Here is a 65,065-nt window from a genome sequence, read left to right as displayed (position 1 = left end):
TCGATCCAGGTCCCTCCAGCCGGGATTCTCCCTCCTTGGATACGAACTCAGGAGTATGGGATCCGGGGTACCTCGCGGTGGATCTTGACTCTTCATTAGCCGTGGCTGCTAGATCCACCGTCAGAGGGCACCGACCATCCTTCCTTCATAGGATCCACACTCGATCCACTCTTGTATAGTATATCCCATATCCATCTTAGTGAATCCAGGTAAGGGTGGATCCGAGGTAAGTCTTGGTGGATCTTGCCTTCTCGTACATCGCTCATATCAGATCCATCGTCATTCCATACGGGGTGCTGCTCACCATGGCTAATCCACCACAGGCAACTTGCACCCGTGCCAAACAACCCAAATCCTCTATAATCACTTGAAATTGTCACTGATTCGGGATAGTGACCCCGCGTCAGGACCATTCTCTTATTTCTGAGAAAGCACTTCACCACATCGGCGTACTCGGCTACGAGTGACTGCCGTGACAATCGGTGTTTCCGCTGGGTTGCCTGTGACGTACAGTTCTTCGGCTACTCGGTTAATCATTCTCAGCTCTGCTTTCCTATCCGCCCCGAGAATTACTCGTCCAGCTTTAGCTTCCAGTGCTTCTGTAGCGAGAGAATCAGCCGCTGCGTTATAGTGTCGCGCTATGTGTCGATACCGGACCGAGTTGAGTTGTTTCGTGAGATCCTTGTGTCGAGCTAGCTCCACTTGCAACGTTTCCTTCTTGCATGCTATCACCCCCATGGATTGCTGGATTGCAAGCCGGGAGTCACCCACTATAATCAAATCAGTTATCCCTCGGTCAATCGCCGCCAATACTCCATTGTTCATGCCGGTGTACTCGGCGATGTTGACTGTGGTGGACGACAGGTACGCACTCGCAGCGATCTCAATGTCCCAATTCGGAAGGCGCCACAGTATCCACGAACAACTTCCATACCCGCCGTATTTAGCTGTCTTCGCTGAGCCATCAAATGACAGCACGCATCCAGTAGAGTCAGCTGGTATTCGGGCATATAGCAGTGCTGGGTCCATTCGAACTGTCGCCGAGTTCTTGGAGGGAGGCGCCAGGTGCTTCAAGGAATCGTCGAGTCCGATAAACGGGGTTATCGACGCCTGGAGCAACTGGGCGAAGTCTACATCTCGCTCACGTACTCGCTTCACCTTCAAATCGTAGGGCGACAACATAACTGCGAAACTGACTGCGCGACCGTACAGCGACTTTGACTTAAACACCCACTCCAGCGTGGAGAACCGGGTGTAGACGTGAAGCGTCTTTCCCGCCAAGAGAGTGTAGCACACTTTCAGCAATTGCAACAGCGCGACCACTTCTTTCTCAGCGGGATGATAGCCGAGTTCGTTCTCCTTTAGTACGCGTCCGCAGAAGCGAACTGGGTGCAGCTTGTCGTCGTGTGGTTGCATCAACGTACTGCTCAGCGCCCACTCATTGGCGTACAACATTATGTGGACTTCTTTCGTCGAGTCGAAATGACGCAGAATTGGAGCTTCTGCTACCCGTCTTTTGAGCTCGGCGAATGATGCTTTTGCTGACGCCAGGTCACCCCCAGGTCCAAAGTCCGTATCCTTTAGCTGATAGAGTACTGCTCCGTAAACAGCCAAGTTCTGGATGAATCGGCCGTAGTAGTTGAGGGCACCGAGGAACGCTTGCATTCCTTTCTTCGATTTCGGGAAGGCGAGCTCGGCGATCGCGGCTATCTTTTTCGCATCAGCGCGTATGCCACTTGGCGTAATCTCGTGCGATAGGAAATCAACCTTGGGTTGGATAAAGATACTCTTAGTAAAGCTGATGCTAATTCGACATTCTGTGAATCGGGCTAGTAATCGGTCGAGTGTCTCCAAGCAGGCGTCGAACGTCTCCCCCCCAAAACAGATATCATCGACAAACGACCTCCGCTTGAACACCGGAATCAAGGAAGACTGGTCTGGTTCTCCATTGGCAAACATGTCGCCGTCCGGTCCGTTTACTAAGTCTTGGACCGGATCGCAGTCAGCTTGTGATTTGTGGTCAGCTTCAAACTTCGTCAGCTGACTCTCCGTTGAATTTCTGACTCCGCCGAGCTCAACTCGCCGAGTTCCTGACTCGGCTTCAGCAACAGCCATTCGTTCGGCAAACAACTGCCATCCTCCCTTTGGTTGAACGTAACCCCATAGAGCGTTGTCGATCAGTCGTTGGTAAATCATAGGCGCATTTTTTAATCCAAATGGCATTCGTAACCATTCAAAGTGTCCAAGTGCACATACGAACGCTGAGATCTGCCGAGCTCGGCGTGTCATCAAGACTGCCCAGAATCCACTCGCAGCATCGAGCGAGCAAAACCACAAGTAACTTTCCAATTCGGTAAGCAGGTCATCAACCAGTGGCATAGCGTATTCCATCGGCGTAGTAACCGCATTAACCAGTTTATAATCGATGCATAGCCGAATATCCACACCATTTTTCTTGAGCACTATCACCACTGGCGAGGCCCAAGGGCTGCCCGAGAATGATATCAACCCAGCTCGAAGAAGCCCCTTCAGCAACTCGTAAAGTTTGCTCAAGTGGCGGAGAGGTATCCGCCGAGCTCTCTGCTTAATGGGTTCGTGTCCTTGAACGTCGATGTCGCACAATGCTCCGTACGCTGGAGGCGGTAGAGCATTACCACTTGAAATCATTATTCCGTCGTGCTTTTGTAGTTCTGCCACCAATTTAGCCGACTGTGCCGGCGTATGACTACTCGACTTGACGTTTGCAGCGCCATAGTCGAGTTCGGTAGGCTCAACTTCAGTGAGGTCGGGAAGGAAGGCAAGCTCGTGAGCGTAGTCCGTCAATTCCAGATCTGTCCCACTACGCTCAAAGGCGTTGGTCGTGCCATCGTCAACATCATCCTCTTTCTCGTCTTCGGTCGCAGCGATAGCCAAGTAGTGTTGTCTCAGGGTCTCGGTCGGGTCTCTCGTCGAGTTGCATTCATCGTCTTCAGCTTGTCCTAAGCCATAGTCAATTCCGCCGGGGTCAAACACCGTCGCCGCTGAGTTCATTACTCCGACCTCAGCTATAGTACCTTCCAACAATGATACCTCTGGTACTTCATAGTTGTCGTCCGCGTCAAGGCTCTCATTCGCTGAGTTCACTGTGACGGACGATCTTACTCCTTCGTGTTCAAACTTGTTCCCGAGGTTGATGGTATCGTCGTCAGGCTGTCTAACCACTTCCGAACCGGTTTCAGCCTCCACAGTTTCCAACGCCGAGTCCGCCGTAGCTGGGTCGTCGTTCGGCTTTATTCCTTCAGGTAGTAATACCTCCCAACTATCATATTCCTTGGTCGCGTCGGAGTGCTCATCCGCTGAGTCGGTTATGACGGCAGAGCTGACTTCCGTGCGTGTAAACGCGCCTTCAGTATAGCTGACATCCTGACGACATGCTGTAACCACGTCCGAGGCACTCTCAGTGTTTAGATCTTCTGACGTCGAGTCTGCCGCCGCCGACTGGATAATGCAGGTTTCCGGTGTACCCATCGCTGAGTTCACCACGGCTGCAGAACTTGGTCCTATTATTTCGTACTTGGCTCGGTTGTCAGCAACGGGTTCAACGTCACATAGGGCTTGTTCCGAGCGTTCTTCAAGGCCTCCTGCCGTTATAGCTGAGTCTTCAGTTGCCGACGCGTCTTCCGTGGCCCTTACTTCACTTGTTCCTTCGACCGCTGAGTTCGTGTTGACGTCAGAAATGGCACCATCGTCTTCAAACTTGGTCAGCTGATAGGAGACATCTTGGCCATCGTGTAGCACCGACGTATGGTCCGCTCGGACATCTTCCAGCTTGAACGCTGAGTTTATAGCCGGGTCACCCCTTGTCACCCCTGACGTCGATATGACGTCTGCGTTACCGCGACGCTTCTCGTAGTCGCCGGCTTCAGTGTCGGCTTCGATCCTTCTCCAGCGTTCGGCGCATGTTAACTCTGGTCCACTCTCCACTGGAGATCGTCTTTCCACCGCCGTCGGAGTTGGGTATTTTCGTCTTTCCACAGCTGGCGGCTGGTGTGACAGCCAGTCGTCGTACAGTCGTTGTTCTTTCTGCAGCAAATCTTTATCCATCGCCGACTCAAAGGCCAATATCTGCCAGTCACGGTACTTCGCCGAGTTCACGCGGACATATCCCTCGTTGGCCAGCACTCCGTGTGGTTGCCATTTTATCACATAAAAGTGAGGTGGGCACCAGACTGACGTCTGTCGTACGTTCGTAATCAGGACATGGGTTGGTCTTCCTCGGCGATTAAAAACAACCGTTGGAATCCAACCCTTCGTCCGTCGCACCCATAGGTCATGCGTCGACTCACTGGGTTGTAGCCTGGGTAATTTGAACTCAGCGGTCATTCGACTTTCGATCGTCAACCCGTCTGGTGGCCCGCATGGTACATTTGGTCCGAACTCGGTCTTGGTCGGTGCATTACTTGACCGGATGAGTGGTATCACCATCTCATCGGGTAGCTTGACCGCCGAGTTGTACAGATCCAGACGTATTCCAGCTGGGATCATAAAGTCGGTGCCGAGAATCAAATCGACTCCGGCATGATGAGGCATTATCCATACTTCAAACCAGTATGCCACTTCCCAGCCGAGTGTCACCTTCACCACTGCTCTTGACGTTGTCACCATCCTGTCTTTACTTATTCCTTGTATGTCAATCCGCTTATCTCGGCTGGCCACTCTCTTGAGACGCAGTTTCCTCGCGAAGTACTCACTGATCGCCGAGACATTTGCTCCGGTATCCAATAATATCTTGGTCCTTCGGTCGTTCACTGCACCCAATACGAGGGCTCGCATTCTAACTCGGCGATCAAACGTCTGTGCTGACCACCATCCCAGCCGCTCTCCCGGAAGCAGCTTCATTATCCTGGTACGATGCACAGCCTGGTCTGACTGCCGATTTACACTTGCAATCGCTCGGTTGTTATCATCTAACTCACCGAGCTCACGTTCAATTCCGTCGATTTCACACATCCAATTGCCATCCCCGCTTCTTCCCTCGGGCCGTCCTGCTTCGCCTACGAAGGCAAACAAGAAGTTCGCCTCAACTGCAGGTTCAGCTGACTGTGGCAGCCCGGCATATTCCAACCCAGTCAGTGTTGGCGGCCGCCGAGTTTAAATCACTCGGCGCGTAAAGGTTTTGCAGGTCTTCTGGCACTTGCGACTTGTCGACAGAGTTCTTCACGAACGCGGCCAGCTTCTCATATTAACGGAACAGCTCACACTGGCCGCCTTCATGGACTTGTCTGCAGAATTTGCAGCGTCGTCGACAGTAGTGAGCCGAGTGCCCCATTCTTCCACAAGCTGCACAAGGTCCTCGTTGGGTGTTGTCGCGTGATCCATCTCCACGATTCGACTGTTCTCGCTGGTTGTACGGTCGCGGAGGTCGGTTCGCTGAGTTTCCCCAGCTTCGGTTCGAGCCTTTCTGGTCTCCCGCCGAGTTCTCTCGGCGGTCCGGTGTATTTCCTTTATCATTGGAAACGACGGCGTCAATGTAGTCGTCGTCTTCCGCTGAGTTGTGTCCTCCGGACTGGTCCTCATCATCCCATTCGTCTTCGGAGTTGTACGGACTCGGCGGGTTCTGATCGATGAGTTCCTCTCCGTCGGAGTCAGCGTCAACGACAGTGACTCGGCGGTCGCGGTTTTCTTCCTTGCGACTGCGCTTCTCATCTCGGCGGCTCTGATCCTTCCGCTTGTCATCTCGGCTTCGTGCGGTCACGAGTCGGTCGCGTTGCTTCTTACGCTTCTCGCCGAGGATCCGACGATTGATTATCTGTTCCACCTTACTGATGTCTTCCAACTGCAAGGGGTACATTAAATCCATCACATCGTCATCACCACAATGCAGCAAGAAGTGTTCGACATGGTCAGCTGCGTCGGCGCCACCCTTCTCGTACTGGATCTTGGCTGTCCGAGCGTACCCGTTGAGTCGGATCAGGAAGTCGCAGATCGGTTCGTTGACTTTACGTCTCGCCGAGTAGTAACGAGTGCGGGCGGATTGGTCGAACTGTGAGCAGTAATAATCCAGGAACGCCTCGCTGAGTAGTTTCCAACGTCGCTGAGTCTTCTTCGGCAGCTTCCTGTACCAACTCTTCGCCGCGCGTCCCAAACATAGCGAGAAAGGCTCGCACCATGCACTTTGGGGCATCCTGGTGCTCTTCATCTCGTAGATGAACCGCTTGAGCCACTGGAGCGACGCGTCAGAGCGGTAGCGCTTTCCTTCGAACTCGGCGATTTTGTCGAGCGAGGCGTGGGTTCGGACTTCTAGGTACTGCGTCGAGTCTTCTCCAGCCGCGTCAAAGCTCAAGTTTCGAATGTAGTCCTTCACGGTTTCTTCACGGTTACCTCTCACGTTGAAGGCGTCGCCGTCTTCTTCATCCTCCTCGTAAGCCTCAGCCTCATCTGCAGCGTCATACAATTCACGATAACGACCTACATTTCGCTGCCCACGACTCGGCGCTCGCTGAGTCGGGTTTAGCTTTAATGGAGTCAGCATGTGAGAGTCTTCAAAGTACGGAGTCCCTTGCGTAGCGCGGAACACTTCACGTCTCTTCGTCTCCGGGGTTTTCGGCAAAGGAATCTTGCTCGGGTCCTCGCCGAGTGGTTTGAACTCGGCTACTCGGCTGTACACCTTCTTCGTTCCGCCAGGGGCCTTCTCCAATCCAAACGCTACTCTGAGCTTCTTCTTCCATTGCCAGAGCTCGGCTCCGCCACGGGTCAGACTCCAGTCGGACAGAATGAGGCTGTTTGGTCGGCTGTTGCACCGATAGCCCATCGCCTTCAACAGCAACACAGTTTCTTCCACCAACTGATCGATGTTGGCTGCACGCACCGGCTGAGTTAACTCGGGACCCAACATCGGCCACTTCGCCTGCGCCATCGTCACAGGCGCGAACATCATCATCCATTCCGATCTCGTTCTCATCTCCTCGCCGAGTCGAGCCAACACTTTATTGGCGCTCGGCGTATCGGCGTTCCTCGTCGCTTCTGGAATAAGGGGCGGACGGTCCCCTTGAGCAACGCCATGGTCTTCTTCATCTTCTTCATCGTCCGCACCTTCGTCGAGCTCGGCGGATAAATTGCGCTCGACAGGACGTGGGGCTCCCATGCGTCCCACCTGCAGCGTCAACTCTTCCACCTCGCCAAGTAGCTCGGCGGTAGTCTTCGTTTCTCCGAGCTCAGCGGTCTCGGCCTTCTCTTCATACTCTCCTTCACTTGCGTCTCCGTTCTCGCTCTCCTGGTCTTGGCCATCCTCGTCGAACTGGACGGTTCGTCCCACCTCCATCGTCATGGCGATGAGTCGTTGATCCGCCGGGTCCGACTCCACGAGAGGCGATCCTCCAGCCGCCGCTGGGCTTCCGTCGCTCGGAGTTGCTGATCCCTTGACCATCTTCACTCTTCTCTTTCTCTTCTCTTCCTCTTAACTTGGTTAGCTGGCACCTATAAAAACAAGCACACACTCCTGTTCCCGGGTCGCGGCACCAGTTGTGGTGTAGTAGAACACACAAATATCGTCAGATGTGGATTCCTTACACAAACCACAACGAATCGCCGAGTTAGGTCGGCGGTTGTATGGCCTGCGCAGAGGGTGGTCCCCTCGCGGTCCGGCCCTTCCGGGACAGACGAGTGGCTCGCTTCCACTCGGTTCCGACTAACCAAGTCAGATCACTTCCGAGGCTCCGCCGAGTTTGGTTCGGCTGAGCTCGTTCACAACCCTGTGCCCTCCACCAAAGGATGGACGACGGCGCGCGAGCGCTTTTACAGGTCACCGAGCGCAGAGGCTGCTCAGCTAGAAGTGTTACGGCACCCGGGCTATCCGACGTACCGGCCCGCTGAGTATGCGGGACTTTCTTTCGCGCGTAGCGAGACTTTGTCCTACCCGGACCGACCTAATCTCTTGGCGCTACCAGTCAACACCCTACAAGCTATGCCTCTCGAGTATTGACGGCAGGCATAATCCAGCCCTATGCAGGGACTTACCGGAAAAGTGTACACGTGTCTTGGACTAGGAAAATTCTGCTCTGTTATCTTCTGGGAGCCTTTTCGGCTCCTCCTTTTTAATCTTATGCTTCTCATACAAATATCTAGTGAAATGTAGTCGTTTCGGATCTCTACCGACTCTTCAGGCGGCCGTTGAACTCAGCGGCTATCCGGATAGCATATCCGGACAGATCGCCGAGTACTTACCGTGATCCTTGGCTCCTAAGCTCTGGGTTATCAGACCGAGCCGATTCTTGACCTAAAGTAGGTCGGCGTATGGTCGAATCTGGAAATCCCTACACCACACTGAGTGTTGCCAAAACCTCCTGTCGCTCCAAAGGCTGAACTCGTTGCTGGTTGCGCTCCGAAGCCTCCGACCGCTCCAGTTTCAGTCGTCGTTGCTCCGGGTGCCAGAGCATTCTGCGTGGCTGCCGCCAGTGCTGCTGCTGGGTTCGTGCGCTTCAAGTAGTCTTCATACCGCTGCGATCCAAATAGACCGGGAGACAGACGCCGTATGTGTGAATGAGTGACGTTGTTGTTTGAATGTTATTATTGAATGTTACTCAATTGTTCTGTTGCGCGAATGTCGTTCTTCACCGACTGGGTCAACATTCAGCCATTGTAGCATAACGTTTTAGTAATTATTCAGTATTGCGTCATTATTGTACCTGATTTGTTTTTAGTAGTTGCAATCTATCAAGTACAGAAGTTCATCCTTATGCGTTTTTATAGAATCCACGACGGTTCTGGAACCCACCTAAGACTCTGGATATAAATATCCAGAGAACAAGTTGTACTACAACATATGAAGTATTACGGTATAAGTCTGCTGTGTAAACAGCAACGCCGTTCAGCTCAATTTTCTCATTACTCAATATGAGTTTCTTAGAGGCGACCCCGGACAATGCTGTCACAGTAGCGGAAGCAATCGCGTTCATTGATTCCTTCGATGAATCTTTTGGTGACAGTGAACAGGAAATCGAAGGCGCTAACAACGGACAAGCTCAGTCACTTTTTCTCTAGTGACAGCTCGAGTCTGAACCCGACCTCGAATAAAGTCGGAGTGAAAAGAAGAACAAAAAAATCAACGACGGCACTACTGCCCATGTTTGAAACCCATGATGAAATCCACGATAAATCATGGACATGCCCATGATCGGTCAGGTATTTTATTTTGCACCATACGGATCCAAATCCCCAACGCCTACCCTACAGTAGCCCATTCTCCGGCTGAAGACGAGTGAACTATAAGGCGTGGCGCCGCCGCCGCCGCCGCTGAAGTCTGCCCCTCCGCTGAAAAAGCCCGCGCGCCCCGCGTAAGCTGCCACAGCGATCCGTTGGGCTGTGTAAAGGAGCCGCCGCCAAAACCGTTCGTAACGGACCGATGGTTACGACGCGCAGTTTGAGTGCCAAAAGAACCCACGAGAGCACGGAGGTCGACATGGACGTGGACCCTGACCAGGAAATGGACGTAAGCCAGGGCCAGGCCACCAGCAAAGCAGAGGACAACAAGGACGAGGAACGCGACGGTGATGGAGATGACAGTGAGGACGCTTCCAGTGCTGAAGACGACAGTGATGAAGTGGCGCCCGCCGATGATGATGCGTTGGACGAGACCAGCGGCGGCTCTCGCCATTACGGCGCTCGCAAACGTGCCAAGCAGGCGACGAGCGTTTGTTCAGACGAGTTGCTAGGCCGCGCAGAGGACAAGTCAGATAGCGCGGCAGAGTCTGACCCTGCGCGTCGACCTCCCGGCAACCACGTCAAGGTGGAGGTCCATGCTGACCCGCCTCAAACGTGGCATGCAAATTGGGACGCGTGGTTGGAATACCTTGAGGTGTACCAGGCCAAAACTCATCAGATGCTGCGGATCAGGGAGGTGCTCACCAACAAGACCAAGAACGAGCGCGTGCTGAAGACCAAACGCGGTAGCAGTGGGGCTGGTGTTGTACCTACGGAGCTCGATCCCTACTTCCGTGTGTACATATGTACACACGGATGGAAGCCCCGCAAGTCGCGAACGGCTGGGAAGGCTGGCAAACGTGCTCGCCGCCAGGTCCGCACGACTGAATGTCCGCTGCGGTTCGTCGTGCAGTGGTGTGAGCAGGGCACCGGCTGGAATCTCCGTGTTCAAAACGGCGTATGGGTCCAGTGGGCCACGCAACATTCAGAACCTACCCGGAGCAGCGTGGGGTTGGTAACCCCAACCTGCAAGATCATGTGAATGGGATGCTGTCGGCCTGCGCGCGGCGTCGGAAGATCTACGCTTTCTTGGTGTCGAATGACCAGAGCATCATCAAGCGCGATGTTGACAACTTGGTGCAGAAGCATGCCGCTGGTGATTCGTCAATGGACGAAGACGATGCAGTTGCCAGTGGGCTTGGTGCATTTGCGGCAGCGGATCCCGAGAACCTCATAAGTGTGGATGAAACTCCTACAGGTAAGACAGGAGTGATCTCGTTGACGTCCAAGCACATGCGGCGCATGTACTATCGATTTAGCGAGTTCCTGATGATCGACTGTACGCACAAGACAAACAGGTAGTGTTCATGATTATCTATATCTGATCCATGATTAATCCATGACTGAGATTTACTGAGCGTGTGCTGATCAGTACCAACTACCAGCTCTGTACGTTCATGGTGGTGAATGACCACGGCGAGGGCGTCCCAGTACAGCACTCACTACTCGAGACCAACTCGGACTGGCACATGGACCGCGCGTGTGATCACTTCAAGCGCGCGCACCAAGGGCGCTTCAACATGCTGCGTGTGATCATGGTGGATAAGGATCTAAACGAGATCCGCATTTTGCGCAGCCACTTTCCTGAGGCCCAGATACTGATATGTGTGTTTCATGTGATCAAGTACCTGAAGGAGAAGCGGGCGAAACCCGAGTACCCCAAATTGTTGACACAAGACTCCTCTCAGATCGACGCGGCCATCCATAGTATGATTTACGCGCCCGGCAACGACGAGTACGAGCAACACAAGTCAGCACTGCAAGGTTTATGCTCCAGGATGGATATGGAGGCTTTCTACAATTACTTTGAGCGTAATTGGGACTCGTGCAAGGCCATGTGGGTTCTGTGGCACCGCAACAAGCTTCCGCACTTCCGCGTACACACCAACAACCATCTAGAGAGTTGGTTTGGCAAGTTTAAGACCGGGGTCAAGAGCGCTACCAGGATGTCAGCGTGCATCGAGGCACTAGTGGAATCCGATATGCTAGAGGAGAACGAGTATCGCCACCAGCACGATAAGGTCGGACGTTTTGTCAGCTCTAACTACGACAAAGAGATGGCAATGGTGCTGCGTTTCACCACCCACCATGCAGCCAAAGCAGTGGAGCCTCAGTATGCCGCTGGTCTTCATAAGGCTGACACGTACAGGTTCGATCCGGACCCAGTCGAGCCAGGTGTCGTAACGGTGAGTGGTGAGAAGCACGTACACCGGATCCAGCTGATCGACTGGACATGCAACTGTGAGTTTGCATTATCTATGCGGCTTCCATGCCGCCATGTCATTGCGTATCGCAAGCATACGGGTGTGAAGGACAACGTCATTCCCTGGAATCGCATAGACGAGAGGTAAGTAATGAGACGGTAATGCGCATCTTTGATTGAACTAACCAGCGTGCCCATGTTTTTTCCATGATTGATCCATGATTGTCGCAGATGGACGAGCACTTCAGCCGATCTCCCCCGAACTCGGCAGGTTGCATATCGCGTCAGCGGCGAAGAGAAGAAATCAAGTAAACGAGCTCTCCGTACACCTGGCCAGCGCTACAAGGAGGCACTAGGTGCCACTCAGCGTATTGCATCCGAGCTGGCGGATATTGATGATGACGCTGAGTTCGACGAAATGCTTCAGTTCCTGCTTGGCCAGTGGAACAACGTCCGACAGAGGAAGCGCGACAATAACAACTTGTCCTCACAAGAGAACGAGGACAAGAGGTCCGCGCCCCGCAAATACGAAGACAATTTGCCCGATGGAGTTGTGTGCGAGGAGGTCGGTCCGAAAGCAATCAGTAGATCTCCAGCCGCGGCAAACGTCACCTCGACCGCACTGGTGCCCTTCACTATTAGAATAAACCAGAAAGCACCCAAAACAGGCCGTCCCAAGAAAGACGAGAAGCAAGCTGTTGTAAAAGCACGAGTTGACGAGAAGTGGTACCAGGCAGGACAAGCAGGCCGGCGCCTCGCAGGCGAAGTGACGCTGTTGGACCTCGCAGCCGCGCTTGATCGAGATAAACCTGGACTTGAAGAAACTCGAAGGCGACTCTCGGGTGTGCTCGTCCGCTACCAGTCGTTCGCCGCAAAAAAGCCGACGTTCTCCAGGATAAAAAAACCTGTTTTGATCCAGGATCCGTTTTACATCCTGCCGGACAATCTCATCGAGTCGTGTTTCAAATTGCTGCCATTGCATAACTGTAAAAATACTGCAGTTGATTTGCGGACATCGCCTACGGCAAATTCAAAGCAAGACGCCGTCGAAGTAATCCAGATCGCGCAGATCGGTGCGTTCAACCGCAAGCAAATTGAGACCTTCCGCCGCATCTCTCAGCTTAAGGCTCACGTGGAGCAAGGGCTGGGATTGTGCAGATGGCTCCTGAACGACGCTCTCTCGGCGATGCCTGCAGCGTACCACGACACGGTGCGTTATGCCGCAGAGTACGTGTGCAAACGTTACCCAGACGATTGGCTCTCGGGTCTGCCGAAACGGTCGGAAAACCGGTGCATGTCAGTTTACACGGCCGTCCCGCCATTTTGGATGACCGATGCTGCTATTCGTGCCTTGTGTTCTCGACTGGAAATGGACTTTCCGACGTGCCGCTTTGCCGGAGACCAGAAGGCCACCGAAACCAAGCGGCGCACACGAGCGCAGCCCAGCCAAGCGGTCAGCCCTGAGGTCGCGACTAGACTCCGTGAGCTGTGTAGTATGGACGAGGTGGACACGATTCTGATCTCGGTTAATTACGAGAGCGAGCATTGGTGCGGCATCGTGGTGAAGCGGAGTGCCAAGCGGATCCTGTTTTACGACCCGCTCAACACTAAGGCGTACATACGCGCGTGCGAAGAAATTGTGTCGAGCATCTGCATTCAAGTCGAGGCTCTCAGAAACTTTGATAAGTATCACATGCAGAGCCCAATCCAATTTGATCTACACAGCTGCGGCGCATTTGTGTGCTGGTTTTTTATGCGGAACGCCACGCCAGGACTCCCGACTGATATGAGCACCCATGGCCTCGTTGCGCGCCGGTTTGAGTTGATGTACTATATTCTCACCGGGCGATTGCTTCCGCTGCAACCGCAAGTAGCTGCACCTGTCCTAGACCAAGATGACGACGACAAATCTCTGCCGGTAACACAGACCGCTACGGTTTAGAGCAGAGATGTGGGATGTTTGACGTGGCGGACGTTTTCAGGTACGAGGTAGCGCAAGTGGAGCGTGTTGCGTGCACCATAAAGCGGTCAGCTAGTGCGTGTGTGCGAAGCACCTGCTCCTTGGGGTAATTAATTGCTAATACACGTCATCGCTTTAACTTGACTCATTATCTCTTTCTGCCATCTTTCTGCATCGACGTGAGTTAGCGTGTTGCTCATCAGTACCTTGTCGAAATCTTTTCAAGCAGTCATGGACTATCCACGTCAAATTATAGACGATCATGGACTTTTGTACATGTGCTGTGTTTCGGGCTCTATAAAAATATGAGCTCGAGGACGCCGAAGATACAAAGATACTTTCAAATCTTGCGTAAATAAAGTATCCGATTTGATGGGTTTTCTGAATCCTGGCCAAAACATGGGATGAATCCTGTATCAATATTTAGGGCTCCATGATTTTGAACATGGGCAGTATCACCGTCCAAAAATCAAACCCACCTGGGTACACGACTCAAGTTCAGCGACGTAAGAGGGCTGAGTTACAGAACCTTCGTGACGAAGCTCAGGAATTACAAGAACGGCTGAACCAACTGAAGAAACCTTCATCCAATTCCCACTCGGACGAAGATCCAGCGGCCTGCCAGATGAAATGGAGCAAACTGGTGGAGACTGAGCGAAAGAAGCGACGACATTCAGAGGAGACAAACAGCAAACTTAAAGCGATACTTGCACGCCACTTGAGTGCAAACAAGGGCCTGTGCCGAGCTCTACATAAGAAGGCATTGCTGAAGGTAAGCGGCTTTTAGAATCGCTCTCCCTATCTACGCTCTAATCGCACTGATGTGGCAGGGAACTGACTTCGTGTTCAGCTGCGAGCCAACACCGGGATATTCTTTCGCTGCTTTCGAGAACAACCGAGCAATCGTTGGGCACCTAAAGCAGCTAGTAGCGAGACTGTATTTGGAGTCAGGCCCATTGCTGGATTCTTGGTCGTCGTCGTCGATCAACTACAGCATGAATGTCCAGTACAACGAACAAAAGCGCAGCAAGGTCGCCGAGATGAAGGCAACGACTCCTGTCGCATGCGCCATGGAAGTGGCGGCTGATCTCATGTGGCGAGACCAGAGTGGCCAGCGCTCGGATCCTCAAAAGTGGGCCCACATTGTAAGTTTTCCGTGTGTTGCCATTCAAACGGGTACCATGCTAATAACATGTGTCGTGTCATTTTGTCCGCAACCAAAAAGATTTCTGGACGTCAGCCAGATTCTCAGGAAACGAACTGGATCTTCACGCTACGATGCCAATCCTACATCAAGCGCGTCAATGGAGTTCAACTAATGCAGAAGTTTGTAGACTCCAGCCGAATCGTTTTCGTACGGACTGACATCATGACTTTGACAGCCGAGGGGCTACGATTTCGAGATCAAACCTGGACGATAATAACGCGCTCCGACTCTGATCCGCAGCATGCATCGGTTGCTCGTATTTACGAGAAGATGTTCATGGAATGCCAAGAAGGCTTCTCTGCGCGCCCGGAGGATATGGCGTACGCTCAGAACGTCGTTTTGAAAAGTTTGAGCTGGAAATTGCACGATTGTACCCGTCGACTTCAAGACGCACTGGTCGAAAGGTATGAAATCTGCTCAAAGTTTCCATTCCAACCTGACATCCCCGGCAACCCGTAGAGATTGACGTCTAGTCAGATTTTAACCCCTCAGTTACCAGAAGATCCGTGTTGGAACCGCCTATTTTACGTCGTAAGTTACGACTTTATTTTAGTATATTTATTTGTATGGATGTGTCTTTTCCACACTGGATTCCCGCTATAAACTGTCAGAGGATATTCTGAGCTACGTCGTATGAGTTACGACATTATGAGCACGTCGTATCACGAAAAGCAATAGCTTACGACGTTCAAGTATTGTTTTTGTCGAAGCAGATGCCTATTTACACATCCGTAGAGATCCTCGTACAACAGAGAAAGAGCTACATTTACATAAACTAAGTGCTGTCCAAACGCATTCAAACGATTGCCGATTGCTGAGCTGGCTGATCCTCTTCATTGTCGGCCTCGCCGTCTTGTTGACAGAGCAGCTCACGCCGAGTTGGTTTTCGAGTACCAGCCTTGGCTGATCGTCGCAAGACGACTCGCTTGCCGAGCGATGCTGGGATGGAAGCCCCACTGTCAAAGTCTTCGTGCCAAATCTGATAGCATGTTTTGCGCACGCCTCCGTAGCTATGGCGCGACTTGGGGCAGAGGAAGCACTTTGCGTCTGCGTGTGAGCAATCCTCACAATAATAGGTCGTTTGAAAGGATTGTTTTCGATCGCCTCGTAGAAGAGCGCATACTTTGCAAGAGCGTTGCCGGCGCTTTTGGGTGCCTGAAACGGTGACCCAGTCGTCGAACTGGATGTGTTTGTGACCGTCTAGTCGGCGGCGCTTGCGAGAGCGAGCCATAGGAGAAGGTGTAGGAGCAGTAGCTTCAATGAAGTCGTCGGCTTTGAGTTGCATCAATTGCTTATGAAGTAGAAGATACCATTCTCCACGATCTTTTGGTACCAGCCTCTTGATCCGGCATGTTTCCTTGTGTGTGAGATACGCATTGACGAGTGCCATGTCCATGAAACCCATGAACAGTGACTTGTAATACTTCCTGAAACGGAAAGCCGTTTGGATTGAATAGGACTGCAGGCGAAGTTGATCATGTACATCAACTCCGCCCATCCAGCGTTGGTAATCAGTAACTAACTTTGGGCATTTGACGCAAGACGGCCCGACCATCTTGACGTTACGACGAATAGAGTCCTCTGCCATGACCGGACCCGTGGCCAGTTAGTGAACCGGCTTTCGGTCCCACCAGTGGCAAGCTATCATGGTCGGTATTGCAGTGGAGCGAGAGAACGCAAAAGTACCACGCTTAATCGCTCAAGGACGTGTTTTACGTTTCTCAATAACTTGCTTGTCGAACCCCAGTCTGTTGACCATGATCGTTCCCACCACGTAGATACCCATCGATAGAAGCTGAATAGCCAGTGGGATAGACGAGTAAAATCGATCGATCACTACCAATCGAAACCCTTGTGATCGATCTCCCAGAACGGCTTTCATGTTTTGAATAACTGCAGCAGCCCCCGTCTTGTCGTCGACTGCTTGCTGATCACCATCCTCGGTCTCACGCTTTCCGACGTACACCTCGAATCTATAGTAGTAAGTTACGACGTAATAAAATATCGTATTACAATTCAAGCCGTAAGTTACGACATAATTTTTAAACGAAACAAACTTACCGGTGGCAGTATGCACTCACAGAATCGCAAGCCATAAACAACTTGGTTCCGTATCGATGGGGCTTGTCGGGCATAAACATCCGCGTGGTGTTGCGCTTGGACGTGGCTGGTAGTACGCCTTCGTCAAACGAGAACTTACTACCGAGTGACCAGCCAGATCGAAACCGAGTTTGCAACGTGTCGACAACAGGCCGTAACTTCCACAATTTGTCTCGAATCCGTGGGGCTTCGTTGTTCACGACATGGAAGTCTCGAAGAATTGACGTGCAGCGGTTTCGAGCCATGAACTTGCCAAAGTTTCCGGCAGGTATTGCACCGTCTTCGGTCATTGACCAATGCCGAGAAAAGCGACGCGTCATTGGGTTCAGCATTCTTGCCACTAAGAGCCCAATGACGTGGAGTATCTCATGAGTTTCGTACGCAGCCTCGACGCGCAATCGCCTTTCAATCTGCTTAACAGTCTCGGGGGCTGGTACAGTGCGTTTCCTTTGCTTCTGTCGGATTCGCTTAGCTCTGGCGTGTACTGTCTGCTTCTTGTAACGATTTGTCTCCTTGGTGATGGTAACCCACAGTGATTTTGGTAGGAAGTAAAATAGAAGCAGCAAGGGAGAATCCGCAATGTCCTGTAGCTCCCTGATCGGTACGGCGACGTCCGTAGACAGGCGAGGGTACCCTCCACTGTCAGTTTCGAAGATGGACGAAGAAGGACTCCACTCAAAGCTCCGGAGTGCGGCCTTGTCGATCGACTCCAGTGTTAATTTGCCACCTAACGCCTCGACAAATGCGTCGTCCATCAGAGCAACGTCTTCATCGTCCTCAAGTGTGTCGTCGGGGTACTCACGCCTCACGATGATATCGTCGCCACTATTGTCGCTGCTGTCGCTGCCACTAGAATCGACGGCCTCGTATTCATCCGAAAGATCTCCATCGCCCATAACATTCACGTCGGTTACCGGCAGTGCCACACGGCAGTCATCCTCCACAGTCTCACCTCCACACACACTTGCGCCTTCCTCCTCCACACTGGCGCAACCATCATCGTTGTCGTCCGAATTGCTCGACTCGGCGCCTGACAGGAGCCGCTGGAACGCCCCCACGACCATCTCTCGATCGGACTGCTCCAACTGATCCTCCGCTTCCGACTGGGGGTCACTGTCCGTGCCAAACATCGCCGATAAGGTGTTGGCCGACAGCGCGATGGATGTGTCTATCTGTGACGCCGTCACTGTAACGTCCACCGGCACGACCTCATCACTGCCCACCTCCCTCTCACTGTCGCCACTCTCTTCAGCAATAAGCCCAGTCTCGATTGCATAAGCCACCACAGCATCCTCCCCTAGACAAGTGATATAAATTAGACAAATGAAGCACATAACCATATACGAGCTTCGCACCAGTGAGCGACTTCCCGTCCGGCGACGTGTACGTCCACTCCTTCGCAAGTCCACCGGAAGGTCTCTTCGACGTCCATCCCACTGCACGTAGCTGCCGCCAGAGATGCTTGAAGTCGATGGCACGCACGTCCATCGTGCTGGTAACTGCTGATTGCTTCGTCCGCGTACTTGATCGAGCTCTCGCCATGGTGGCAAGTTCTTGAATGAGACACCAGTGGCTCGAGTCGGCGCTCTCGGCCACTCATCATTCTGTTCGGTGCAGCACATCTATCCTTCCCCCACCCTTTCTTTTACATTTGCCGAATCGACCTCTTTCAGCTTATATAATTTGCCTATAAACTTTGACTTGGTTAAAGTATCGTGTCCTCTTTTTTCGAGCCATTTTCTGTTTGAAGGCTCGAATTACGTCGTAAGTTACGACTTTCGCCCTACTCAAAGTCGTAACTTACGACGTTGGTAACAGAGGGGTTAATAGTTTTTTTACTTGAAAAGCTTTCTTAATCGACGAATAATACGCATTTTCGTCTTTATTGATTGGTAAAAATATTGATTATAGTACTCTTGCAGCAATAAAAATCATTCTTTACTAAGTACTTTTGATCTTCAGCTACAGTACATTTAGAAGTTTTGTTTCTTCTTAATAATACTTGAGGTACAATAGTCAGGGGCTAAAAGTACCCTCCAAAACCCGGTATTAGTATTACTGGTACTACCTGGGCTCCTCGGAGGCGGTAATACTTAAGCTAGTAGCGATTTTTCGAAGCGCTAGTAGTATTAGTAATACTAGTATACTACTCAAAGTACTACTTTGGGATCGATAGCGTTGCGAGCATCGTGCTTCAAGTTCATGATCTCCTCTCGATTGTGACGGAGAAGTAGCTGTTTTTCCGCTCGTATGCTGTCCGTCCGGGTTCGAAGAGGCCCCATTACTATTCCTCCAGTTGAAAACACCCTCTCCTGGAACGCTGACGAGTAAACTTTCCCGAGATGAATGCGCGCAAGCAGCGCAATTGAGGGAAACAGGGACTCCCCTTCTTCACGAAACCACCTCAAAACGTCCACGTGTCTGTACAGACCGAGCAGTGCCCAGCACATTCTGTTGTGCGAATCTGTCGCCATGTCTTTAGACAGGTCTTCTTTCGACAAGTCGGGGTTCTGCTGTTGTGCAACCTCTAGCCACTCTGGTTCCAGTTCAAGCCAATTTTTCACGACTGCGTCTGCTCTCGCATTTACTTCAGACTCTTTCACCTCCTCCTTGGTTTTGCGGCCCGCATCGGAGCTCCAAGTATAAGCTCGTCTTCGTCATCCCAGCCCGTAGATGACGGCGAGGATGATGGTGACGTTGATTCCTGACTGAACATACTGCTTTGAGACGAAGCCTGTTGCGACATTGGTTGCTTAGACATCTGTGCGAATACTTGCCGGTGCTCATCTCGCAAGAAGTCGTAGCTATCTTTGTAAACCCCCTTCTCTTCCTTGCTACTGTCGGCTGCCAGTTTTTTTGCGCTCGATTTCGTCCGCGGGTCTAACAAAACGCACAGCATCGCCTCTTTCATGACTCTGGGGAAGCGTTTCTGCAGTTGAAGCAGTGTACGTCGCAGGCATGTTTTTCCAGGACCCGAGATGCACCGACGATGCTATCCTCGTCCAAATGTCATGTATCAGGTTTAAGAACTTAAGTCGACAGGCTTTCTCGAGCTCAGCATTCACGAAATCACCAACCAGGTCGCAAAACAACTGGAACTGGCCGTTGAGTAGTCGGTCATGTCTTTCACGGCTCAAAATCGGGTAGGAGGGATTACGAGTAGCAGAACTTATGACGTCGTGAGAGGATTTTGAAGCACACACTGTGTACGGAAGACCTTGACTGACTAGCCACTTGGAAATGAGAACGTTCAGCGTCTTCTCATTCACCCGGAAGAACCGCTTTTGAGCCACATTTTTGTCCCTGTTCCTCCATTAGAAGCAGCACCGTCTATCGTAGAAGTGATAGATCCACCTTCGGCGTCCGCAGTTAGATCTAACACCGCTTGTGACTCTGCCTCAGCGGCCGCGATATCTGCTTTTGACTTTTCTTGCTCGGCTAGTATTGCCAACGGGTGGTCTCCATGCCTAGCCTTGTGGTCTTTCGCGTTGCTGGAGTTCTTGGTATTGCGCAGCGCCGCTTCCCAAGAGTAGCGGTTTGTTTTGACACGACCTTTAATATCTTGGCAGCACAGTAGGCAAATATTGCGGTACACTCCGACGGAAGGTTTCCAGGGGTTCTGCTTCTTGTATGGAACATCCAACGTGTGAATTAGATCCCAGACTTCATCTGTAGTACCTGCTTTTCTGGAGTGTCGAACCGAAAGTGGAATACCAAGCTCGGATAATGGACCAGCTGGAGAGCAGTCTAGTGACGTCGAGAGGTGGCTATCAGCTTTCAGCTGGGTAGGCGAAATAACCTTAGCGAATTTCATCTTAGCAACCGTTGAAGTTGCTGTCGTAGTAGTCTTACGACGCTTGACCGGATGCCCTCAAGACGAATCGTCGCCCTTTGAAGGTGGGTCTGGCGAAAGGACGAAGTCGGAGTCAGATCCATCCCAAATGTTAACTGAATGGGCTTTAGAGGCAATCCTGGAGCGTGCAGGACGCTTACCAATCGTCGATTGAGCGTGGACGGGATTGTTCACACTTGGGTGGGTGACTTTAACACAAGTCTGACTGCAAAATCTGTAATGTAGTGTTAGTAGGGGTATGAGCAATACAATCCAGATGAAATCAAGACCGCTACCTCTCATTCAGCGCCGAGTCAGAGCCCTCGAAAACTCCAATAGCACACATGTGGTGTGTGGGCTTCCCACACACGCTGCACGGGTCCGTCTTAAGCCCATTGTCTTCTTGGCAGTCTTTTACAGCACAGCCTATGCTCACAAGCAGTCTGACACTTTTGGTTTCAAATGGGAGAATGACAATCTCCCTGCAACGAGGGACGAGAGCCACTCAGTTCCGGATCCTTTAAAAGTAGTAGTCTGAAAGTACTATAGTACCGCCTCGAGTGAGTAGTACTATTACTCATAGTGAATACCGTACAGTAAAAAGGGGTATTAGTAGTAGTAATACTCAAATAGTAGCTGTTTTAATATTTCCCAAGATTACTATTTTCGAGATTACTGCTAGGATATTTATCAGGAGTAACCTCAACATCAACAAATGTTGCAGTAAACACCTCAAGTTTAGTTTTAGCCAATTAGAACATGTATATAAATACGCCACGAAAGAAAACGGCTTGAGGCCAAAACAAAAAAAGACGAGTTCTATCCTCCATTCCCCCCCTGGATTCAAGTGGTAAGCTCGCTGGAAAATATGTAATCATAAAATCGTATTGCTGCTAATGTGCTCGGTATGCGCCTTGTTAGGCCTACTCATTATCTCTACATGTGTCTGCTTAATCTTTTGGAGCGACATGGTCGTACCGATGTCACACTGCATGACTATTTTCAATCTGCAGAGGACCCAGGCCTCTTTTTAAAAGACGTTGCGCTTAACGACAGGAAATCGATCTCTCTAGAGTCGTACACTGGATCCTCCAAACTCTGGAAATGCACAGGTCAAGATTGCCCATGGTTTGTAAAATTGGGATTGCGGCGAGGTCAAAACAAGAAAAAATCGAAACTCAGCTCAATTCCCCCAGGTGCCTGGTTCGTTAGTGGAATGCATTTACAGCATCGTGATGTATGTGATGCTGTACCCGTGCTGTCTGTTAGTCAAGTTAGAGGTCTAAGTGGTTTTCAGGCTGCTATTGTTCCTGGACGCGAGACCTCTCGACTGCGAGTAGTCGAGTCTGTGAAAGCTATAAACCACGTCGATTTAAGCGATCAGGCGGCTACCGTCTATCGTGCGATATCAGCAGAAATATTGGCTCGTACATCGCTAGCAGAAAAACAAGTTGGTTATGACACCCTAGTCGCGTTCCTGAAAAAGTTTGCAGTTTTGAATTCTGGATCGCGAGTTTGCTGCCAAATGGACAATAAGTGTCGATTTTATCAAGGATTTATTGCGATCGGTTCTGTCATTTCTCGTTTAAACAATTTGCTGCCTGTGTATGAGATCGATGGAACTCACATGAAGCACCCTCAGTATAATGGAGTTTGTCTGACTTTGATTGGTAAAGATGGAAACAAAGGAAATGTGCTCATCGCAGCAGGCTTTGTTCCAAAGGAAACGAAGTGGAATTTCGCCTGGTTTTTATCAAACTGTATTGCGGCAGGGGTGAGTTTGGCCGACGTCGCGCTGTTCACAGACCGTGGCCTTCAGTTAGAAGCGCAAATGTTACTATCCCAGCTTGGCCTTCAGATACACCTAAAGTTCTGTGCGCTCCACATCGTATTTGATGTCTGCCATCGCTTTAAGATCATTGATCCTGACATTAAACGAGTTCAACCATTTGTTTTTAAGTTACAAGCTTGTAATTCCCGCCGTGGGTACGAGTCAGTACTCAGAGAGATTCGGAAAGAATTTCCTGTTCCCATTCACGCTCGCTCCGCTAAAGAGGAATATATAGACGACTACCTGCGCAAGATCCATCCCACAAGCTGGTCTCGGTTCGGTAACTTTAGTCATGATGAAGACGACATTGCTTACATTAAAAAGCATTGGAGCAAAACCCCTTCATACGGATCTCCAAAGCCATTGTGTGGCGTTCGCACGACTAGCGGTGCAGAAGGTGAAAACAATGCCCTACTCTGGAATAGTTTACGAAGCAGTCAAGTTCCTGCTGCGTTTATTCGTTTTTGCTCTCGGGTAATGATTGCTGTTAACAGCAGTGGACGTATTTCTAGTACTTGGCAAACTGCAAAACACGACGTGACCCCTTACGCCAAAAAGGTGTTCGACGAAGAGCTACGAAAGTCTACCATGCTAAAATTGATAAGATCACCACCGCAGAGTTATCTCGCTGAGGAATACTACGCGTCTCAAATGGAGACTTCGTCACACATCATCCGTGGATCTCAATTCTACCGCGTAAATTTGGAAAGTCAACAGTGTTCTCGCTGTCCAGTGAGAGAGATGCAGGTGATGCCATGTCGGCACTTAATTGCAGCCATCTACAAGGAGAAATGTGTCAACAGAAGTTTAAGCATTAGAGAAGAGCTTCTACGAACTTTCCATCGCGCGTACACGATCTCCTCATTTCACAGGGCCTTCAAAGATGTTTCAATTTTCTTGCCGATTGAGTCCGAGCTGGACTCGGATGTAGCGATGCATCCCCCACCTCACTATCGCCAAGCCGGACGTGCTGTAGGTCCTCTCAAGCCTAAGAAGGATCGTCAAAACTACGCAAAACGATATCTTAGCAACGGGGAGGTTCCTTATACTAGACCTCCACCTTCCACAGAGCCTGACCAGGCCTCAACTGTGAGCAATATGCTGACTGAGATTGGAGAGTCGATTTTAGGCCCCACAACAAAATCTAGATCGCAATACACTTGCAGCACCTGCGGGGTACCCGGGCATAACTCACGTCGTTGTACGAACACGCCAGGCGATGTAGAATCGGTTGATGAAGGGATAGTAGCTGGTGAATATGTGGTCAATACCTCCCCGTATACCGCATGTGGAGTTCCGCAAGGATGGATATTACTGTATATCGGAGACGAACAATGAAATTATAAAACTTTAATAAAAAGATATATAATATCCGTACGCGTGAATTATGTTAATGATGGAATTTTTCGTAATGTACACGCAGTATCGCTGTAGTAGCATTGAGATCCTTGCAGTATCCTCCGCGGGTTTGGCTTCTGCTACGCCTCCGAGTACATCTGCAATCCCGAGTAGATATTCGGCATCGACTGCCGCTTCATTCTTGGCCGCGGTGCTGGTTGCAGCCGGCACTGCTACTGCTTGTCCACTATGGCCGCGAGACTATCAAAAAGCAGAGAGCTTATCTCTACATAACGGGCTTGCCGGTGCGATTCTACTGTCCAGTGCATGCGGAGCTTGGCGACGCGCTTACTATGGCTGAACTTCCTTTGGTTGCCCTCAACCGCTTGCCCGGTGCGACTACCGCCTGACTTAAAAAATCGAATTTGCTTTGTTGATTACGTATTGGCTAAAACTAAACTTGAGGTGTTTACTGCAACATTTGTTGATGTTGAGGTTACTCCTGATAAATATCCTTACTGCTAACTCCTGACAATAGTACTGTACATGTAGAATAATTTTAAGAGCTATTTAAAAATTTTAAAAATGTGAGATATTAGAATAAGTATAATTCTACCTCGATGTAAAAGGTACTGGAATGTAAACATGTATTTCCGCTGCTACTGTTGACAAAAAAGTTTTTACCTGCAAAGTTTTTTTTGCTCTTAACTTAAGGTACAATTGTTTTTTGTTTTTCATGATGTGACACCCCGTCCGGTTTTCTTGATTTCATTAGAGCAAATCCAGCGACCACCGCCCTCCCCTCAGCCATTTTAGAGGCTACCGCTGCTCTGATCCCGGCGGTCTAGTATTTTAGCGAGATATGTACGCCGCGCAGCTCCGCTCCAAGGACGAGATCTTGGCCATCCGTGCTGCCGAGCGCGAGTACGCCAAGCGCGTACTAGTGGCGCAAGAGACGCTTAAAGTTGTGCGTGAAGAGCTGGCCACGTGCTACCGCGAGAACGGTGTGAACCACAAGATGGCCTGCAAGGGTATTCGCGAGGAGTACGCCAAGCTCATCCAGGACCCCACCCACGGCGCTGGCTACCCGGTAGGCTATCGGGAGCAAGACATGACTCAAATTAATGGCAAAAAGGGAAGGAAGTAGAGGAAGCTAACTATTTACTCGTGTTTATTTGTGTGTTTTTTTGTGAAGACGCGACCGGAGTTCTAGACGCTGTATGGGCACACGGCAAGCGAGCATCAAAGCGATATGTGGCCGAGAGATCGATTAAAAAGGAAAAACATACCAGAAAAAGGATGAAAATATATACGAACGGGAATCGCAGGCTTCCCATTGTCTGAAGGTAGATGTTGACTGCTCCTTGTTGATGAGTAGCTGTCGGGTGTTCTCTTTGTCATAGCTTGGTGACGCTGAATAAGCGCAGTTAGAGATCGTGCTGATGTTGGCGACGCTTAGCGCGGAGAGTTTCAATACGCCGGAGCGCGAAGTGAAGTTCTTCGTCGCGCGACTCGTCGTTTTCACTGCCGTAACAGGGTCTGGTACCGATATCAAAGCGAGGTGAAGAGTATGTCTTTGTACGTGGAGGTGGTCTAGCTGCAGGGGGAGTGAAGCTGCCAGGATTGATGTCGGCCATTTCATAAAAGCATGAGCTTCGCCTTCTCTTTCTGTCAGTAGTATCAGCGCCGCGCGAATGAATAGTAGGAGATGTGAGTTCTTTAGGACAGGTGCAGGATGAAGCTGCGACAGCTGACAGCAGTGTGTCATGCTTGGTTGCTTCCACCTTGAGCACTTGAGTCACGAGATCCGAGTACGACCTAACGCTGCCTTCAACCGTCTCAATCCTTGCATGGAGCTCCGTCAGCGCGGCTTTCACCGCTGCTGTCTCGTCGACCACAGCCGTACGGATTTTTGCGCAAGCTGATTTGCTCTGTACATTGGAAAATGGCATGGTGAGTTCCAGCCAGAGCGAACGGGCAAGCAATTCAAAAACCTTTTGTCGGAGCGCGGTGATTGACTCGGTCATTGCGCAAATGCCCTTTTCGAGCTCTTTAGCTGCCACCTTTTGCTGCTGCTGGCTCTCGCAGCTACTCGCAAGCTTTGCATGGGCGTCCTCAAGTGACTTCTTTATTGGGTTGGTGAGCTGTTCCAGCAGTCTTTGTTGCTGGTGCTTCTGCTCGCGAGTTTGCTCGACAAACGCCTTAGTGAGAGCTTGCTCCAACTTCAGCAACTTTTCTTCGCCGTTACAGCGAGCAGGAGACTTAGGAGCCGGAGGTACCCGCTCAGCTTGCCATTGTTGAACGCGATGCAGCTACAAAATGAAACAGTCACGGTCAATGCACACACGCTTCATTCATGCACGCAGCTCCTCGTCACCTGGCCATCCTGCGATCCCAGCAAGTTCTGTGACTGAGGCTGAGAGAAGGACGACTGCGACATCGACGTGATGGCGCTGAACTCGTCACTTTCGGGAGCGTACACTGTTCATCATCCAGTAAAAAAAAACTCAATTACGGGAAGAAACCAAGGCCCACTAATAAAAGCAAAATGCGCACTACCTTTCTTGAGAAAGAGGAGGAAACCCGCTACTCGCCTGGCTACTAATTTCCAGTCTCCCGGCTGAGCTCGGCTAGCATCCAGTACTCGCTGCGTGAAGCTCGCCGGCTGAAACCCAGAGTTTGCAGGCTTCTCTGTGAATGGTGTAGACTGCACTTGTCTCGCCCCCAAACTCCTTTGACCGCCGGGTTGTGGTGTTTCCGCTCTTCGCCGCGATGTTTGTAGTGGCAAAGGAGGCGCGCGTCCAGCTCCTCGACGTGAGCTCCTGTGTCATCATTACGTTCTTAGCCACAAAACTGACAGCATCAACGCAAGTCCCTACGAGTTTTCATTGCGGCGCAGCAGCTGCGAGAGCGAGACCACCTCTCGACGGACCGACATGCTGCTTCCTTCGTTCTTGGAGTCCTGGAGTGCACACGCGAGTGCGGAATCGAGAGTGAATGTGCTGCTTCAACTTCAACTTCCAAGTCTATTCTCTCTTTATTAAAGAATTGTTCTGTTATAGGGATGATCGCAAAGGTGTCGATGAGTACAAGATGGCGGATACCGCAGCGGCTGCGGCAGCGCTATTGCTGGCCACAAAGCCTCTTTTGCCACGAACGACTTTGACCTCCACGCGTGTGTAAGGCTGTGTGACCTTCTTGTCGGATCGATCCACCATGGTCGCCAACACTACCATGAGCAAGACGATGAAGAAGTTCTGGATGGACTCGGACGACAGTCGCTGGCACTCCAAGCACAAGGGCGACTTCAGCACGTCTGACCGTTTGGCTGACCACTTCGTCGGGAAGCTGCGTGATGTATGTCGTGATGAGCAGAGTGAAGTGGCTATCATGATCCGCTTCACGCGCATCCTGAAGGAGTCGCTGGACTCATACGAGAGTCAATCAAACCTCCTCTTGAAGTTGGCGGACACGGGCCGAGTGGTGACGCTACTGCATCGATACGTCGACAACGCGCTGGACACACTCGATTTCCTCGACCCATCGGAGCGCGAGGAGTGGCACAGCCAGCTACTCGTCGAACGGGAGGAACGGCTCCAAGTTTTCAAGGAATTTGCCCTGGACAATGACCAATTGGTTGCGGCTTTGGGCGATAAGAATCAACAACTGGAGATTGTGACACTGCTGCGCTATTGCGTGGAAAAATACCACGACGGCATCACGCCGTTCGCTGGTAAGAATGAAAAGTACCGCGACAAGCTGACGACAGGAGAGCTGGATACGATATCTTTAGTATACGACGTGGCTGTGCAGAAAGCTGGCCTTGTGTCGAGTGATCTGCCAGATTGGTTCGTGACGTCTGAGCATGAGTGGGCCTGGGTGAGCAAGGCTAAACTTGAAGACTGCAAACTTGGGTGGGACGTCAAGGCGAGGGAGAAAGACGCTGATGACAACGTGAGCGATGAAGTGCGTGGAGAAGTGTGCGAGGAAGTGAGTGTCCGTCTCGCTCACATTTGAACGGAGCTCAACCACCCTCATCTACGGAAATTCTATGGAGCGTCATACGTTGGCAAGCCTTTTGTTATCCACGAGTCGTGCTTTCCACCAACGTTCGAGAAGGATGTGTGGCGCTACATGGGGAACTGTGCACTTGGTCTGCAGTACGTGCACGATCGCGGCCTCGTGTACCATGACGTCTCACCGACGACACTTCGCTGCAGCTACTCGGAGCGCAGAGGTGTGTTGGATGGACTGGGGTTAGTGCCACGAAGCCGTGTGGGTCGGTTCCATGTGATTGGAAACAAGGACAACAAAGACCAAACTGAAGATCAGGAGTCTGCGGAGAGCTACGATGTCTTGAGATTCGGAATTGCAGTGTTTTTCATCTTGTTAAATGGCCGCAACTCAAATCTACCAGGGGAAACGAGGGACAAAAAATTTGACACGTGGAAACACAAAACTACGTCGCGTCTACCGGATGTACAACCGGGTTTTATTACTGACGAAGAATGGGAGATGTTGCAAGGCCTCTGTGCTGAGAACCCCGCCGATAGAACAAAGCTGGAGGACGTGAGTTTCAAAATGAAGCTCCTGGATGGAGATGGATCTCAGAGGGATGTCGACAAATCCCACATAGTGGCCGACATTTCGAACTACGTCATACAGAGTTTTAACGGGACCATTTCTGAGCTGCTTGACGAACTGGCCGAAGATCATGAAGAGGAATTCACTCCCGAGGACCGGTCGGTCTTTAATCGCCTTCAAGACGTGTATTCGCATATGGAAAGAGCTGGAGAACTATATGGCGTTCTGGTTGAAGATTTCAGTCTGCTAGCGTGGGATTTCTTCAAAAAGTTTGACGAAAACATGTCGAACAGCAGTGTGTCAATGCAGATTGCGTCACAGTCGGTAGCTGGCCAAAACTATCATTATCACCACCAGATTGACCACCTAGTGCACGATTCCCCACAGTTGCAAGGCATGGACACAGTGCATCACTGGCAGCCTACGTGAAATAAAGCTCGAACCAGCCAACGAGAAGAATTTCTGAGGCTTTTGAAGAATCCATCGACATTTCTTCAGCATACGAGTAGACCAGAAGACATCGCAATGCTACGGTTTGAGGCACAGACTCGGGCTGGCGCTTATGCTGCAGATATTGTCGACTCGATGAATACAGTGCTAAGAGAAGCGCAGCGGCGTGGGATCGGCGGTTCCGGTATGATTCCCAAGTGGTTCATTCCTAGCTACCAAGTTAAGCTGGAGGAGAACATTGGAAGTGGAGGGTTTGCTTTGGTGAATCTGGGCAAGTGGTTTGGGACAGACGTGGTTGTAAAACGACTGAAACCGATGGCAGTCGACGAGAACCGTCGAAATCAATTCCGCCGCGAGGCAGATTTGTGGTTTGCGTTGAACCATTCCAACTTAATCAAGCTGTACGGCGCCTGTTATGAAGGACCGCAACCGTTCTTCGTCTGTGAGCGTGCAACACGTCAGACCCTCACCGACTACTTACAGCCAGAAAAGGGTAGACGTCGTGAGCTGTGGTTTCGTCTGTTGCAGGCAGCTCAGGGATCGAGCATCTTCACGACCACAACATCGTGCATGGAGACCTCAAAAACGACAACATCCTCGTGTGCGAGGGAGGAGCAGCAAAGATTGCAGACTTCGGGCTGAGTGTTCTTGGAACCACACCGAAGTCTATCGGGGTGCTGACTACGCAAGCTGTACGATGGAAAGCACCTGAGTGTTTGGAAGGTAACCTGCCCACATTCGCTTCGGACATTTACGCGTTTGGGATGTGCATCATCGAAGCAGTGACGGGCGACTTTCCATGGGGACGAAATCTGGCGGACCAAGCGGTAACTCGTCTTGTGAAAACTGAAAAGAAGATTCCTGATCGCCCAGCAGTTTTTAAAGATAAGGAGTGGAATCTCGTCGAGCGCATGTGCCGCTGGGACCCTCAGAAGCGCATTGGTATCGGCTCTGTGATCAAGATGCTCGAGGATATCGGAGTGTCCAATCTGATTGAGGCCGGTGGCAACGTTGGTCCGACTACGGTTACTGCCAAAACCCCGAATTGAGACTACCTTTCCAGCAGGAACTTGCTATACGATTTCTTGTTTCAAGCACGATTGTATTTGCTGGTTGGGAAATCAAAATCAAAGCTAAACGTTCAAATACTTTCGTGCGTCACTCTACGTAGACTTGACTACATCTGCATGTACCGACTGCCACCAGCTCCACCCGTAGGGCCATACATGTTCGAGGAGGAATTCCCGTAAGCATACGCTCCACCTTGGAAGGCCGAAGACGCTGATTCTCCGTAGCTAGGGGGTCCTTCCCTCCCTCCCTGGTAAGCCGTAGACGAGTTCCCCATATCACCGTACGCTGAGGATCCCATAGACGAGCTCGAAGACGCAAGACTACGTGATTCTCCTTGTGCCGCAGCACGACCAGCCGCAGCAGCTCGTAAGCTACGCACCCACTCCTGTTTGACCTCCCGAGACTTGGCATGGAGCTGCAACGGGTAGTACTTGTCGTCACGGAAAGACACGCTGAACGCTTCGGGTACAGCGTAGTTGTCTTCGATGATCGCACCCGTGACGTCCATCGGCGGATTGTCCGAACGACAGCGTTCATAGTCCTCCTTAGTGTCGTAGAAGCTCAGTTGTGGACCTTGGAGAACAAAGTACCGCTGCTGCCACTTTGCGCGAGCTGATCCACCAGCACCAGGAGCCATGTGCTGCTTGATGAGGTATCCACACAGGATCTGGGCGAAGGCCGAGGAGGCAAATTCGGTGGCTCGATAATGCCCTTGTTGTGCTGTATCGGCCAGACGCTTCATAGTCGCGTTATGATTCAATATATGTTCCAGCTCGTTCGTCTTGAACTCCAGTGTGGAGCGAAGTCCTGCTAGTTCAGACGCACAACGCTGCTCAGCCTCCTTTACTCCCAGCTCGCACTTCTGCTGTTGCTGAGCCGAGAGCTCCTGCATTGCACCTGCTTGTCCCTGTGCCACCGCCACCTTAACACTCAGATCATTCATCTGCTTCTCCAGAGCACGAACTTCTGTCATGTGTGCAGCATTCGTACTCTCCGTGCGTTGAATCACCTGTGAGAGCACGCGTTGGCTCACAAACTCGCAGTATGCGGCATCAGCCGATGGACCCACAGCGTGAGCGAAATATTCCTTATGCACACCACTCAAATCGTCCTGTAAGAAAGTCTGCGTTTCACGAAATAGCTCCATCGCTGACTTCTGTCGGTGTTGCTCAGGATGAGCCAGATACTCCGTCCCAGGTCGACTGAGAGCACCCAGTACATGCCGACAGTATGCCATAGAAGCCGCTGCATTCTGTTGACGATACGAATCAAACTCTGCACTCACGGCTGCTCGGAATTGAGCCATGTAGTCGTCACCTCCACCAGCATCGGCATCTGCGCCCATGTCTCCATCAACAATGTCACGTAGCTTCTTCTTAGCCAAGCGCTTGCACAAGCGATGCACGTTCTTCAGTCTATCTTCCGAGCACGGCAAGCGTGTTCGTTCCACACTACGTGCAGCCTCTGCGTCGTCGTCCTTTTCCATGATCTCAATCATCTCGTTCTCCGGCGCTGTCGGGTCTTCATCTAACGAATCCTGCACTTCCAACTCAGGACGCAACGCCACACTTCTCAGGTTGCCATTCTCATCGAACATGGCGTTGCCACCCTGTCCGTTGTCCACCACTTCCAGTTCATCGTCCTGCTTGTCTCCTTTGTCTTCAAAGCCAGCATCTTCCTCGTATTGTTCCGGTGATACATAACGTCGCACACGTGCATGCAATTCGGTCTTGTATCGCTTTACTGCGTCCTCCAGTGCGTCATGACATTGCGCCTGTACGACGCGACTCCAGGCGCTCGAGATCACGGGCGCTTTGCCGCTGTTCAGTGCCTCGACATACGACCCGGCCAGGTTGACGAACATGGCTCCATTCAGTGGCGTTCCGAACATACTCTTGGGTTTAGCCTTGCCAAAAAGTCTCTTTTGCAGACTCTCGAAGCTGGTCCGGAACTCGCCTCTCAGCTCCTCATAAGGCACTTGAGGCAGATTCCGCAGCTTCTGCTCGTCATCGACAGGGCGTACGAGCGTCACACAGTCTCGGTGTCGAAAGAAGTCACTTAAAAGTGCTCGGATCTGGTCCTTCTCGACTGCGTCGTCGCTGTAGCCACCTGTGGGCTTTAAAGCGCTCTCCAGATACTGTTTGGAGGAAATGGGTTTGCCATTGTCTAGTAATTGCAGCGTAAAGTCTCTCACGACCCACATGAAACTCGGGAAGAACTCGTGCAGTCTGTCAGCGTTGCCTGCTGCGTCTTTAGAGGACGAGGACGTCTGGATGTGCTTGGATAGGTTCACAACGAGCGATAGATCTTCAATTGCGTTGCCGTCAATCACACCGCGACTGTTGTACACAAAGTTGGACGCTAGTAGCAATGCCAGCGCGAAGATGCGCGTGTCGTGGGTCTGTTCACGGTCTACAGAGCCCAATCCTTCGGTATCGAGGAATAATACACTGGTATCATCGTCCAGAGGGATGGGTTCTCCCCACATCCAGATACCCTTGGTACAAGCGTTAACTGTACCGCCCACAGCGAAGCCTGGATGCTCCTGACGCGACCCGGATACGCCCTTCACTAACATATTGAGCAGGAAACTCTTGCCTGTACGGTACAGACCCGCCACAGCCACCACAATGAGGCGCGTCTTGACCCTCTCCAGCACAGCACATGCCTCCTGGTTGACGCTGAAGCCTCCGTCATCGTCCACCAGCACGAACGGTAGTGGTCGCACCGCTGACGAGTCCGCACTCATGACGACGAAGCACTTGGCTTTTGTATGGGACCAAAGGAAGTGCTCAAAAAGCGAGCCCACGACGGATATGATGTGGCGTACACTAAATCATGAGTAAATTTAAATTTGTGTTTCGTACACAGCAACTCAAAATGTTTTGTGTGTCAAACACATTTTAACTTGACTGGCACCGCGTGATGGCGCGATCAATGCATGGAGCGACGTCTCGCCAGGGCAAACGCGGCGCTGTGGGCAAGGCCAAGCTGGGCCGTGGTACTACAGGAATGGGCGCCAACCCGAATATGCGTAAAAAGTCGAAATTGGTGGTCACGTTCGACCCGGAGAAGCGTAAGGAATATCTCACGGGTTTCCACAAGCGCAAGCAGGAGCGACGTCGCTTCGGTCTGGACATGGAGGCGTACAAGGTCAAGAAGCGACAGCTTGAAGCCAAGAAGCAGCGACGCGAGGAACAGAAGGAGAAACTGGCAGTGCTTAACTTGCTAGACGACGACAAGAAGGACGAAGAAGAGGATGAAGAAAGCAAGGTCGACAGCGACTCCGACGTCTCCGAAGACGAGAGCAAGCCAGTGCTAGGCGGTGCCAAGGCGGTGACCAAAGTCCAGACGTTCAACGACGACTTCACGCAGGGTAAATTCGGCGACGTGGTGACAGTCACGACGTCAGTGGGCGACCTACAGAGCGACAGTGACGAAAGCGGCAGCGACCTGGAGCCTTCGGACGACGAAGAGGAAGCCGAGAGGCCTAAACACTCAGCGTTTCAGCATAAGAAGAAGAAGTTTGATAAGGAGCAACACTTGACATTATTCCAGCGGATACAGCAACAGCGTAAGGGCAAAGCTCTGCCGTCCAAGCGGTCGAAACTCAAGGACGCACGTGCTGCTCGTAAGGCCATGCTGGGCAAGAAGGCCAGCGTTGTTACAGGCAAGAAACGCAGTGCTGAGGACGGAGATGGAGGAGGCTCAGCCGTCAGTAAACTCAACAAGAAGCTCAAGATGAAGCGTCAACAAGGTGGCAACAAGCGCAACAAGAAGCGGTAATCGCTCAGTCAATTCAAGCAACTTTAGACGCGCAACATAATTCATTCATGTCCAGGTTATCCTTCACTTCACTGCTCTCCTTACTTCCACACCTTAATGAGTGCGTCACGGCCACTAGAAACCAGCATGGGACTGGGATTCTGGCTGCTCCCCAGCTCCACAAGTGTCAGATCCAGGATGCAATCTGTGTGAGCTGGAGACGGTGGCACGAGGCCTCGTCGTTCCATACTGATAGCCGACTCCACACCGCCAGCACCTGACGCTGCTGCACCGGCGACGCCTCCCGGCGACGAGTAGAAGGATGAGTCCTGACACACAGTAATCAGAGGAGGACTCAGCTTACTCCACGCCAACTCGGGCTTGGTGATAGCTGCTGTAGTCGACATGGGCGCCGCTGGCATCTCATCGAAATGTTGCGGAGCTGCTGACGAGCTCATACGCCACCAGTCACCAGGAGGAGCTTGGTTATCGTAGAACGACTTGGCTTCTCCATTGCCACTGACAGTGTACGACTGCTTCCCATTGCGAATATCCCAGTAGCGCAATTGTCGGTCTTCTCCGCCCGTGATCAACGCGTCTCCAATACCTCGCAGATGCAGAGACGGACATAGCATCGCACGTACACTCGGCTCTTCACTCAGAGGAGACGTGGCGATCTCGTCAAAGGCCGTAGCGATACCGTAGATGCCTAGGAAGCTTCCCAACACACTGCGACTACGGTGTGGAATCGGCACATGGAGAAGTGTAGGACACTTGCAAGCTTCAGCCTCAGACGCCTGCGCTTCAAGCGTACGGAATACAGCACGACAGGCACCGATACTGAGGTCGAACACTGCCACTTCGCCATCACCTGCAGCCACAAACACGAGCGGCACTGACGTCTCGTCAAGCGGCAACGTGTTGGGCAACCCCAAGCAGGGCTGGAGTCGGTGGATCGCACGATGAGACGAGTGTCTCCAGATACGAATCAGCACCAAGAAGCGCAGATCCCACAGACACAAAAAGCCTCGGCTCGTTCCAACAGCTAACCAGCTCACGTCCAGAGAGTGCGTAATGCACGTAACATATCCAAGCTCGGAGGAGATATTGAGCGTCCAAGCTTCACGACGCATCCGCAGATCCCACGCGTGGATCTTGCCGTCGCGAGTAGCATACAACAACAACGCTTCCGTGACGTTATTCAGGTAATCGATTGCCATGACAGCACTGTTGTTCGCTCTCAGCTCCTTGATTCCAGTGGCCTGTACGTTCCCGCCCACAGAGTTCACTTTATCCACGCGGAAGACGTGCACTGTGCCATCACTCGAAGCCGAGGCAACCGAGTGGCTGTTCGTCAGCACCTTCATGTCGGTAATTACTCCACCCTGGCCGTCATACGTGCATCGAGACCCTTGGTTCACACTGTGCTGCAACGAGCGTACAGACCAGATCTTCACTGTCCCGTCGTTCGAAGCCGATGCCAAGAAGCTGTAGTCTTGAGCGGCACTCACACGTGTAACAGCTCCAGAGTGCTCCGCCAGTTCTGCCACCAACACGTTCTTACGTGGCTGCCAGTTGCGATACGAGGAGCTCGGGTATCCACCACTGCTGCTGACTCCGTTGACACTACCCGAGCTGCTTCCAGGGCCATTACTACTCGAAGAACTTCCAAAGTTACCTGGTGTTACGCCTCCGTTGATCGCTGCAGCTGCTGCGATTGCTGCTGTAAACGTACTCCCCCCGTTTGGAGGGTACGTACTGCTGCCAATCTGAGCTGGAGACGAATTCACACTCGAGACACTTGTGCCTCCGCGTTCACTGCCTGGCGTCCCACTGCCCCCACCGGAGCTACCATAGCCGTTCATCAAGCAGTACGGGCTTGGAGCGTGACTGTAGATAGAGTACGGTGAGCCATCCGAGAGTCGTAACGCACCAAGATCCGGTGGCAGCGGAGGGATACCCAGTGCATTCAGACGCGCCAGTAACTTGCGAGGATTTCCAAGAGCCGGGTCCATCGCTGACTCTTTGAACGCGAAATAGTGGTGATACGTTGTGTGGGCCTTCTTGATCATCCTCTGTCGTGGAGGCGATACAGGCGACGCGTGTACTGGATGATGATGCGGATCCAACAAGCTGCTCATACCGTCACCTCCGTACATGTCACGCATGTTCATGTTCAGCATACTCACCATAACTCCGCCACTGGTAGGTGCAAAGTGGTTGGAGTCCATTTGGCCCAGTCCCGAGTCGTCCAGCGAAGACGATACCGATCCAGGAGGAACCACAGACGACGGACCAGTCACTGTGATCGGAGAGGCTGAAATGGGTGTGCTCGGCTCCACAAGACTGTACATCTTGCCCACATGTGACAGCGAGAGGCTCTCTAACGAGGGGGGCCCATTTGTGGACCCATTTGTAGCTGCTCCACGGTGAGACGGCGAAGTGCCGGGTGCGTGCGAGCGAGACCTCGTCACCAAGGCAGTAGAAGTCGACGCTGCAGACGTCGATGTAGTGCTACCAGCCGCTGCTGCAGCAGACGAAGAGAACCCAAAGTTACTGGCCTTCAGCGGTTGAGCTGTCGACAACGCAAACCGCATATCCGGCACGAAAAGTACACGAAGATGCGAGCGTGAAAGCTTGCGAGCGAACGGATTGCCGTTCGTCCCCGCAGCGCCACCGCCTGCCACCGATGCATTAGACACTGAACCATGCGGCGATCCCGCGCGATCGCTCTTGGCCGGACCTTGCATACGCGCAGCTTGCTCCGTCTTGGCCATCTCCAACTTGCTGCGCATCTGCATCGACGCAATCGACACATACTGCTGCATGAGCTTGAGCGACTGGATCTCATTTTTGCGCTGGTCGTAGATCGAAGAGACGTTATCCTCCACACTATTCGAGATCGTTTCCGCTGTTACCGCAGCAGACGACGCGACCGCCGCACCGGACGATTGTTGACGGAACATGCCGTACCCGTCGATGGAGCCCGAGCTTAGCAGCACGTCTCTGTTCTTACGCGACGTGGAGATATCGCTCACCATTTCCTCCAAAGACTCCCGCGACGTCGTCGTCATGGCCGTCAGAGGCGCAGGCGGGGTCATATCGTCGTCGCTGTCTTCAGGAACTTGTGATACAGATCTCTCCATCTCGGCAATAACCTCATGAAGTCCTGACGAAGACGAGGACGCCAACAGCGCGCGATCGAACGTCTCCCGGGACACATGAAGACGGCAGCAATCTCGAAGTCGCTTGGTGACAGCCGAGACCTCTTCATCGGGTAGAAACACCATCGTCTTGCGCAAGAACGGACGTAGCAGCGGACTTAGGAAGACGTTGGCATCCACACTACGCAGCTTCAACGCAATCTCCCCCATCAGCTTCAAGACGGCGTCCCGGATCCACCAGCTAGGATGCAACAGCAGTGAGCACGTCATACGAGCCTTCTCCACCAATGTACTGATCTTCTTCTGGAACAATCCGAGCTGACACAGTCCAGTCAGACACTCCACCGCCTTGGTGATGACGATCTCCTGTACATCAAACAGAGCCTGCTCAATACACGGCAAAATGTTGTGCTCCACAGCTACAGGTCCCACAAAGGAGCAGACGCCGACAATGTAGTCGAAGAAAGCTCCACGTAGCTCCCAGTCTGGATCGTTCAGAAAAGTAATAAGCTGTGGCAATACCACGTCCAGTGTTCGTTCTTGGCCAAAGAAGACACATAGCCTCGTAATATCAACGAGCAGTGCACGCTTGACAAGAGACGACGAGGCTTTTTGATCAGGAGTCGTCAGTTGGATCACAAAGCGAGAGATCATCTTGTGCAGTACACTCAGCTCCTTATCGAAGCTACTGGACGCCATGTACAGCGTGCTGGGGGCTAGCGAATCAGTGCCTCGGTTAGACATAGCAGCAGCAGAGCCCGACGACGTCAGTGTCTTTTGTTTCATAGCATGCGCGATCTCCAAGAACCTGCGACTAGTCTCCGCCAATTGAGGCAAACACTCGGCGAATGTGATGCGCACCAACTCATCCGGATCGGACTGGAAAGGCACCATAGCAGGTAGCACATACTGCGGGAACACCGAGGCGTCAGCAAGCGGGAAAGACTCCACCAGAGACAGCAAGTACGTGATGGTACGGAGTGCCAAAGCGCGGACAGTAGCACTGGGGTCGTCAATAACCTCGAGAAGGTACGGAATCAGACGCTGCAGTCGCGCTTCATCACTTGTAAACTGGCCCAGCGCACGTATCAGATACAACGCCGTGAGCTTGGATTCCGGCACTTGAACATGCCGAAGACTAGAGCAGATGAGCGACAAAACGATAACAATACCGTTACGATCTTGTGGCCACGGCTCGCTGCCAGGATACGTCGGTGGCTTCATACGTCGTGGTTTGCTCGAATGGGGTGGGGGAGTAGCCGTACTCCTCTTAATGGACGATCCGTTCAAGCTCATTGCGTCTTCGTCTTTTCCTTCTACATCCTCCGACGTTTCTTCATCCAACCGACCTGTGGACGGATCGCGAGCGTAGTCAAGCAGCAGCGAGTTGGTCTTCTTGTGGTTAAGAGCATTAAACTGGTCGTGGAGCTTCTCGATCTTCTTCTTCTGCAAGGTGGAGCTCAGACCACGCATGTCGTTCTCCTTCTCCTTCATCTTTTGCAACTTCGTGAGTGCAGCGTTGTCTCGCTCCGCCTTCTGCTTGTCATGTTTCGTAGGGATCTTCTGCTCCAGTTCCTCAAGTACACGCTGTGCCACATGTGTTTGCTGATCACCTCCCGTGGCCGTCGCTAGGCGGTCCGAGCCGTAGCCTTCCTTTAACCGTAACTTGAAAAACTCTTCCCCCTCTGGGTCTTCAACACCTGCAATCTCACGTACTAATCGCCCATAGTACTTGCACACTAGTCGAATACGCGCATCAGGCACTTTGCCACCACGACTGAGCACCAAGACGAGAAATCGGAACAGAAAATTGTCGAAATATGTCGGGAAAAGGCCACTTGCACTCGTGTACTTGGCCAGATATCCACTAGCCGACAATCGAGCCGTCGGATCTAATTGCAACATATGAAGAAGCAGTTCTTCCAGACGTGGGTCACCTACTTTCTTTAGTCGTTGTCGTAGCGTTTCTGCGTCTCCCGTACGATACTTAAGTAACGATGGCAGATCGAAGAGAGGTTTGCCGCCCAAAAAGAGCTCAGCGATCACACACCCAGCCGAGAAAATATCCATCGATTCTAGTAAGCTGCCTTCACGACGGGAGCGAGAATACGACGACGGCGCGCTACCAGTGGACGTCGTCGAAGGAGGCGTTTGCATGGGGGTTCCTGCCATGGTTCCACTGCCCAACCCCATCGCCAGAATCTGTTTGTCCACTTCTTCCACTGTCACTTCACTATCTGCCATCTTAGACAACATCATCGCAGCATCAGGTGTCTTCATGGAGTTGATCCCTCCAGTCCCTGGCGTTGAGCCCGTTGCTCCACTCATCGACACAGATCCTTTACCGTAAAACCTCTCAGGTGCCACACTACAGCCACGTCGAGTAGCGTCGATAGCACAAAAGTAGTAATTGTAGTCGGCGGGGTCGTCTTCGGGGATGTAGGTCGGTTTAAACGGCGCAAAATCCGTCAGAAAGACCCAATTCCAGCTCGTCACCATGACGTTTTCCTGTTTAATATCTCCGTGGCAGATGCCCTTGGCGTGACTTTGCTCCAGTGCTCTTAATATCTGGAAAGCGATCCACTTCTTCTCTACCATTGTCAGGAACGGTCTGGAGCAGATGCGGTCGTACAAATTCGACGCGAAGTATTGACGCACCATGAAGGCCACGTTGTACTTGTTCGACAGCTGGAAGTCTGCGTATGGGATCACATTGGGTTGCTGCTCCACGGAGAACGCGAGTGCCAGACGACGCAGCGCCACCTCAGCGCTAGTTAAGGACTCGCGTTCGTCGTATTTACGGTAGATTTTGACCACTAAATGCCCTTCGTCACACTTGCAAGAGATGCTCTTGAGGAACTTGCCGTCTCCAATCAAACTTCCGAACATCATATCCATCGAGCGAGGGGTGTAATCCATGAGGAAGGTGCGGTACTGTGACGCACTGTCCAGCACGCTCTGCGGCTGTGCGCGCGGCGCGGCGTTGCCCATTGTGACAAATCACTACACCAGCGAAAAGCTTGCGATTTTCTCTACACGATGCGAGGTCTGCGCCTTGAACAAGGCACGGTGGGGCACGTGAGAAGGCTTGCAGACAGAGCTCCTAGCGCGCCGCTTGTGATCGGTTTTTCTCTGTTGATGTCGCCGGTTGTAGTGATGACACGAGATGTACCTATTGTATGGTACGTTCGCCGACTACCGCAAAACAACCAATCGAATTGGAAGGATAAAATACCAAGGGACCCGTACTTACTGTCAGTACTTTATTTTTTTTGATGAGCCTCGGAATACCGGTTTTAATATTGCTACTGTAAACTCAAATTATATTTTTAACAAGTCAAAGCGCCATTTTAGATGTTTAAGAAAACATCAAGCCTCCGAGGAGACGCCTCATATGGAGGCAGTTTCACTGGAATTACCGTCTCTCGTGTCCAGTGGGAGGCGATTTTACCGGGATTGTCGTCAAACTCCAAAAATTGGAGATGAAACCACGATCTCCAGAGGTTGATCTCCTTTGAGCAGTCTTTAGTAACACGGAATCTTCTTCAGACGGAGAAAGGCAACGAAACTCGTCGTTGTCTCCCTTTTGGATTGGTCAAAATGTGTTCTCCTTCCATTGTTTTACTACTGGCGATCATCCCTAAAAGGTCGCTAAACTTGCGTCAAAGAAGGATCATTTTCTTGCAATTTTCTACGTAGATACGTTAGCATAGAGCTCTTGTTTTGTCTAGGGGGTGGCAGGGTCTTTCCGAGCACGTACCACAAGCATATCTTGACGCCGAGCTTGATTCTTTGCGCGCCCAGCGCCTCACTACTCTATTTGCTGTGAGCGTTCAAAATCGCAAGATCAGCAGCTGAACGTTTTGAGCTTCTCGCGTATTAATGCATTCTTCCCCCCCAGGCATCCGAGATGCTATAAACTCTTTTGAGCCACCTGAGGGGTTTGTCGTTCTTCCTCCACGACGAAATGAGAAGTCTATCATCTTTTCCTATGGTGTTCGCCTAATCAAAGCCCCGGAAAACCCGTCAACGGAAGCCGATGTTGCTTCGCCGGCTATTTGGATGTGCTTGGCCGGCGATGTTTGCCGTGAGAGTGCGGTATCATTCCCACTGTCCAGTGGCAAGACGTCAGCTGCCACAAAGCATTTGAAGAAAGCTCACGATGTAACCTCAGAGCGGACTGAAGCCAGCCAGGAGAAGCGACGATTTCGTGACGAAGAACTCGATCGTGTTCGTACCTCGCAGTTATTTCGCGACGACCCAGCACGGGTTTATGTTCTCATGGAAACGCTGCGTATAGTTAACAATAATCTTCCCTACCGCCTTGGAGAATACGACGAATCTATCTCGATTCGTGAGCTCGTCTTTAAGGATGGAATGCAAGCCATAATTAATGGGAAGATCGTCAGTCACTGTATCGTGGAGCTGTATGCATCAACTAAGAGGGCAATCGAGCTGATTTGGATTGCGGTTCGTATTGGAAGAGCTCCAATGCTCACAGTAGTAGGCGATTTTTGAACTTCGAAAGTACAAACTACAAAGTATCTCGGATTGCGGCTATATTTTATCGACGAGAGCTTTCAGCTGAAGTCGATACTCCTCGGAACACGTCACTTTAATCCACAGTACGGTGAGCGCAAAGGCGGTATCCGCGGCCCATTTCAGCGCTGGATCGGTGAAATTCTACGCGACTTTGGTCTGTCCCGTCGAGACTTGTTTGGCGCCACGTCAGATGCTGGATCCGACGTGAAATGGATGATGCAGGAGGGTCTAAAGCTAAACTGGCAATGGTGTATACCGCACATGACCAATGCGGCTACTAAGATTGCATGTGGTATGGTAGCGGACGCGTCCAAATCTAAAAACCCCGCCATGACAGATTTGACTCGCCGCATCGTCAAGACCGTCTACACAGTCAAGCATGTTGAAGTTATGGGTACACTTTTTGAAGAGCTTTGCGTCTTTGGAAAGAGTAAGCAATCCCCCCATCAGCTGCTGGACTATCGAGCACATCGATTTTTGGGCCTCACGCGTGTCATCAGACGAATTCTTAACCTATGGGAGCCTCTAGTGACGTGGTATGCTGAGAGACTTGACAAGGCGCGAAAGGAACGTGCCAGTCTTCCTGCCGGATTTCCATTGGAGCGGGATTATCAAAACCTCATTCAAATCCTGTCGATTTTACAACCTATAACGTCTATAAGCACTAAGGCCCAGGCTGAAAGTGCAAATCAAGTTGAGGTTCTATTGACTTTGTATAAGCTGCGGGTCACCGTCCTGGACAGTTCAAAAGCGCTTCGTGATTTTCGCTCTACTAAAGAGCGCCCAATGGCCTTCCGACCTGAGGATCTTACACTTCTAGCATCCAACACACGCACGCTTGTTCACGACGCTTTTCATAAGCGATTTTTCTCGCGCTACACGGACCGAAATTTTTTTATCAAGTGCTCATTTGTATTGGAGATGCAGCTCTTCCTGCACCCCAACTTTAAAGGTTTCGACGGGTTTCTCAAGCGGGTTATTCAGTTGTGAAATGCTGATTCGAGTGGCGTCGCCACAGCAGCAGGGGATCGACACTTCACCAAGATTAAAAAGACGATTTATGACAAGGTCCGGTCGATTATGGTGGCAGTGGCTGCCCCGGAGGAAGTACGGCCATCCCCACCAGTTGATGATCAGTCTCCGGCACCTTCAACGCTTTTCTCCGAGGACCTCATGAAGCTATTTGCCGATGTTATCGACACAGATCCAACCGAACCTGAGTCTACCCAAGATCTAAATTCTACTCGTATTGACGAAGAATTGGAGAGATGGGAAACAGCCCCTACCTCTCTCCAGATCAATGGCAGTCGCCCTGAGACCATACTAGAGTTCTGGAAACGTCAAGCAGAGTCTGGTACATACAAGTTTCTTCCACTCGTAGCACGGATTTTGTTCGCAATCCCTTCTTCTTCCGCTCAAATCGAACGCGACTTTGGAACAGCGGGGCAGCTGGTAACCCCGCAACGAGGCTCCATAGCACCTCATAATGTGGATATGTCGGCATTTCTAAACTGCAACAGGCAGTTCGTGGATGTGACGCAGTGTCCAAAGATTCACGTACGTGACATCGACAAGTTTATTCCGTCGAATGTCAAGGTGGGAATGGAGGAAGACGACGCAGAGGGTTGTGAGTTGCTGAGCGGGTACTTTTCAAGTGACAGTGAGGAAGATATTGAAGACACGGCGACGTAGACAACTGAATATTACATATAAGATTTAGCCATGTCATTATTACCCATTAGTATATCTTCTTGTCCTAATTTCCTCGTCTGTCTGAGCTTAGTGACTCGCATAATCAAACAAGAATTCTACAAGTTGCAATGACTCCTCTGCTCTCAATTTTTTCATTGTTTTTCTCTCTTCAGAGAGGCGATGCTCTTGGTTCGCTCTACGGGCTATCGTCTGGAGTGGAAGTCTTCGTGAGCTTGTTTTTGGTAGTGAACTGGGCTTCGTAGTATTGGTTTTTAGACCCCGAGACCTCGCCAACGCACGCGCAACAACCTTTTGTTGCTCGGATCGGCGAACAGATTGCAGATCGATACTTAATTTGATGTCTTGTTCGCAAGTCGGCTTAGGATACCGCATTAGTTTGTGTAGTTCCTGCGCATCTTCGGACAGCTTAGCCCGATTACTTCCATTTAGTTTGCCCATATGAACGTTGCTGATGTGCATCTCCTTCTCTTCATCAAGCGACATAGAAGCTACAACTATTGCTGGGGGCATCGAGGACGTGGCACGATCTATTGCGTTGTCTTCGCCACCTGATCGCTTATCTCGTACCGCGCTACTTCCATGCTGCGCAACAACTTGACTTTTGACGTCGATCACCTTAACAGTTTGCTGGGAAACGAATGCTCGAAGAAGTTCATCTACACGCAATAGAGCAGTAGCTACAGTCGTTTGCTTGTAATCTTCGAATGATTGCAATAGTTTCGCTTCTATTTTCTCGTGAGCTGCGTTTTCCTCTGCGTAGTGTCGTCGAACAATCGACTTGGCTTTCTTTTCCGCAGCAGTTTTTGTCTGCTCCATCACTGTTGTAGTATCCTTCTTAATAGCGTTAATCTGTTCTTCAACACCTTTTAGGATTTCCCGACATTGTGCTGCCACTGTGAGTCGGATTTCTGCACTCACTTGTTCTACATGAGCTTTTAGAACGTCCTGTACGCACTGCTCCATGCTGGCGTAAAGCTGTTCTTGAAGACGCTGGATTGTCTCCGTCATACGGACGTCAGCTACATGTGCTTGGTGTACAGCATGAGCTTCGACGGTAGCTCGTGCTTGGGCCTGAGCGACGTCGTTAGCTGCAGCAATTGCGGACTGTAGCTGTGTGTTTACGTGCTGCTCGATAGCAGTCGGGTCTATTTGAGTTGAGCGAATATTTTTCAGCCAGCGCCAGGGTTCTTTGTTCGGCTTCATCGCGTGCTTGTTGAACACGGGACTCGGTGTACTGCTGCTGCTGAGCTTGAAGCTGCTGGCTAGTGTGAAGCTGTAGCTGACACTCAGCGATATCTTGTGCTTGCGCTGATACGTGTGCAATCGCCATTTGTAGCCTGTGGTTGGATACGTTCGCGCGTGATTCTTCGTCATACACCACGAGGTCTTCACTGTTCGGGGACGCCATTACGAGAGAGGAATGCCAGCGACGTCTCCTCAGTAAAACGTTATGTGCAGTCATCTAAAACTTAGGAGGCATTGATCGCATTTTAACCAATGAAATAAATGCAGAAATCATCCAACCCAGAGGCAGAAAGTAGATATCAAGGAGATCAGGGAGTTTTTCGCTCCGATTAAGTTCGTCTCTCTCGGCTTAAATGCGAGAGAGAGGAGATTTAAAACCTTGAGAGATGATCTCTCGAGGTTTTTCATCTCCCTATTTTTGAAGGAGATCCGTCTCCGTCTCCTCTCCTTCTAGGCTTGGAAAACATTAAGTTTACTGTCAAATTATTTTTAAGCTTTAAAAAGCATTTTTAAAAAGCTACAAAAATCATTACCGAGTGAAAAAAGCTATAATAGCATCGGCCTGAAAACAAAGGTCCTTAGTAAGCTTGACACTGACAGCAAATTACATACTACTCGAAAACCTCCTCCAGCTCCAGTAACAATTCGATCCAGTACTCGTCATGAGCAGGTTGAATAGCGTTGCCGGGGCCAACGCCGTCCGACCAGAGACCCCCGGTGTTTAGAAATGGTGGGTACACAGTCTCCCCATATTTGCCGGCCCAGTCGAAATCGATTATCTTCAACTCGCTTTGTTCTTCCTCCCACAACAAATTTGACAGACGTAAATCGCCATGCACAAAATTCTTTTGCTGGAGAACCTCGCCAATTCGGCGTATTTTCGGCTCCAACACCTTCCTTGCTATGCCCTTTTCTTGAAGGATATCCATCAAAGGCACGCTGTTAAGCTTCTCCATCACGATAAATCTCCAACCATTTACCAAGACTTCGCAATGTAAAAGTGCCGGAGCTACACCAGCGTTCGCGCAATGGATATGCACCTCCTTTCCATAAGTTCGAGAAAACTTAACGATAATCGCGATACCAGATTCCGTCTCAGCCTCGAATGTTAAGTTGAGAATACGCTTCTTATAGGTGAACTTAGTAATAACGCCAGCGTTCATGTAGGATCTCCTGTACGGAAACTGAAGCTGATCCATCGGTGGCTTCAGTGTTTCCGAGTTGCTGCTGATTAGTGCGCTAAGCTCTTTAAAGGCAACCTTCAGTGAAGCACACATCCGCGCAAGACCTAATAGCAGATCATCGTTTTCGAATAGAAACAAAGGAAAACCTGCCGACAGCGGATCGCACACCAGCTTATCTGCCCCGACATTAACGACGCCGGATACACTCAGCAGTGTTCCCGAGAAGTCCAAAAGGAACGAAGGCACTTGACAGTCGACCGGGTCTGGAAGAGCGTGGATGTAGCAACCAATGTTGTGCATCGTCGGGAGATTTTCGCCTTTTCCTTTCTGAAACTTCACATTTATCAGTAACCTGGACTTGTAGCACGAACATCCATCCGATACTAAACTCGATCGGATCGGGACGTCAGGGAACAGATACTTGCTCAGTAACGAAAGAGCTTTTGACGCAAATTCGTCTTCGCTGTAGAATGGAGTCGACAGCTTGCTGCACAGTTCCAACACGAATGGTATGTCTGAGGAAGTCAGCTCAATCGATTTGCAGTTGGCATCAAAACGTGCAAACACTTCATTGAGCAGCACGACTGGGATCACAGGGGCTCCTTCTTCCCAAACGATTTGATGGCACTCTTCTTTTCTCTCGTCTTCTTTCGGGACAAGACTCACCGAGCTGAAGGAATTGCCATACAACGTTCTGCAGCTCCATGTCACCAAGGTGTTCGAGAGCAACATCTCTTTCATATCAGTGAGCTTCAGCCGCTTCGGCGAGGGCTCGGTACTCCGGGAAAATCTCATCAACATGGCTATTCGCTGAAACTCTTCGGACCCGAGTGAAAGCCATTGACTTCGAAGTAGTAATAGCAGCAGATGATATTAGTAGTAGTAGTTGCCGTTGCTGCTCTTGTAATAATATTAGTCGTTTTTAAATCAAAGTAATACATTAGTACTACTAGTTTTTCGAGCTCCCATAAAAAAACAGTAAAACGGATACTACAATGTAGTGTTGTCTACGTGTAGTAGAATCCAACAGTACTGTATCAAGCTACATGTTGTACTTCGTAATACAAGTGCAATTAGGTACTGTGCATCGTACTACTTTAGTACTACAATAGTGGATAGTTAGTAGTAATACGTTGTACAGTAGCTACCACCGAGTACTACAGTAAAAAAAAGCGTCAGCATTACCTGTATTGTTGATTCAACAAGCATGGCAATAGTGTATTAGAAGTCATTTCCTGCTCGCACTCGCTCTAGAACCTCTTCACCCTGATAATCGACTCTCCCTCGGTTCTTGCTGCTAGTACACGTTGCCAGATACATATCGCTTAGCTGTAGAGATCCTCCTCGTCCTCTTCGGCAGCAGCGTCGGCAGCACCACCGGCAACACCAGCATTGACGTTACGGCCAGGGAACGAAAAGTTGGCTAACGAAGTTCCACCCGCAGTCACATGCGAACGTGCTTGCTGTAGCGTCTGTGCGAAGGTCGAGTATTGAGCCAAGTCGCGGTCACTGACCGAGCGGCGCGCGTTGCGCACGGCCTCCTCGAAGTGGCGCGGCGTAATCTCAGGCACCGGGTCCTCCTCCTCGATATCTTCCATCTCGTCCCCAGCCTCGGCACGGAGGCGGTCGCGCTCCATGTCACGGGCAATACTCTCACGGATCGCCAGCTTGGCAGCACGCTGGCAGATCTCCGTCAGATCAGCGCCCGAGAACTTGTCCGTCTGCTGAGCCAAGAAGTTCAGGTCTACCTCCTTGGACACGGGACTTTTACGCAACACCGAGCGCAGAATGCTTAGACGCGACTCAAAGTCCGGCATGGGGATGAAAATAAGCTGATCCAGACGGCCAGGACGCATGAGAGCGGGGTCGATAATGTCGGGGCGGTTCGTGGCTCCGATAATGAACACGTTCTTCTTAGCACCCATACCGTCCATCTCTGTTAGAAGCTGGTTCATCACACGGTCGCCAGCGCCTCCAGCATCACCCGAGCTGCTGCCACGCTGCTGCGCGATCGAGTCTAGCTCATCAAAGAACAGCACACAGGGAGCAGCACCACGAGCCTTGTCGAACACCTCACGGACGTTAGCTTCGGACTCACCGAACCACATGGTCAATAGCTCCGGACCCTTAATGGAGATGAAGTTGGCTTGGCATTCGTTAGCCACAGCCTTAGCCAGCAGCGTTTTACCGCAACCAGGCGGACCATAAAAGAGAACACCCTTGGACGGACTGAGTCCGTACTTCTCAAACTTCTCCGGGTGTTCCACGGGGTACTGTACCAGCTCCAGCAGCTCGCGCTTGACACTCTCCAGTCCACCGATGTCCTTCCACGTGACTGTCGGCACCTCCACCGTCGTCTCACGTAGAGACGACGGGTTGGACACACCCAGCGCGTACTTGAAGTGGGCCTGAGTGACAGCCATAGCATCCAGGATCTCGGCGTCAATAGTCTCGTCCTCAATATCGATCACATCCATCTTCTCGCGGATACACTGCAGGGCCGCCTCCGTGCACAGCGCCGCCATATCGGCTCCCACAAAGCCCTGCGTATCACGAGCAATCATCTCCGGGTCCACATCGTCGTCCAGCTTCATGTTACGCGTGTGGATACGGAAGATCTCGAGACGTCCGTTCTCATCCGGGACGCCAATATCAATCTCACGGTCGAAGCGTCCAAAGCGACGCAAAGCAGGGTCCATACTGTTGGGACGGTTCGTTGCGCCGATCACCACGACACTGGCGCGTTGCTTCAGTCCGTCCATAAGCGTCAGCAACTGCGACACAATACGACGTTCCACTTCTCCATTGGTTTTCTCACGCTTCGGGGCGATCGAGTCGATCTCATCGATGAAGATAATAGCCGGGGCGTTCTTCTCGGCTTCTTCAAAGGCTTTACGCAGGTTACTTTCAGACTCTCCAGCCATCTTGGACATGATCTCGGGGCCATTGATCAGAAAAAAGAACGCGCCAGTCTCGTTGGCTACAGCACGAGCGATCAACGTCTTACCAGAGCCCGGAGGACCGTACAGCAGCACACCACGCGGAGGCTTGACACCCAGTGTTTTAAACAACGTCGGGTGACGCAGAGGCAGCTCAATCATCTCTCGAATCTGAGCCATCTGACGCCGACAGCCGCCGATATCATCGTATCCGACCTCGTCCATCTTCTCTTCGTCCTCACGACGCACTGGTTCGCCCTCACAGTGGATAATTGTGTCCGGAGCGACGATACAGTACGGAGCAGGCTCCGTCTCCACGACCTTAAACTCCACAGGGTGCATCGCTTGACGCACAAGGAAGAGATCACCCTTCTTGACGGGACGGTAGGCCTCTACGAAGTAGGGCTTAAGGTACACGTCGAACAAGTTGCCTGACACACCCTCGATCGTGTCGTCAATTGGTAGAACGTGGATGCGCTTGCCGTAGGGCACGTCGCCGCACGTGTGGATGCCCACGACGTCGCCCAGACGCACGCGCAGGTTCTTACGCACCACCTTGTTCATACGGACATTGTTGTCGTCAACTGTCTCGTCCTGCAACACCACACAGACAGTGTCGTGTCCCTTTTTGCCCTTAATAAGCACCGTGTCGCCGCGAAAGAGCTGTAGCTCCTCCATCTTCGCCATGCTCAAAGCAATGACCGAGTTGTCATCGTTTGTGGCCTCGTCAACCACCAGACGGTTCGGCGACCGCTTGCGGTCCATAATACCTGCCTTGAACTCTTCCTTCCTGCATGTATAGAGTAAGAAACATGGCTACATTTAGATGTCGAGCGATGTGACGTACTTGTCACCCATGTTCGGAGCTCTTTTTGTTGGTCGCTTGGGTATTGATCCAAATCAAACGCAGCTCTGGAGGAATAGAGCGAATACGTTAGTTATAAATTCATTAAGATCTTCCTGTCTTCCTCCGCTTCCGGAGATCTCCATACGCTCGAAACGGGATCATTGGGCAGGAAATGAAGCGTAGAAGACGACAGGCACGCTTGGGAGCAGATGTATCATACTGCAGCTTCGTAGTTGCAAAGGAAATTGACCCACCTTGAGGCTCGCGCTTGTGACTATTTGGAAATGGGAAGAAATTCCCCCCTTCGGAAGATACCCGTAAAGTGATGTGGTACACATTTCTTACTCCAGAATGTTCTGATGACGTGTCTTCAAAGTGTAACATTCATTCTGCGAGCATTGTTACGATGAAGTTTGATATTAATATCATGTAAGTTACGTGTATTACCTCGCAGTATATCAAAAAAACTTAAAATGCATTCCATCGTTCCAAGTTGTGATCAACTTGATCGCTCTTAGTCGCGGTGGTTGCTGCGGGGCTTGCTGCCACCGTTGTTCTTCTTCAGTAGCGCGACAAGGATGCGCACGAAAATGGACATTAGGTCTGCAACCCAAAGTAAATATGAGCACCTTCATACCGATCAAAACCCTGTTCAGAAAAAAACGTACCCATGAAAAGGGAGAGCGTATGCTTGAGCACGTCCTTGTCGCCCATGCTGGCCTGCTCGATGATCATCTGCGTGTCGAACACCACGTAGCCGCAGAACATGAAGAGCCCGCCGTACTGTAGCAACAATTAACAGCAAATACCATCAACAAATTAGCACACCAGTTACAGTAGTTCCAAATCCTTTTCCCAACTGCATCTGCGGGGTCGTACCAGGTTCAAGTTAAACAGGAACGTTGAGTACTTGAAGATGCTGAATACGCTCGTGAGGAACAGCACCGACAGTGCCGAGCTTAGGATGCCTCCCAGGTATAAGTAAGAGCGGCGAGTAGCTGCAGCATCAACACCAAACAAGTAAGTCTTCAAATCGCCATCAGCTCCAGCAATTCCACCCACCGATTAGCGCACTCCCCGTGAAGCACATGAACACCAGCGTCGTCAACAGCCTGCAATCACACAGCCACACCCAATTAGCCTCTAACTTCTACACCGCACTCATTTACGACAGCCTTACAGGGCCGAGACGAGAATGCTGGGGTCCACTTGGATAGCCACAGCGACGAGCGTTGACACAGTAAGACCCATGGCTGCCGATATCATCATGAGGATACCGAAACGTCTCTTGTAATTCTGCACGGGCTCCATGTATAGCCAGATCGAGCCCAGCGTCGACACCAGCGACGAGCCCATGAGCGCAAAGCGCTCGGGTCCAATTGCCAGAGTGACGGCCGCGCTGAGCATCGCAGAGAGCACACAGGCCGCCAGCGTCGCGTACACACGGACCAGATGCTGCTGCACGTCCTCCGTGATGCCACTGGTCTTCATCATCGTCGCCATGTTCCACTGCGGCGACGTACGCGCCCCGAACATGTTCATCCTGCTAAAAACTTCGCTTGTCTTCTTGTCTTTTCTTGTCATCGAGCCAGCGGTATTTACCGCTGGCTCGATGACGTAAACCACCCAGAATACCGGTTAAGACAGCTTCTGGTTTCCAAATAATTGTTGTTTTATTGCACAATTTAGTTAGCGCTACTTGTGTCGCGACTTGGGCCCTGCAGTCACGACAGTGCACCGCTGTTCGTTCAGTACGCACGGGACGACAAAAAATATCAACGTTGATGTTGCATTGGATGATAGCCCCTACCTGAGACTTCAGCGTACACAGCGGAGGCGTCTGCATAAGCAGCAGAAGCGCCTACGATTTTTTTGTTTCGCGCGGACGAAAATCCCTTCTTCAGCGCCACATTGGCCACGTTCTTGCGGGTCTTAATTTCCTGGTGGTATGTGGATCGGTTCGTGCTGCCTCCATTCGTGTGTCCCCCTTTCGACGCTTTGGATATGCCTCCAGAATAAATTGACCCTCCTCCAAAACTGCTTTCGCTGGTTTTGTTGTTGTTGACGTTCCTACTGCTAAAGGAATATTTGCGGGTTTTGACATGAGTGACGCCACCCATTCCTCTTCCACCCGCGACGTTGTTGATCGGCGGTAATTCGTCTTCGCTTGCATCGTGTGCATAGTCTTTTGTGTCGGTCAGAGCCTGTGGTCCATGTGATCTTCACAAAAACAACAGCAAAGTTAGCTCGGTGTATCCTCAGCAGGCATGCAAGCAAACTATAACTTACCCATTCTGGATTGACGGCAATGGTGTCTTATCATCTGAATTGTCGTTGCTTTTGCGTTGCTTGGAGGCCATAGAGAGTCCAACCGAAGGATGTTGTTGTGGTTGAATAACGTGTTGAGCTTGTTGCTGCTGCGCCCGTAAAGTAGCCTCTTCGAGATCGCGGATTTCCCGAAAATACTCATGCCGCAACGCTTCTCGTGCGTTCATGCGCTTACTCGGGTCGTATGCCAGCATTTTGTTCATAAGATCGATAGCCGCAGGAGATGCGTGCGGGATGAGCTTAGCAATATTGGCTCCTTCCTCTCTGGGGAAGTTAAAATCAACATGAGCAGCTCCCTTACGCCTAAAGATCTCGAGCACTTCCGACGATGGAGTGCCCAGAACTTTGTGTATACGGTGGATTTGGTCGAGTTCGTTGGAGCCAGGGAAGAGCGGGTAGAGCGATGTGATCTCGAAGAAAACACAACCGACACCCCAAATGTCCATTTCCGGCCCGTAGTAGCCATCAGTGAGCAAGCACTCGGGTGCGCGGTACCACCGCGTGGAGATGTATTCCGTGTATGGTTGCTTGGAGTAAATGCCTCGACAGGACCCAAAATCGGCCAGTTTGAGCTTGGTACTATCTTCTACCAAGATATTCTCGGGCTTAATATCGCGGTGGAAAATGCCTTTGTTATGCATGTGATCGAGCGACTTAACGAGTTGGTACATGAGCGATTGTACTAGGTCGGGCTTGAGATAGTGTCGTCTGCCGCGAATCATTTCGTACAGGTTGGCATCCATCAGCTCGAAGACCAGTGCTAGCCGACCCGATGGCTGGTCGTACAGTACTTCTTCCAGTTTGACGATATGCTGGTGAGGCGACAGCCTCCGTAGTGCCTGGATCTCACGTAGATTATTCACTTGGTCGATGCTCTCGAAGTGGTTCTTCATGCATTTGATGGCATGGAACTTGTTATCTTTGACGTTCTGGGCCTTAAGCACCTCGGAAAATGTGCCTTCCCCTTTCTTGGCCACTAACCGGTACTTTCGCATGGTTGCCTGCCGCGTCAAACCTTTGTAAGACCCACTGGAAGCTTGACGCTGACGCTGCTCACGCGAGCCTCTTCGAGACAGCAGCAAGCCAAAAACTGATGCAGCTCCATTTATATTTACCAACGGAGTGAGCGTTCCCTATTAATACATTAACACAACGGACGTTGTTACCTTGCTTCACTTCAAGGTGATGGCTTCAACAACCAACAATTTCCAACGAATATGAAATTGTCAACTATTGCGACCTCCTTATTGGATGAAAGACAAAGTCAATTCAAGTTTCAGCCAATGAAAAGCTTCCAAATTTGGCCACACAAAAAAACACTCTGTTACGTGTTTTACATTTCCTTCCACTCAAATCGCCAGCATGTCGGAGCTGTACGCGAACAAGGTGTGCCTGTCGCCCATGGTCCGCTCGGTAGGATCCTCTCCATTTTGCTACTCACAATGTCCAGTCCACTTTTAACCACATGTTATTCAGGGCACATTGCCGTTGCGCTTACTGTCGCTGCGCTATGGAGCCGATCTCGTGTACGGCGAGGAGATCATTGACAAGCGCATCATCTCGGCAGTTCGTGTGCCTAACGGTGCGACTAGCTATTTAAATAAGCTGGCAACTTATCATTAACTTTTCGCTCACTTGTATCAATTCTTCAGATGTCGTCAATGCAGTGGACTTCGTGAGTCGCAATGGCGACTCCGTCGTGTTCCGCACATGCTCGGAAGAGGCTGGAAAGGTGGTTTTCCAGATCGGAACCGCCGACGCAGTGCTTGCACTCAAGGCAGCGGAGGCAGTGTGAGTTTTGGCCTTGATCTCTCATATTTTGGAAGTGTCTAATTGCTGTTTCATGTGTATTACAGAGCCCGCGACGTGGCTGCTGTGGATATTAACATGGGCTGTCCTAAACACTTCTCCGTCCAAGGAGGTATGGGAGCAGCGCTACTGCGGAAGCCCGAAGTGGCTTGCGATGTAAGCAATTACTCACTCAGATATTTTTTTCTTGCATTTCTAACGAGCGTTCAACTATATTTGTTTATGAAGATTATGAAAACACTGCGTCGGAACCTGAACATCCCGGTGTCCTGCAAGATTCGACTGCTGCCAGAAATCCAAGACACGGTACGATTTACTGAATTTTATCTGACGAGCGTCACATACTAACTACTATCCCTTCCCAGGTCGATTTGGCTAGACGTCTCGAAGACGCTGGAGCCTGCGCAGTCGGTGTGCACATGCGGCAGACCCACGAGCGTCCTCACGACAAGGCCAGCTGGGACCGATTGGCGCCTGTTGTGTCGGCGCTGTCTGTTCCTGTACTTGCTAACGGCGATGTGTTCATGCACGAAGACATCAATAAACTTCGCAAACTTTCCGGTGCGTCTTCTTTCCTCATCGCTCGCGGCGCACTAGCGAACCCGTCGATTTTCCGGAAAGAAGGTCGCTTACCAATTGATCAAGTGGTGCGCGAGTACCTGAAGGCTGCTGCGGAGGTGGATAATGTGTTCCAGAACACCAAGTACAACGTGATGCGTATGATTCCGAGCTCATTGGAGGACGCGTACGCAAGCGGTAACAAGTACGGGTATGCAAAGGATGCTCACGTTGTTACCGTTCCGGACCTGGCTGCAACACGCAACGGCTTACAAATGTACTCGCTCTGGGATCTTCAGAACTACTATAACCAGTATCAGGATCAGTTCCGGGCGAAGGCGACGGCGTTGGAAAAGAGCAAGAATACGGAGGATCCGACCTCCGAGACACTGACAACTTTACCAGGCGCACATGATCGCTACGCCGAGAATACTGAACGAGAGGCCCCGAAAGCTCGAAACAATATCACTGGCAAGTCAGAGCTTTTCTGCGAGACCTGTAAGATTCAATTGTTGAGCGAGCAGGACGTAAAACTGCACTACAAAGGTCGAAAGCACAAGAATGTGCTGCGTCGACAGACTTCAGCGACTATTTCGAAGTTTGTGGCAAAAGCGCAGGTGGAGCAAAATCCTGCAACAGGTGAGAGCAGGAAGGTTGTGGCAGAGATCCGACAGCATGAAGGCGAGGACAAGCGGGATGTGAAACGTACCAAGCTAGAGGATACAACTGCAGTCGCAAACGACAGAGCCCTAAAATCCACCAGCTAGGTCGTTTTTAAGTATCAAGCATTAGATGAATCACGCGTTTTCCAGGTAAAGATTAAGTTCAGTGGGCAGCGGCTCGAATTGGGTTTCGGAACCTGCAACAGTGTTACCAAGGTCAAAACTTTGAATAACAACTGGGCGGGGTCGTGGGTGTTGCGCAGGACGCTATAAGCACGAAAACACGAGAATGCAAAACGAGTGGCGAATGAATCCTCGCCACACCTGTCGTGGATGTCTTAATCGCGTAGGATAGCACGCAACAAGCAATGATAAAATGGGCGTATTTTACGCTCGGTTGTAAAACAGAATAAACGACACGTGCATTGAGACTTCATGACAAAAGAGACTTGACACATCAATACGAATGAGATGGAACACAACATGGTCAGATCGCGCAGATTACTCGGAGCGTAGCTTGCGGTACTAAGACATCGCACCAGCATTCGCAGAGAAGATTTGATAAATGAAATAGAAGAGCTCGAGCGGAACGGCTTGACACTGAATATGCAGACTAGCACGTGCCTTCGTGTAGCCTGCCAACCAGGTGTGTCGACCAGCTGAGATTATCCTGGATATCACTTCAACCTTTGGCTTACATTTATCAGTATATTTAATTTTTGAAATTGAAGATGTCAAGGTAAATTTGTCGTATGGCAAACAGTACAGTCAAATAGCTCACCAGGTGGTTGTGTTGGTGGCAGCACGTTCACGAAGGATGATGGTGGTCTGTGCGACGCATCTGGAACTCTGCATTTCAACCGAAGCCGCTGGTCATCACGCCAAACACATGTAGCATCTTGATGTACACTTGTTGGTATCCAGCAAGCCCCAGGTCGATACCGCGAATCTATTTATTGATCCATTGCTTCCATCTACTTTGCGGTCGCATATTTTCCTGAACTTGTACGTCAACTACAAAAGCCTCGCCCTCTGAGCCCCGTCAATTCTTTGACAGACGCCGCGCAGTGAACCCCTCCTGAATCTCCTGCACCGTCTTGGCTGACGTTTCTGGTACAACCGTGTACACAAAAAGGGAAGACAGCAGAACTGTGCACATGAATGGCGTGAAGCTGAAGTTGACCAATCCAGCGGCGATGTAGGGATAACCCAGACCCACCGCGAGATTGCACAGCCAGCTACAACCCACACATATTGAGTTGCCCATTGCTCGAACGTCGTCCGGAAAGAGATCCGCCATAACCACCCACGCCAGCGACCCGAGACTCGAGCCGAATGTGGTGACGTAGCAGGCAGTGAATACGATGGCAAGCGCCGGCAAGCTAGCAACTAGGGACACAGTGATGCCAACCGCACTGATAAACATACCCGTTAATCCATACAAGATGAGTTTGCGATTGCCAAGGCGAGCTGCCAACACACCACAGAACATGGTCGGCAGTACGTTGACAAAGTTGACCGCAATGATTCCAATGCGGTTGTCCGATATGCCAGCCTGCTGGAAGAGGGAGGACGAGTAGAAGAAGACGGCGTTGATGCCTGTGAGTTGCTGAGCTCCAGCCACACCGATTGCTGTCAGTAGTTGTCGGATGAGATCGGGCGAGAACAGCTTGGCAACATTGCTCGTCTTGGTACAGGTAGAAGTTTTGCACTTTCAGAAACCGGTGAGGAATTTGCTGCGCTAGAAGACCCGTTGATCTGAGTAGTAGAATGTAAAACTGAAAGTGAATTCAAATTGGTTAGCTTCTCTCTAGCTTCTCTGCCTGCTTCAAAGAGTAACTTGTACATGGAAAACATACATTTCCGCCTTCGATGCTGGTGCCATCACCAGCCAGGTACTTGTGCAGCCTGAATCTTCAACAGCGCCAGTCATGACTTCTGATTTCGCTGTGGACACCTTCGGTGCCCACCTTCTTCTAGTCGCTTGCTGCTTTTCACCCACGACACTGGCAGCTTTGTCGTGGCTTGATTTCTTCGAGCTGGACGCCTCCACAAGATCTTGGGCCAGCTGGTTTCGGAGAAATGGCTAGAGTTTTGCCATCTGCAACAGCCTCCCTCAAAAGCTACGCCATATCGACCACTTTTACCATGTGAAGCTGATCCCGTAGACGCTCGAACACAATGCGCTGCAGTGGCTTGGTCATAATGTCGGCGATCTGTTGTTGAGTTGGGCAGTATTTTACCGTCACATCGCCCTGTTGAATCACGTCTCTGATGAAATGATACCTTATGTTGATGTGCTTTGTTCGAGGACTTGACATCTCGTTCGTCATCGATTTGATAGCAGATTGATTGTCAACCTGCAGCAGGACAGCTTCTTTCGCTGTCCATAGTCGAAGTTCGACCAGTAGTTGCTTGACCCATACAGCGTCCTTCATCGCCATAGCGGCCGCAACATACTCAGATTCCATGGTCGACAGCGCGACCGATGCTTGCTTCTTTGAAGCCCACGAAATTGCTGAGCTATTCACCATCAATACAGCACCGGAGACAGATTTGGCATCGGTACTATCGCCGGCCCAGTCAGCATCGCTGTAGATTGTCACGGCTACCTTCGAGCCGACACCTTGCCCGTACTTGTAGTTAAGTCCAAACGCTGTCGTTCCTCGTAGATAACGAAGTACGCGTTTAGCGCCTTGCCAATGGCTCTGACGTGGCCGAGCAACGAAACGAGCCAAATAGTTGACAGCTGCAGTAATATCGGGGCGAGTGCAGTTTGAAATCCAGAGCAGAGACCCGATTGCCCGTCTCATAATCGTGGTTTGCTCCATCATCAAATCGTCGTCGAATGCGATTGATGGGTCCATGGGCGTGCTGACAGGCCTGCATTCGGCCATCCCCATTTCGCGGAGGAGTTCTTCGATCGTGTCGTGCTGGTGAAGCAGTATGCCGTCGTTGGTGTGCTCAATACTGATACCAAGACATTTAGCAGCCACGCCCATGTCCTTAATGTCGAACTTGATGCCGAGTTGTCGCATTACCCAGTCACTATCAGCATCAACTTCACTGACGATAATCACATCGTCCACATAGAGACCCAGCAAGGTCAGCTTGCTATTGTAGTGACGAAAGTAGAGACATGGGTCCATCTTGCTTCTAGTGAAGCCAAGCGACAGTAGAAACGCGTTCATCTCCCGGTTCCAGAGCAACCCGCTCTGCTTGAGACCATACAGTGACTTGAGCAATAGCCACGCTGTGCCGTTCGCTACTGGGGTGCCTTTAGGTGGCTTCATCAGGATTGGGCGGTCTAGTGGAGCCTTGACATACGCGTTCGGGACATCGCCCTGACGCAACCGACGCTTCCATAGAGCCGCAAGCGCCACGAGTAGACGAAGACTGGTGATCTTGAGTACTGGAGAATAGGTCTGGTCAAAATCAATCCCATATCGCTGCGTAAAACCTCTTGCAACTAATCGAGCTTTAAAGCGCTCGAGTTCGCCTCGGTTGTTGAACTTAATGCGAAATACCCACTTCGACGATATCATGTTTGCTCCTGCTGGAGCTCGCACAACTTCCCATGTACCATTCGCTTGAAGGTCAGCTAGCTCCTTCTCGATTGCTGCCTTCCATTCAGGCCACTCAGGCGTCGCCATGGCTTCTGTTAGATTTCTGAGGGTAATCATCTTGGTCATTGCGGTTGTTAGCATCAGGCTGGCTGAACCGGCAACTTCCGTGATCAAGTCATGGGGCAATGAGAAGTCTGCGGTTCTTGACTTCTTGCGCGTACCAAACACACGACGAATGGCTGCTGCGCTGACGGGACTGCCAGCGTACTCGTCTTCACCACTGTCGCTTGCAGCGTCGATCGAGTTTTGCTTCTTGCGCTTCTGGTTCTGTGAGCGGAGAACCATCCCGACTTTTGAAGAACGGAGAGAGGGACTTGAATTATCCAGTTCGTCAGCGCCGCTCGGACCTTGATCACCAGCTTGATTGGCTGGATTTTCGTCGTAGTTCTTCTTTGTAGAATCAAAGGCGTCAGTACTACCTTCGGCGCCTGACTCACCATGTAGCTCCGCTAGTGTTGTTCTAGCCTCATTATCACTCACATCGAGCTTGTCTACGTTCTGGACATCCGCGCTCACGACGATCTTCTTCGTCCGTGGGATGAGAATCCGATAGCCCTTCTGCTGTTCACTGACGCCAATTACGATGCCCTTTTCAGCTCGTTTCTTGAGTGAAGCTCCTGCCTTGTGCGCCACGTGAACAGTACAGCTCGATCCGAATTTTAAAATATGTCCCACCTTGGGTGGTTTGTCCAACAGTACATGCAGCGGCGCTTTGAAATCTGCGTTTGCTCGGGTTGGAAGATGATTTCTGATGTAGGAGGCGTATCTGGCAGCATCACCCCAATAACGCTCGGGAAGCTTTGACGCCCACAGCATGGCACGACCGGCGTTCATGATTGTCCGGTGCATCCTTTCCACTTTGCCGTTCGAGGCCGAGCTGTCTGGAAGTGTTAGTTGCTGCCTTATGCCGTGTCGTTTGAGGAACGCGACAAACTCTCGCCCTTGAAACTCTCCACCTCCGTCTGTGCGAACAACTTTCACAGTGACGCCGTACTGGAAGTCCTCGACCCCGGCTCCGAGTCCTGGATACTTTTCAACACCAGTAAAGCGTCGACAGTGTATGTCTTTCAGCTTCGGCGGCCTGTGAGCGCTGTGAGTCACTGTCGCTGTGACCGGTGGGCTCTCGGTGGTCTGCTCCATTGATTGAGAGGGTGGCTTCTGCTCTATCGATGATTTCTTGGACACTGAGAGCGAGGAAGGCTCCGGACTTTCTTTGCCAGCTACCGAGATATCAGCTGCTGCTGACTTTGCCTCATCTGACTCTTCTTGTGGTATTGTGGAAGAGATCTTTGGATTCTCGTGCTGTGGCTCAGCTACGGTGTACCCGTCGGGTGCCACCTCCGTTGTTATGCGAGTGCTCATCTTCACAGGGGTTGTAGTGACAGGAAGCTTCTCTTCAGTAGGGTTCATATCGTACTCCCGTCGCACGGCAGCTTTTTGGTGCTCCCTTAGCATTCGTTGCTGTGTGCTCACAATCACCATCGCATCTTCGAGTCGTGCCGTCAGCATTGCAATCATGTCTTGGTCCGACATTCGGGACGTTCGCGAAGTTGGTGTTGATCTTGATGCGCGCTCCGGCGTCATCAGATCCTGATAGCTCTCCGGTGTACGCATGAACCGTCGAGACGTACTGTCCAGGGGTGAGCCAGGTGGAGTTCGTAGCTCTTGGCTGTGCATCTCACTGTGCACACGGCCCAAGTTGCGGCGGTGTGCCCGCTCTGCACGAGCGATCGGTGGCATCGCCTGGGGACTGTCTAAGTCCGTGAAGTCGAGACGTCCCGTGACTGACATCGACAGAGGGGCTTCTAATCAGCAGACTACGGCTTGGGCTCAGAACCTTTTGCACTTTCAGAAACCGGTGAGGAATTTGCTGCGCTAGAAGACCCGTTGATCTGAGTAGTAGAATGTAAAACTGAAAGTGAATTCAAATTGGTTAGCTTCTCTCTAGCTTCTCTGCCTGCTTCAAAGAGTAACTTGTACATGGAAAACATACATTTCCGCCTTCGATGCTGGTGCCATCACCAGCCAGGTACTTGTGCAGCCTGAATCTTCAACAGCGCCAGTCATGACTTCTGATTTGGATGTGGACACCTTCGGTGCCCACCTTCTTCTAGTAACTGGCTGCTTTCACCCACGACACTGGCAGCTTTGTCGTGGCTTGATTTCTTCGAGCTGGACGCCTCCACAAGATCTTGGGCCAGCTGGTTTCGGAGAAATGGCTAGAGTTTTGCCATCTGCAACAAGAAGGTGTGGTACATTCACTACTGGAGACGAGTTGAGGTGCAGCGTAGTCTTGCTTGATCCAAGTCTTGGCGAGGTATACGTTTTCTTCACCATAAAGACGCGCGAGCTCTCGCTCTGCGTGCTGCTGCTCCCCCATCATGAGCAACCACGTCGGACTTTCAACCAAAACGAAGGACGCGAGTACTAGGAACAGAACTGCCAGTACGATAGGAAACCCTGCAATGAAGCGCCACCCGCTACTCGTATCGAGGAAGAAAAAGGTGATGGCGACCAGAAGGTTGCCGACCGTAATAGCGATCTGGAATCCCACGCCGAGGCTGTTGCGAAGACTTGGAGGTGAAATTTCACTGATGAAACCAGGAATGACAGCAGTGGCTCCACCTGATGCAACACCGGAAATCACTCGACCGCCAATGAACATCCAGATGCTAGAGGCACTGGCTTGCACTGCTGCCCCAACAATCATGAACAGGCAATTGGTCATCATGGTTCGTTTTCGACCGAACATATTGGAGAACCGTCCGATCACTAGCGCACCGACCATGCCACCCAAGATCCAGGCACTAACGGCCATTGTCCATTGAGCTTTGGTGTGTCCCGGGAACATAAGGCAGGTGCCGGGCTCGACGGGTATAGCATCGCATTCTTCTTGGTTGTTGAATGCCGTAAGGTTCAGCTGTGTAGTGGACCATCCGTATTGCAGTGGTTGCAGTAGTGACACAAGAATGTTGGCGTAGAGTACCCAGCGCGGCCGGATCTGGGCGTGTACATTCGGCACAGTCGGAGTCGTGTCTAAGACTTTCGGGGTCGGCACCATTGGCATGTAATCACTTGTACTGCTCAACGACGGTGACGGAATCTCCATTGCTTCTTGTAGTTGTTCACTCGAGGATTGACTTGTCGGATAGTTGGTAAATTCTAGTCTGATGGACTAGAGCATTCTGACAGAGTCCTACTGTTTGCTCGTGTCTATAAAACTCTGTCATTCTGGATCTACATGGACTCGCGACAGGAGTATCAGGCAGTTGTGGTCACGTCGAGAAGAGTGAAGCAGTTGCCGTTGCCGCCCATTGGAGCAGCGGAATCAATAATTAGAGACTCAAATCGTGATGCGACGGTAGTTTGACTGGATGGAAGCCAAGCGCCCGACACACAGCCGAAAGTTGACCGGCAAGGAAAGAGTCGCAAAAGAAGGGGGCGATATTCGCAAGAGAGAGCGCAGGACAGCTCTCCACATTCTTGATCTGTTATCGTATACCTTATACCCACCCCATTAAAGACGATTCGGAACATTGGACTCTCGCAAGCATTACTATGTGCTGTGCAGCCCCGAACGAAGAATTATGCATTGTAGACTACAATTTGTAGTACCTCCCGGATCACTGTTGGAAACTCATCACGATGGTGATGAAGTCAACAAACAGGTACTGTACAGTGTCAATTTCGCCATGTCTCATCGCAGCGCTAAAATATAGCACAAGTGCTGCTGTATTTGACGCAGAAGCCAAGCGCATGCTCTAACTATATTATATGGTAGTTTAGGATGCTTTACGTTAGCCCTATTTTCCCACGTGATCTGGAAACTGTGGATACGAAATCGAACGACGATAACTCGCTTCGTAAAACACAACAACACCTATTTAGACAGGACGCCCTACTTTACCGCCGGAGCGAAAAGCTTTTCACAAATATGCCCGTGGGTGACGCAGCGACTTATTATAGTGTGCAATACAATAGATAAAGTAGATGCTCTGAGTCGAGAGTTAAAACTGATAGTGAATTACTTTGTTATGCATCACGTGCCCATGCACGAGGAGGAAAGCATCAAACCTATTTTGGCCCATCCATCTACGCGATAGAGAGGTTGTTATCAACCTGTTTTAAATGACAGCTGAGCCTAACTTGAGTTCTTTTCACTCGGATTCCAGGTGGAAATCCTCGACACCAAAGCCGATTTAATTCGACGACACAGCCGAGTTCTCTGGATTTAACCCAGCATTTCTCCAGGGACGGCGCTCGACTCCTTACAATAATTACTGTACCAGTAGCTGGATAACTGGTTCCGGTCTCTCACAGTTAAATTGGTGTACACTCAATATTCAGCCACTACACTGTATATTTTCATGACGCCGGCTTAAACATTTCCTTTGCTTTTTTTACACAACAAAAAAGTCTCAATATTCAGCTGTTTGACGCCAACCGATCCAGTCACAAAAATACTGATTCAGCATTGAAAATATTATAATACACTAATCAAGTCATATTCCCAATTTGGAGCAGAGAGTAATATTTCTACCGTAGTGGGAGTAGCTTAAATTCAGAGTTGTGGATGATTGTAAGGCCAGTGGATCGTATACTGCGCTATTATATTGACGACTGCAGCAAAAACAGCACTATTATCAACGTGTTCACTGGACGCTATCTATCGATTCGGGGTATGCGCTGGGACAGTTGGGGAATAACGTTAAGCAGCTACAAGTTTACACGTATGCAAAATCTATTGGTGCCGGCTTCTATGGCGTCGCATTTGAGCTGTTGCTCCACAGCGCAGTTCAATACCACAAGCTCGTTGTTTTAAAGATGCGAAAGGGGTCAGCATACGAAAAGATCGAAATTCGGGTGCCACGCACTATTTGCACAAAGGTGTATTGTGATTGTCTGATTGAGGGATACTGTTGATTGCAATTATCAATTGGATCAATTTCACAATTCACATTCTTATTGCGAATATTTCCAATATACTCCTACAGACCAATCAGAACCTGATTACTCCAATATGATTGTCTCAAACGAGCCCACAGGGAAAACGCGATGGCTCGCGCGCTCTTCACGCCAAAACTATGGTTCTGGGCACTTCCTAAGCTTACCAGCCTCCTCACTCTTAGATTTGCATCCTGCTATTCCACTTCCTACCTGTGAGCTATAAAACTTACCTGCGTGTCGAGCGCCAGTGCATTGCAGTCTGCCAGTGTCCGGTGCCCCCATCTACGAGCCACCGTCCACTGCCAGTGTCTGCAAAGACACATCCCAAGGACACTCATGAGCCTGGCAGTGCAGCTTGCGGCTGCACTACAACCGGCTACACTGAGTACACATGCGTGCAATGGCGAAGGACTATACCAAGGACTGTATGCACAAGGACATCGTTGGCTGTGCGCTGCCAAGATGGTGTACTCAAACGAGAGTGCATTTATCTAGAGTTTAGTATTGACTTATTTGCTATTTGTATACTAATCTACTTTTGCGGTACAGCGGTGTTCTGGCGGAGGCTGCTCAACACTTTGCGTTTTGACGCCTGCCGCTCATCAGAGAGCAGCAGAGAAGAGCAGCCTCGCCAGACACCGCAGTCCTGTCGCGGCCTTTTGCCCGGCACTTACGTGTTTACGCTACTTCCTGATTAGTTTTCTAAAGTTGACATTTAAGTGTATTTACATTTAAATGGCTCCTACTCTTAGAAGCGATCGACACATGGAGAACAATCCCCCCGTGACGAACCCTACGTCACCACTGGTTATGAGCCCAATCAGGGCGCAGTCTGCGACTGACGTGGCTGCTGGCGTTCCAGACACAAGTTCTGGAATTTCGACCAATCAAGATCAAGCTTCAACCCCATTGGCAGGAAATTCAAGCTTGAACAATGACGCAACATTGTCGCACAGTGATGCAGAACGACTAATTCGTTCATTGGCTGGAATCCCGGGTGGCCGCCCGTTATCCCAAATGTTACTCGAAAGTATGCATAACTTTCGTCGACGAACACGGAAGAATCCGTGCCAGTTGACAATCCTCCCCAGTCGCCGCTAAACCAACAAAACGGCGACCGAGACCCTGACGATCCGTGGCGCCCTCTAGACAACATGAACCCTACTGGCCGCTACAACGACGGCGAGCTGGCTGAGTACACCAAGGTCCTTATCAACTCGCCTCCGATCAAGCTGCCCAAGCTACATCTGAAAGGCGACTACAAGGCCTGGAAGAGCGAGGTGCCGTTGCACTTCGAGCCGAAGATGCTGGGAGACATCACCTATGGCCCTGAGCGTTACGATGCAGTAGAAGGCATGCGTCGTGACAAATATCGCGTGTGGTATAAGTCGCGCAAGAACAAGGCATTCTCAGCACTCGCGTTGTCGCTGTCTGTTGACCTACGTACGACGTTCAAAATCGACGACATCCACGACAACATGGACGCCGCCGCTATGCTCTACGATGCGATTACGCAGCACTTTGAGGCTGGAGATGGTATTAATCCTGATTACCTACTGCAAGAGCTAGTGACGCGCCGGCTCAAGCCAAACGAGTCAGTATCGCAGTATGCTGACGACATTGCAAAGAAGGTGACACTTCTACATCAAGCTAATGGTGAGTTTGCTGAGTGGCAACATGCAAGCCTACTACTATCGAACAGCGTGGAAGCGTTTAAAGATCTCGCCCGTGAACACGGCGATTGGCTTAACAACCATGATCGTAAGACACTTACACTTGCTGAAGCTTTACAACGACTACGCGCTGCTGAACACCAGCGTGACCAGCTGCGTGCACAGACCAGACAACCGGTCGCGCATTCAATGCAAATTGCTCATGTCGGAACGGACCAAGGACAAGGTCAAGCCCGAGGACGCAAGCGCA

At 51.0% G+C, this 65,065-nt stretch overlaps 11 protein-coding genes and 1 pseudogene across 11 annotated transcripts; 4 read left to right on the top strand and 8 right to left on the bottom strand.

The window, feature by feature from the left end:
• Positions 1 to 24,570: 24,570 nt before the first annotated feature.
• On the top strand, positions 24,571 to 24,855 carry PITG_19880 (uncharacterized protein; the record flags this gene model as incomplete). The annotated part of the gene is made up of 1 exon (XM_002896093.1): positions 24,571 to 24,855. The coding sequence occupies one exon, from the start codon at positions 24,571 to 24,573 to the stop codon at positions 24,853 to 24,855; it is 285 nt and encodes a 94-aa protein (XP_002896139.1).
• A 280-nt stretch (positions 24,856 to 25,135) lies between these two features.
• On the bottom strand, positions 25,136 to 26,542 carry PITG_19879 (uncharacterized protein; the record flags this gene model as incomplete). The annotated part of the gene is made up of 3 exons (XM_002896092.1): positions 25,136 to 26,020; positions 26,086 to 26,189; positions 26,422 to 26,542. 3 exons carry the CDS (start codon positions 26,540 to 26,542, stop codon positions 25,136 to 25,138), a joined length of 1,110 nt encoding a protein of 369 aa, XP_002896138.1.
• Positions 26,543 to 26,942: 400 nt separating this feature from the next.
• On the top strand, positions 26,943 to 29,791 carry PITG_19878 (protein kinase, putative; the record flags this gene model as incomplete). Its single annotated transcript, XM_002896091.1, has 4 exons — positions 26,943 to 27,686; positions 27,732 to 28,717; positions 28,760 to 29,235; positions 29,280 to 29,791. The coding sequence occupies 4 exons, from the start codon at positions 26,943 to 26,945 to the stop codon at positions 29,789 to 29,791; spliced, it is 2,718 nt and encodes a 905-aa protein (XP_002896137.1).
• Positions 29,792 to 30,088: 297 nt separating this feature from the next.
• On the bottom strand, positions 30,089 to 32,562 carry PITG_19877 (guanylate-binding protein, putative; the record flags this gene model as incomplete). The annotated part of the gene is made up of 2 exons (XM_002896090.1): positions 30,089 to 30,118; positions 30,193 to 32,562. The coding sequence occupies 2 exons, from the start codon at positions 32,560 to 32,562 to the stop codon at positions 30,089 to 30,091; spliced, it is 2,400 nt and encodes a 799-aa protein (XP_002896136.1).
• Positions 32,563 to 32,738: 176 nt separating this feature from the next.
• On the top strand, positions 32,739 to 33,599 carry PITG_19876 (uncharacterized protein; the record flags this gene model as incomplete). Its single annotated transcript, XM_002896089.1, has 1 exon — positions 32,739 to 33,599. One exon carries the CDS (start codon positions 32,739 to 32,741, stop codon positions 33,597 to 33,599), a length of 861 nt encoding a protein of 286 aa, XP_002896135.1.
• Positions 33,600 to 33,679: 80 nt separating this feature from the next.
• PITG_19875 (phosphoinositide 3-kinase regulatory subunit) lies at positions 33,680 to 39,733 on the bottom strand (the record flags this gene model as incomplete). Its single annotated transcript, XM_002896088.1, has 1 exon — positions 33,680 to 39,733. One exon carries the CDS (start codon positions 39,731 to 39,733, stop codon positions 33,680 to 33,682), a length of 6,054 nt encoding a protein of 2,017 aa, XP_002896134.1.
• Positions 39,734 to 43,368: 3,635 nt separating this feature from the next.
• PITG_19873 (uncharacterized protein) lies at positions 43,369 to 44,371 on the bottom strand (the record flags this gene model as incomplete). The annotated part of the gene is made up of 2 exons (XM_002896087.1): positions 43,369 to 43,392; positions 43,565 to 44,371. The coding sequence occupies 2 exons, from the start codon at positions 44,369 to 44,371 to the stop codon at positions 43,369 to 43,371; spliced, it is 831 nt and encodes a 276-aa protein (XP_002896133.1).
• Positions 44,372 to 44,889: 518 nt separating this feature from the next.
• On the bottom strand, positions 44,890 to 46,194 carry PITG_19872 (annotated as a pseudogene; the record flags this gene model as incomplete).
• Positions 46,195 to 46,619: 425 nt separating this feature from the next.
• Positions 46,620 to 49,485, bottom strand: PITG_19871 (cell division control protein 48; the record flags this gene model as incomplete). The annotated part of the gene is made up of 3 exons (XM_002896086.1): positions 46,620 to 49,155; positions 49,213 to 49,277; positions 49,467 to 49,485. The coding sequence occupies 2 exons, from the start codon at positions 49,221 to 49,223 to the stop codon at positions 46,752 to 46,754; spliced, it is 2,415 nt and encodes an 804-aa protein (XP_002896132.1).
• Positions 49,486 to 49,648: 163 nt separating this feature from the next.
• On the bottom strand, positions 49,649 to 50,777 carry PITG_19870 (bax inhibitor-like protein; the record flags this gene model as incomplete). The annotated part of the gene is made up of 5 exons (XM_002896085.1): positions 49,649 to 49,815; positions 49,881 to 49,995; positions 50,092 to 50,210; positions 50,275 to 50,324; positions 50,393 to 50,777. 5 exons carry the CDS (start codon positions 50,752 to 50,754, stop codon positions 49,727 to 49,729), a joined length of 735 nt encoding a protein of 244 aa, XP_002896131.1.
• A 210-nt stretch (positions 50,778 to 50,987) lies between these two features.
• Positions 50,988 to 52,535, bottom strand: PITG_19869 (serine/threonine protein kinase; the record flags this gene model as incomplete). The annotated part of the gene is made up of 2 exons (XM_002896084.1): positions 50,988 to 51,432; positions 51,502 to 52,535. The coding sequence occupies 2 exons, from the start codon at positions 52,533 to 52,535 to the stop codon at positions 50,988 to 50,990; spliced, it is 1,479 nt and encodes a 492-aa protein (XP_002896130.1).
• A 367-nt stretch (positions 52,536 to 52,902) lies between these two features.
• PITG_19868 (tRNA-dihydrouridine synthase, putative) lies at positions 52,903 to 54,674 on the top strand (the record flags this gene model as incomplete). Its single annotated transcript, XM_002896083.1, has 6 exons — positions 52,903 to 52,953; positions 53,017 to 53,122; positions 53,193 to 53,331; positions 53,397 to 53,505; positions 53,578 to 53,655; positions 53,715 to 54,674. 6 exons carry the CDS (start codon positions 52,903 to 52,905, stop codon positions 54,672 to 54,674), a joined length of 1,443 nt encoding a protein of 480 aa, XP_002896129.1.
• Positions 54,675 to 65,065: the final 10,391 nt, after the last annotated feature.

Source organism: Phytophthora infestans, genomic scaffold, assembly GCF_000142945.1.
Source record: "Phytophthora infestans T30-4 supercont1.105 genomic scaffold, whole genome shotgun sequence".
Taxonomy (NCBI): Eukaryota; Oomycota; class Peronosporomycetes; order Peronosporales; family Peronosporaceae; genus Phytophthora; species Phytophthora infestans.
Note: the sequence above shows the minus strand (reverse complement) of the source record. Positions and strands in the feature narration are given on the sequence as shown.